Source organism: Oryctolagus cuniculus, chromosome 13 (genome assembly GCF_051225735.1).
Source record: "Oryctolagus cuniculus isolate XC-2025 breed Fujian yellow rabbit chromosome 13, ASM5122573v1, whole genome shotgun sequence".
Taxonomy (NCBI): Eukaryota; Metazoa; Chordata; class Mammalia; order Lagomorpha; family Leporidae; genus Oryctolagus; species Oryctolagus cuniculus.
Window position 1 is genome coordinate 92455834 of NC_142879.1, and position 72089 is coordinate 92527922.

Here is a 72089-nt window from a genome sequence, read left to right on the forward strand (position 1 = left end):
ACAAAAGTAAAACTAAGGAAATAGGACTATATCGAACTCAGAAACAAAGGACGTGACAATTCGAGTGGAGAGACATCCAGCAGAATGGAAAAAAATAGTTGCAAACCATCTATCTGCCAAGGATTAATATCCCAAATATATATGCAACTTAAAAAAGTCAACAACAACAAAATCAATCCAGTTCAGGAATGGAAAAGGACTTCAACAGACAATTCTCAGAAAGAAGAAATACAAATGACAAACGAACATACAGCAAAATGCTCAACATCTCCAGGCTTCAGGGAAATGCAAATCAAAACCACAAAGAGATATCTCCTCACCCCTATTAGAATGGCTGAAATCCAAACAACAGAGTAACAAATGCTGCAAAGGATGTGGGGGAAAAGGAACACTTAGACACTGCTGGGAAGAATCTCAGGGAATCAAACAGGAAGAAATGTTTGTGTGTATCAGTACTGCTGCAAATACAGTTTGTCAAACTTTGTTTTATGCCTTTGTGAAACCGATGGTTAAGAATGTTATCCTACCACAATTTTAATGATCTATAATTACTTAAAGATTTACCACATAGGGATGAAACGATCATTTTTCTAGTCAATTACTGTTTACAGTCTTTGTCTATAGTCTCACTAAACTGGTATAATTTCGTTTTTTACTCATTAAACTTATCTAGTAAAGTATTAAGCCTTTTTACTGCAATGTAATTTGAAAATTGGCTCAAAATCTAAACCAAAGACAGAAAGAAAAAGGAGAAGGAAACACAGTGGAAAGGAGAAAGGGGGAGGGAGGAAGGCAATATCATTGTGTTCTTACAGTTGTGTCTACAAAGCACACTGAGTCTGCTAAACACTAATTAAAAGAAAAGAAATACACAGAAAACCAATGCACATTAATTTGTTCCCCACAACACCGCTTACCCATTTGCCAAACTGCAAAAATTCAATATAGAACTAACAAAATAAGGTACATTCGCTAAATAACAATTATTGAAATTATTAACTATAAACAAGATATGTTAAAAAAAACTACATATACTGCCACGAAACTTCGCATAGTACCAAAGCATTTACATAAGGTGTGTACACATGAAAAAGATGAAGATTATTTGCAGAGAAAGAAATGTATGAAGGAAATGAAATTAAAACACGTTGTAAATTCTTAACTTCCTTTTAAAACTGTTAACTAAACTGTAATGATTTTTAGAATCCAGAGGGGCAAGGATTTGAAATCTTGGTTACCAAGCCAATTAAGGTCACCTGCATTCCATCCTTGAAGTACCCAGGTTCAGTATCCACCTCTGGCTCCTGACTCTAGCGGATTCCTATTAACGTGGATGGAGAAGGCAGTTGTGATGGCTCAAGAAATCGGGTACCTGTTTCTGGCTCCTGAGTCTAGCTTCCTGTAATGTGGACCTGGAGGGCAGTGGATAGGACCCAGGCATTTGGGTACCCATCACCCTTGCTGGGAACACGGAATGAGTTCTCCAACCCTCAACTCTACCAGACTCAGGCCCAGTAGTTGTGAGAATTAGAAAGTCAACCAGCAGATGAGAACCCTCTTTATGTCTGTTTCCTGCACTGTGTGTGTGTGTGTGCATGTACCTGCATGGGCATGAGTATCTGCCTCTGAAATAAATCTTAAGAATAGATAAAGATCACCCACTTTTCAAGAATTTTAGCTTTAAGAGGCAAAGAGACGGAGCCCTCCCATTTACTCCCTCACTCCTTAAATGCCTGCAGCAGCTAGGACTGGGTCAGGCTGAAGTTAGGAGCCAGGAACTGAGTCTCCCACCTAGCTGACAAGTACCCAGACACTTTTGCCATCACCTGATATCTCCCCAGGACACACACTAGCGGGAAAACTGGAACTGGAAATGGATCCAGCATTCAAATCCGGGCACTGGGACACAGGGCACAGACATCCCAAGGAGAAATTTATTAGCTCCCACATCATATGTGCGCCCCCAAGAATCTGACAAATGACAGCCAAAGGCTGTTAGCCTAAAGCTTGTGAAACCTCCCTTGCAATTGACTGCCTATCTTCCTTCCCCTTCATGTTGTATAATATGACTGTTATGACCAATTTTCCTCCCCAACCTGTTCATCTGTAGTGCCTACCTGATGCTGACGCCACTGCCATCTCAAGCTCCACTGCCGCCGGCCTCTCTCTTCCGCTGCCCAACGCAGAGCCCCCGCCGCCGCCTGCTTCGCTGCTGCCCATGGCGTCAGCACTGCCACTCCTACCTGCTTCCTCGCCGGCCGCCAACGCTCCTGACCACCAGACTCTGTGCCAGAATGGCCCCGCCGCCGCGTCTTTCCTCGCCGCCGCCACTGCCTGCCCACGAACTGCGCTGTCCAAAGCAGGACGCCCCACGGGATGCCCACGCTGACACCCACCACTTCCTGGTTCTCCTGGTCCTCGACCGCTGCTGCCGCCAGCGAAGACTGAGGCTTCCCGCCTAGGAAGCCCAGGCTTCAGTTAGGCCGGGACAGAGCGGCCCTTCCCCGCCCAGGACGCCCGACACGGAGCCGCCACCGCCGCCTCTATCCGCGCCGCCCCTCACCCTTGCTACCGCCGCCTCCTTCACCGCCGCTGCCCAGGCCTACACCAACACCGGCCCCACCTACCTCTGCTTCCTCGCTGCCCGCCGACTTCTCTGTTTCGTAGAGGAATCGCTCCCGCCACCGCCGCACCCTTACTCGCTGCTGCCCGCCGATGAACTGAGTCGCCCCGCACACAACGTTTACGTGACCCCGACGCTACGAACGCTGACGCTGACCCCGACGCTGCAGCGAATGCTGCGTCTTGGTCAGCGTCAGCGTCCGAGCGTCATTTGTGGCGTCGGGGTCAGCGCCAGCGTCCCAGCACCGTATGCGGCGTCGGGGTCAGCGTCAGCATCCCAGATTTGTGCGGCATCGGGGTCAGCTTCAGCGTGTGTAACGTCGGGGTCACGTAAACGTCGTGGGCGGGGCGGCTCAGTTCATCAGCGTGCGGCAGCGAGGAAGGATGCAGCGGTGGCGGTAGCGATTATGCTAAGAAACCGAGAAGTCGGTGGCCAGCGAGGAAGCAGAGGTAGGCGGGGACGGTGTTGGTGTAGGCCTGGTTAGCGACAGTGAAGGAGGCGGCGGTAGCGAGGGTGAGGGGCAGCGCAGTTAGAAGCGGCGGTGGCGGCTCCGTGTCGGGCGTCCTGGGCGGGGAAGGGCAGCTCAGCCCCGGCCTAACTGAAGCCTGGGCTTCCTAGGTGGGAAGTCTCAGTCTTAGCTGATTCACTTCCTGGATGACCACATTGGCTAGCCCAAAGCTACGAGCCAGGGACCCATTCCAGATCTCCCATATGGGTGGCAGGAGTCCAAGGACTGGGATTGTTTTCTGCCCTGCTAGGTCAATTAGCAGGGAGCTTAATCAGAAGCCGAAGATCCAGGATTCAAAACCGTAAGTCCCATATGGGAAGCTGGTGTCCCAAATGCTGCTTACCCCTCTGAACCACACCTCCAGATCCACTCAGATTTGTCCAGCATCAGACAGAATCTACTTCGTATTATTGATCGTTAATCTCATTTTTACATGAAATTTGCACTAGTAGTGTCTCAAGGAATGCTGATAAATTGGTGTTTGGGAAGCAGTGTGGAAATAGATCTCAAGAACGTGAGGTTCAAAAAGAAGATTGAGCCAAGGGTCAGAATATTGTTTCTCAGGTCCATGATTTATCCTCCAAGAAAGTAGAATTAGCAGACAGCTAGTGCCCCCATCTGTTACAGAATAACCCTTCCCTGTTGTCTGTTGGCAAGGGTTTTTCATGAGGGGATTTTCCATGACCTTTCTGAAGTTCACATGCATGGATTAGAAAAATAAATTGCACCTGCAAGTTGCCCCAAGTGATAACCTGATTGGGAACAACCAGGAGAGTCAAGATATAAGTTTGAATCAAAATGTCATCACCAACAGCAATACATCAACTCCAAAGAGAATCAAGTTAAGAAAAAGACTTAATTTAAGCACAAGTCGAATTCCAAAACTGATTATCAAAAAGGTGAATTGCTCAGGAATGAGACTAGGAGCATGCAATATATTTCAAAATGTGAAAAAAAATTGCACCAAAGTAAATATGTAAATGTCATTTTACACAAACTTCATGAAGTACTCTTGTATTTCTAATTGTTTTAATCTTTATTGGAACATAAGCTCTCTGAGAAGGCAGAACATTTTGTTTTGTTCAACAGGGTGTTAGAAGTGCCTAGCACATAGTATGTGCTCATAAACATCTGTCAGATTCATTGAATCACATAATAAGTCCCAGGCCTAGCATTAAACACAGTTAATTAGATGGTTCTGTATGAAAAACAGTGCAGTCCTAGGTGCAGAAAGAAATTTGTTCCAATTTTCTAATCCTGTGTAATAAGTCATCGCAAACATTGTGGTCTAAATGGTACTTAATAATTTCCCACTGTTTGGAAGAAGGCTGGGAGGTTCTTACTTGGAGTCATTGTGTGTATAGTCTGGTGGTTGCTGGGCTGATGGTTCCTTCATCACGAGGCTGTTGAAAGTTGGGAGAAGGTAACAATTTCTCCCTCCAGGTGGTGTCTCTACTTGTCTCACTTCCAGTTGCTCACCACATTGGCAGCAGATGTGATTTCTTGCACCATAGCTGGATCCCCACAGAGCCAGTGTTAGGAGAGGCCCAGTGGCAGCTGCCAGTTGTCTTGCTGCCTTAGAATGCTTAAGATCATTTATGTACATTCCAGGAAGCAAAGAATTTATCTCTAAGTGACAATCTACTCACAGGATGATAAACTCATGATACTATAGACAGAGTGGCCTTCTGAACTAATGCCATGGTAAATATAAAGCAAATAGTATTGAACGGTAATTAAGAGTAAGAACGGTGTGTCTGGTTAGATTGCCTTGGGCAAGTCCTGACTTCACCATATACCAGTTATCTTTGACATATTTTGGCCATTTCAGGTTCAATTTCTCACCCATAATAATGAATAAGCCCATTCAGATTGCATCGTTAGTTTCTGCCAGTAGGCATGTTTTGGTGGGAAATTTTGAGATACTTTGTAAGGAATATGGAAGCTGATATAATCAAACGACTTCATTGTATTGGGAATATTGTATTTCTAGTCACTTTGGCCACTAGTTGGCTCTATAAATGCGGAATGAACCAGTGATTGGTTGGTCTAAGTTTTAGGAATGTAGGGAGATGATCCTTCTTGTCTTTGGCCTTGGGTGCATGCATTATGGTGTAAAAATGCTGCAAAATTAAAAAATTAAGTGTTGAAACTTAACTGAAAAGTGATCGCTGTTAAAAATAAGAGTGGGAATAAGAGAGAGAAGAGATGTGCAATCGGGACATACTCAAGCTGACTTACCCCAAGTGGTAGAGTTAGAAACATACCAGGGGATTCCAATTTAATCCCATCAAGGTGGCATGTGCCAGTGCCATCTCACTAGTCCCAGTGATCAATTTCTGTTCACAGTTTATCATAATGATAGGACTAAGAACCAAAGGGAGCACATAAACAAGACTAGTGTCTGAAAATACTAGCTGATAGAATAAAAAAGGGAGAGAACGATCCAGCATGGGAAGCGAGATACACAGCAGACCCATAGAATGGCAAATGTTCTAAACAGCACTCTGGCCTCAGAATCAGCCCTTAAGGCATGTGGATCCAGCTTAAAAACCCATGAGAGTATTTCAGGCATGGGAAACCAAAACACTCTGGCAAAACAAAACAAAAAAAAAAACTAAATGAAAGATCTCCACGAGTGAGATCCCAGTGGAAAGAACAGGTCATCAAAGAAGGAGGTACCTTTCTCTGAAGGGAGGAGAGAACTTCCACTTTGACTATGACCTTGTCTAAATATGATCAGAGTTGATGAACTCAAAAGGCTTCCGTAGCCTTGGCACCTCGTGACAAGAGCCTACGGTGATTAATTATGCCATAAACAAGAGTGTCATATTGTTAAGTCAACAACAGGAGTCACTGTGCACTTACTCCTCATGTATGATCTCTGTCCTTAATTTGCTATACATTGTGATTTAATGCTATAACTAGTACTCAAACAGTATTTTTCACTTTGTGTTTCTATGTGGGTGCAAACTGTTGAAATCTTTACTTAATATATGCTAAACTGATCTTCTGTATATAAAGAGAATTGAAAATGAATCTTGATGTGAATGGAAGGGGAGAGGTAGAGGGAAAGGGGAGGGTTGCGGGTGGGAGGGAAATTATGGGGGGGAGCCATTGTAATCTATAAACTGTACTTTGGAAATTTATATTCATTAAATAAAAGTGAAAAAAGAGAACAAAAAAAATCATAAGAGCATTCAAGTACAAGTCATTCTTAACAATGGAAAGGAGATAGATATTGTTGTTTTCCAGCTTTGAAGAAGTTAAGAGTTCCAAAATGTTTAAGTATCCATGTTGACCCACATTTTTTGCCTTTAAAGAGGTTACCGTCAAGGAGGATGAGCAGACCAGAATCATTGTTGTGGCCAGATTCATGAGGAGTGGTAGGAATCTAAATGATAATTGTGCACACACAGGTCACCATTGGTTTTTTTTGAATAGTATTTCCAAGGTGGAATTAAGAGCATTACAGTGTTTTGATAGAATACAACTAAAGTACTAAGATACAGTTGTCTCTATTCACATGTGGGAACTTACTCAAAGAAGTGGTAGAAAAATCTGACTGCAGGGTCTTAGTGTAGGCTTTGAAAGTAACATTCACAGTCATTTAAGTGTTGCTGATGGGAAAAGTACTTGTGAGAATATGTAGCATTTAGAGTCAGTATTATATAAAACCCTGTAAATCAAATTTCTAGACAAAGATGTGATGCTGAAGTCATTCCAAGATTATATTGCCATTGTCCATTCATGGAGACATGCATAGAATCAGGAGCCTGAAAAGAGTGATGATCTCTTTAAGATCCATCAATGGGGCAAACAAACCTTGCTTTCATTATGGAAACATTTGCAAAGGACAGCTTCTGATTTCCCAAATTTCATGTCATTGGGCTTATTAATTCATGTCAGTCATGAACTCTGGGAATCGACAACAATCCCAGTTGTGAGTAAAGGACCTGTGGAAGTGATACAGATTTGGGAGAGCTGAGAATTTGTTCTGAAGTTGAGATTAAGAATTGACTCTGTGTATATCAGACGTTTCATACCTTGTTCTTAAAAACAGAATAGTTGATGTGTTTGTAGGAATAGATAGCATGCAAGGATTCAAACTTTATAACATTCGTTAGTGTTTTTGTAAAAGCTGCTTTGGTTTTCAGTCTTTACTGTATTTCACTGCCTTTTCACTCCTGTAAATTAACTATTCAACTGCTAGGCAGTCTTTATAACTTCATGTTTTACATAATTATTATCTGTTCTGCTTCATAGAAAATTGTACTCCACCCAAATTAGAAGCAATCAAATAAATTAAAGCCAATAGTAGTCCAATTCACATAAGTGAATGCAAGAGGCTCAAGGATTTGTAAGTACTGATTTGGCAGCATCTAAGTTGCTGCTGGCACAAAACTTCTATTTATTTGTATTATTAGAAGGATATAATATAAGTCTTTGTTAATGAAAAACTCAAGAAGGAGGTGATTAAATAGAACTAAATACTTCCTAAACGTATGTACTACTTATTTGTTGATCGGTATCGGGAAATACTGAAACTGACTATCGTAAAACATTTGGTCTCAGGGAACCAGGTCTTGTAGGTCCATTTTATTAAAGACTTGTTTGTTTGAAAGGCAGAGTTGACACGGAGATCTTCCATCTGCTCTTTCACTCCCCAAATGGCCACAATGGAAAGGGTTAGGCCAGGCCAAAAGCAGAAGCCTGGAACTGCATTCGGGTCTCCAAAGTGGTGCATGGACCCAGGCACTTATGCCCTCATCAGCTGCTTTCACAGGCAGATTAGCAGGGAGCTGGAATGAAGTGGAGCATTGGGACTTGAACCTGTGCTCACATGGGGTGCTGGCATTGTGGGCTGTGGCTTAACCCACCAAACCATAGTGCCAACTCCTATCAGGTCCATTTCTAAAACAATGGAAATCTTTTGTGAAAATCACTTCGGTCAGACCTGCTTGGTAAAGTAATCCCAACAACGTTTCTTTCCTTGCTGCTTCACTGCTGGACTGCCTGCAACTGCTTGGGCTGGGCCAGGCCAAAACTAGGAGCCGGGAACTCAATCCAAGCCCCCCAAGTTGGTGGAAGGGAACCAGATGATTGAGTCAACATCGACTGCCTCCATGTGTGCATTAGCAGGAAATTGAATCAAAAGTGGTGCTTGGTCGTGTATGGAGTTTGGATTTCAAACCAGGGTTTGATTCCCAACTGCATCACTTACTCTCATATGTTTTTAAAAATGTTGTAATCTGTGTATGCCTTCATTCTGCTTCTGTTTTCTCCATTGCAGCCTTACATTCTAGTCATCTGCTGGACCCTCACCCACCCATTCTTCCACTGTTGCACCACCATCCTTCCTACTCTTTGTTAGCTTTAACCTGCTTGAGGGCCTACATACTTGCCTCCCACTCCATCCTCTCTATATATCCTCCCATTCCTTCTGGCCTACCACATCGGACTCACTTTCCTCCCCGCCTCTGTATCAGCCTCCTCATCCCGGTTGGTCCTGCACACTAGCCTCACCCTGTTGTCAAGGCCAGCCTCACTCTACCTTTGGTCCACAAAAACATCCACCCCTCATCCTCATCTGCCACCTCAAGCAGTAGGATTTGTAAGGCAAAAAGTCAATGAATATCATTGAGAATAAGAATTTCAGGTTTTGTTTTTAAAATTATTTATTTATCTATTGAAATGCAGAGTTACTGAGAGGCAGAGGTAGAGATATTGAGAGAGAGGTCTTCCATCTGCTGTTTCACTCGTCAAATGGCCACGACAGCCAGAGCTGCATCTATCCAAAGCCAGGAGTCTGGAGCTTCCCCAGGTTTCCAATGCAGGTATAGGGACCCAAGGTCTTGGGCCATCCACTTCTGCTTTCCCAGTTGATAACAGAGAGCTGGATTGGATGTGGAACAGCCAGGACTCAAACCAGCTCCCACATGGGCTGCTGGCACTGCAGGCGTAGGCCCTATGCACTATACCGCGTCGCTGGCTCCAGAATTTCCATTTTAACATTTTTCCTACTTGCTTGCATTTCCATCTAAGAAGGTGTTCATGAGATGCTAGATTCAGATTCCTTCAGACGTGAAGAATCTATTAAATCAAGGATAACGGCCCTCATGCACTAGTCCTTCGATTCCAGTTCATGCAGATTGAATTTTTTTGACAGGCAGAGTTAGACAATGTGAGAGACAGAGAGAAAGGTCTTCCTTTCCATTGGTTCACCCCCGAAATGGCCACTCTGGCCGGTGTGCTGCGCCAATCAGAAGCCAGAAGCCAGGCGCTCCCTCCTGGTCTCCCATGTGGGTGCAGGGCCCAAGCACTTGGGCCATCCTCCATTGCCTTCCCGGGGCACAGCAGAGAGCTGGACTGGAAGAGCAGCAACAAGGACAGAATCTGGCGCCCCAACCAGGACAAGAACCTGGAGTGCCGGTGCTGCAGGCAGAGGATTAGCCAAGTGAGCTGCGGCACCACTGCAGATTGAATTTGCGAATGGTCTGGTGCTTCTTTCACACAGTCAGTGATTTTCCAAGGTCAACCATATTTATTCCTATTTCACTCAATTTTAGCATTAAGATTTATAAATTGTGTCTGTGAAATACGGAGCATGGCATGAGATCTGATAATGAGTAGCACCATGCATTGAGTCGAGGTAATGGGCCCTGGTGTTCCACAGAAGAGTAGGGTTTTGTAGCCAGTTGCTGCACATACCGGTTGGAATATTGGACAATGCTCCATAAAATGTAAGGGATTTCCGCTAATCCCAAAATTTAAGAAACAAAATCACTGACACTTGACTGAGTATTGGGCCATTTGGGGAAAGTAATTTCCCTCTGCCTGTAGGAATGCAATTTATGCACACAACTGGGGCCTGAATAGCATGGAACCTCAAGAAGATGAAGTCTCCTACCTCAGAAAACTACCCAAAACACTTTCTTTTTTTAAAAAAAATTTATTTATTTATTTGAAAGGCAGAGTTACAGAGAGGCAGAGGCAGAGAGAGAGAGAGGTCTTCCATCAACTGGTTCACTCCCCCATTGGCTGTAACGGCCAGAACTGTGCCAATCCAAAGCCAGGAGCCAGGAGTTTTTTTCCAGGTCTCAGTTGGATGCAGGGGCCCAAGGACTTAGGCCATCTTCTACTGCTTTCCCAGGCCAAAGCAGAGAGCTGGATTGGAAGTGGAGCAGACAGGACTCGAACCAGCACTCATATGGGATGCTGGCACTGCAGGCAATGGCTCTACCTGCTGTGCCACAGTGCCATGCCCCCTCCCCATACTTTGTTTAGAAGTCTTTATGTCTCAGTTTATTACCCTTCCACAGCTCTTGGTGTTCCAGCCTGTCGCCAATGGAATTTAGCAGATGCACTGACAATAGGCTGTGACTGTGATTTCAGAGATCATGGAAATGTGTTCTCCAGTGCAAACTTGTTAGGAGAAATCAGTGTTCATAATCCAGTAGAAATGAAAATGCATTAATGCAGAGCTGGCGCTGTGGTAAAATTGTCTCCAATTTTATATGCAAATGTAATTTTTAACAGTGATTTTTTTTTGTACATTTTAGTAAGATTCACAGTGAAGATGCAGGTTTGTGTGTATGTGTGAAATATAGGAAATGAAACATGAGTAAAAGATAGTTGATTTCTACACATGGGTATCACACTGGGTATTGCCATCCCATATGGGGCTTACCTCACTGTGGATAAGGGTTTCCACTACCTTTGACTTTTGGAGTCGCTCCTCTGTGAGAGACGACTTGACACGTGTGTAGTGATGCCCCATGCCCACAAGGCCTTTGTGCGCATGCGTGGTGCCCCCACCTTCTGAGGTGCACGCTGTGGAATGTGTACAGCAGCGTTGCTTGGCACCGGCTGTTCATTCTGAGCTGAGAGACTGCAGACTGCGGAGCCACGCTGTGGCACCGTGGTGTTCCGACCAGTTGATTGGTGTGTTTTTGTGTTCCAGATGTGGCGAAAAGCCGCTAGGTGCCTCAAGGATGAGGAAAATTGTCTGGTGGGCTTCAAAGAAGTCCTCCGTCGGGTGCGAGAATGGGATTGAGGCTCAATTTGGCTACCACATCCGACGCAAGGAGCTCCGGAAGCTCCACAAGGCCGCCAGTGAGGGGGACGTAGCCAGGGTCCAGCACCTCTGCTTGCTGAAGAAAAGCAGCGTGAATGACCGCGACAGGAATAACAGGTAACGGGGCTTGGGGGTGGGTGGCAAGGGCGGCCGAAGCGCCCCCTCCCGGGCTCTCCTGTGCCTGCGGATGCCTGCCTTGCTGCCCTCCATGGGCCTCAGCACTGGACAGCAACCCCTGTGCTCCTTGAGGTCTTCCTGAGTAGAGCAATCAAAAACCAGCTTCACCTGGGTTCTGATTTCTCCCTCTCTTCCCCGCCCCCAAAACCATTTACTTAAGGTGTACACACTTCCTAATAGTACAACTTCAGGAACATAGTGATTCTTCCCACCCCTCTTCTTCCCTGTCCTGTTCCCATCCTTATAATTTATTATGAGCTATTTTCAATTAACTTAATACGTAAATAATTAACTCTATACTAAGTAAAGAGCTCAGTAAATCGTATGAAAAAACAAAACAAAAAACTTGTTCTACAACAGTTGAGACAGGGTTGTTCAAAGTCATTGTATCTCAAAGTATCCATCACACTTAGTGAAATAAGCCAGTCCCAAAGGGACAAATACCCTATGTTCTTAACTAATCGATCACCTCAAAGGTAACCTAGAGAAGTGAAATTGGCATTTTGAACTCCTGTTAATTCCACTTGGACAGCACCGAGTTGGCAATGTAGAGTGATTTAACCAACAAAATTAATTCTGTACAGCCTTCATCTTTAGTATGCATGAGTTCAAAACTGTATTGTTGTAAGTAGTATAGAAAAGTGCATAAGGAGAGAATTTACCGAATTTATCACTAAAATTCTAAGAGCAAATTCCAACATCCCTACCCGTCTGCGTATTAATGTTTTTGAAGGCTCTTAGATGAAAATGTTGACTGACTGCGTGTTCTTAAACAGGAGGAGTTACTTCTATCAACAAATCGTGAGGTTTTAACAGTTTATCAGTTTTATATGAATCCAATAAAAATATCAAGGTTTCTTTTCTTTTAGTTGCATAAATAATGTCATTTACCTATGTGATAATATCAGATCGTAATGTATTAAAGACTTACTCATCTAGATATAAAATGTTTTATGTTTCAAGACAAATTAACAAAGTACATAAAACATACTTAGAAAAATATTTGCAGCACATTTATTTCAGATGAATTTTTTTTACTGAGGTTTCTTTGAAGTGAAAAAGGAAGAAAACTATAGTCTTTGAAATTAGGCAACGTGAGTGGAAGCTTAGCCTACTATTCCACAGCACCTGCTTCTAAAAGTGTATTATTAATGAAATAATGTCTGGGTAGAGCAGATAAGGAATCTTGCATAGATAAAACTTTCCTAGTTTCTATTAACTTTCTGTGTGCCTGACCATCTAGGGTAGCATGCACTGCCACCATCTGTGATACCCATATGGGCACCATTTTGTGTACTGCTAACTCCACTTCTGATTCAGTTACCTGAAAATGGCCTGGGAAAAGCATCAGCAGATGGCCCAAGTACTTGGCTCTTGCAACCCACATCGGAGACCTGGATGAAGCTCTTGGCTCCTAGACTCATCCAGGATTAATGTTGACATTGCAGCCATCGGAGGAGTGAATCAGCAGATGAAAGATTTCTTTTTCTTTCTGTCTCTGTCTCTGTCTCTCTTTGTAAGTTTTACTTTAAAAATAAATAAATCTTTAAAAAAGATTTTAAATCCTGCCAGTTATAGTAGTAATGAATTATAGATTATACTAAACGGCACCCAAGGTCAGAGATTAAACTCAGAAGAAATGAGCACCCTGGAATCACTGAAATAGAATGCTGTCTGTAATGGTTAGGGCATATCTGCAAAGCCATAATAAATGTATTATTTTACTTAACAAAAATGTTTAGGTTAAGTAGTAATGGGAATTATATGTATCAATCATTAAATTATCAGTTGTGCTAAGAACTGTTATAAATAAAGTGTGTAGGTTTTGTTTAAGCAACAATTTTCTCCCCATTTTATCAGTCAGGAGGTATTTGAGGCACAGAAATAGTAAACAGTAGTTGGCAAGTAGTGGAGCATAAAGCAACCTTCCAACTAAGTTGTGATGAAGGTCAAGGCCATGCTGTTTCTCCTTCAAAGTTGTTTCTTTAATGTAGGGAGTAATGATGACTCAAAATACCATGGTTCCTCCAAAAGAAAAGTAACTCTGAAGGAGGGTTATGGCACGGTATGTAGAGTTTATAAGGACAAGAATAATTGTCTGTTTTGACATTGTGCACCATATTGATTTCTAAAAAGCCCTCTCATTTCACAGGACTGCCCTACATTTGGCATGTGCCAGTGGTCATTCAGAAGTGGTGATGCTCCTACTTGAAAGAAAATGCATGATCAATGTCACTGACAATGACAACATGACACCTCTGATGAAGGTATATATAGCCTATTTCAACATGAGGTGGGTTTGATTACAACACTTAGAATAAAAATGAACTCATCTCATTTATATATACCAAACTGGTGAAACCTGTGGAATGTTTCTTTTGAATTCCCAGCACTTAACAATTTATTTCTTGGTGTATGACTGACAGGCTGTTCAGAGCCATGAAGAAAAATGTGCACGAATTCTACTCAATCATGGGGCTGATCCAAATATTATAGATGAGAATGGCAACACAGCCCTCCACTACGCAGCCTACTGTGAGAATGTTGGAATAGCAAAACAGTTACTCTTAAGAAGTGCCGATATTGAAGTGAGGAACAAGGTAGGATCAACCAACTTCATTTGGAACATATTTAAAATAAATTTCTTCTAAGAGTAACATATAGAGTCACTTTTCTATATGCTTAAACAATCCTTGGATGAAAATATTTTAAAATACTGGTCTACAAATTCACGTTATATATTGATCCTTTTAAAGAACGTTTAGAGAAGGCAGCTGTCTTTTATGCACTAATGGAAACTATTTATGAATATTCTGAAAATGTTAAATATAAGACATTGTGTCCAACATTTTTCCACTCAAGTTTTTTTCCTAGTTAGTGGGAAAAAAACACAGAAAAGCAAAATTTGCCTTGCATGTAACCTTTGGTTTAAAACTCAACCCAAAAGTATGTTACAGTAAATAGAACTTATGGAAAGTTCTTAATTATATTTTGAGTTAAAGATGCTGTCTGTCAATGGGAAGGAAAATGGGAAAGTTAAAAGGAAAGGAAAGTCAGAAACAAGTAGGCCAGTCTGCCAATGAGGTCACTCAGAGAAGTCCTCAGAGGACAGTTTTTTTGTTTTGTTTTGATTTTACCTTTTTCTTTAGTTGATATGTTAAGAAATAGTTTTCTTCAAATCTGGGGGTATGATTTCTGAGTTTTGTCAAGAGAGTTGCTGTCTTGCTTTTTGATCAAGTTTAGGAGAAGGCTGTGGAAACCAGATGAGTGACTAGGTGATGATCAGCCAGTGATGGATAGGGGAAAACAAATTGTTGGGAAGACTTACTATCATCTGATAGAATGAGCTGTGTAGATAAGAGTCTAAAGGCTTCTATAGTATAGAATGTCTTGTTGGAAAGGATGGTGAAAAAGCAGCTTCTAAGTAATGAAAGCGAGTTGGACTTTGAGTTTGCTGTCTGTAATCTACAGTTGCAGAGGACAATTAAATGCAGTTTCAGAAGTCTTTCTATCTCTAACCCTTTCCTCTTTTTGGTGGAAGCTCCAAATGATGAATGAGATTGTTTTATGGGTAAAAGAAGAGACTTCATTGATTGTTGGCTACTACTGTAGATCTCAACTAGAATTGTGCATTACAGTGACCTGGAAGGAGTTACAATTTGCAAGTCTAGGCTCTTCTGTGAACATTCTGATTCAGTAACTGTGTTAAGGCCTGGACGTACACATATAGCTAAAAATATTTTTTGAGACAGAACTGGTTCAGTAGGAGTTGGAACTTGGTAGCTTCTACTTTCTTCAGCTGTCCTTTTTAAATCTGGTAATCTGATTTTCCTGTCTTTCTTGAGTAGTATCATTGATGATCGGCATAGAGAAAACATTTTTTTCCTGCCAACCATAAACCATTCACTGCTATTCTAGGGATCCTGAGAAATTTTCTTATGGATAGTTTTTTAATAAGTAAAGGGTGACACTTTAAATATTTCTTATCTCTTACTTATCATTGAGTCATTAGATAAAAATGTTTTATAAACTTTTTTTCATGATTTCAGTTGTAGAAATTTACCAAGTTTTCTTCTAGTTGAAGTTAAATAAAAGAGTATTTCAGTATATATCTGAATTTTATGTAATGCAATACATAATTAGTGTAGCAGTTTTAAACTGTAAGCCATGGAGTGAGTAGGAACTCAGAATATTTTAGTTTCAGCATCCTTTTAAACAATTATCTATTTAATTAACTATTGGAAGAATGGAGTACAATTTGATTATATATTACATGTTGGAAAACTTTTTGTATCAGGTGTTGTAACTTAATATTTAGCCTTTTAAAGTAAAAAATGATACTAAATACATGCAATATTTTAAAGTGAATATTGGCTTTATATAAAACTATAGCTGGCAACAAATCTGCAATGAATCTCTAACCAGAAGGGCAATAGACTAACCATAGCCTAAGCGTATGTTTAGATTCTACCCAAAAATTGTGTCAATATGTAAAACTTAGAAGATACAGGAAGAAATATGAAGTTCAGATTTATGTTAAATAATCCTTCTGATATCCGTTGAGCCCATAGTACTGTGTTGTGTGCTGTGCAGAGGTTGCCCCCTTTATACAATTATATGCTCTCCCATATTCTACTGTCCACACCCAGCTAGTTCACTGACTTGGGTCACCTGCTTTTCCACCATACATATTTGAGTTTACAACTCCATTGGTGGGGTCTCTTTTTATAAATATTTTAAGCTTTTCATGATAGTTTTTCTTAATTTATAATTTGTATTACTCTCTTAGATATGACATTGAGTTTTAGAAGCAATATAAAGATTTTTCTCTCTTACTCTCCCCTCCTCTTTCTGCTTCCTCCCATTCTGTGACATTAAAATAAAATAAAGAACTGAACAGAAAGAAATAACATTTTTGTTTTTTGAAAGTTTTTCTTGATATAGAATGTGAATAATCATGTTCCATTAGAATGTTTATTAGCCTTATGAAGTGGATCATGGTCCTTTGTACACACCCTGTGTATGCTGCAGACAACATGGCCTTTTCTTCAGCATTGTCCCTTAAAAATGCAAGTGGCGTAGTAGCTTTCATTATGTTAAAAAGCCAGACATGTATCAATATAGGATTTTTTACTGTTAAACCATTGTATTTATATATTTTTAAAACATAAAATGTAACTTTTTTTATTTTTATTTTTTGACAGGCAGAGTGGACAGTGAGAGAGAGAGAGACAGAGAGAAAGGTCTTCCTTTGCCGTTGGTTCACCCTCCAATGGCCGCCGCGGTCGGCGCGCTGCGGCCGGTGCACCGCGCTGATCCGATGGCAGGAGCCAGGAGCCAGGTGCTTTTCCTGGTCTCCCATGGGGTGCAGGGCCCAAGGACTTGGGCCATCCTCCACTGCACTCCCTGGCCACAGCAGAGAGCTGGCCTGGAAGAGGGGCAACCGGGATAGAATCCGGCACCCCAACCAGGACTAGAACCCGGTGTGCCGGCGCCGCTAGGCGTAGGATTAGCCTAGTGAGCTGTAACTTTTAAGTAGTAATTAAAATTGAAATCAGAATAAAAACATTTACGAAGGTAGATACATATGAAAATATCAGAATTATCATTGTATTGAGAATAAAGTTTTGTTCTGAGTTTTCTAACAGCTAAGATAAAAATCTGTACTCTTAGAATCAGAGAAAAAGCCTAGGGCATTTAGTAGTCATCAGTTGTAGTTCATTTGAAGTCCGTATCTCCTCAATCAGAGCCTATTTGCTTAGTGACCCATTTGGAGCAAGAGTGCCTGACAATGGCATCTAGGATCCTGACACCACTGATAGAAAAGAATCAAGTGAGTTATAGAAATGTGAGGAACCTCCATATTTATTGACAAGTTCTCAGAACTGTATTCCTCCAATATCTCAAATCTAATATCTCAAATCTAAAAGTTTGCTACAAAGATGTTATTTAGACATAAAGCAAAGTTAAAAATATTTCTAAATATTGGAAATATGTTTTGTTTTGTAATTTTTTACAAACATACATGATAATAGAAAGTTTCTATTGGGACACAGTATATAACTTGTGGAAAAATAAATATTCTTGAGAATTGAGAAATATTGTTCTAGAGATAGTCATGGTGGTCATGGAATCAATTAAAAATACCTAAATCTTTACTGTTACATCTTAAGTTTTGAAGCTTTAGAGATAGAAACAAAACTGGGATTAGATGAGGTGTAATCAAATGATCATAATATGCCATCTAAATACTTAAATAGAACCAAGAGTCTTGGATCCAGCAAATGTTGTTTGTGAATATTGAGGTGATTGTAGTTTGTGGGATGAGGTAGAAGATTGGGCCTTTTCATGAAGAAGGGGCAGCACATGTGACACCATGGGGGTGAAATGGATTATATTGCTATATCTTTTCTGTATAATTATGCTTGAGTTTGTAAGATCATTTATAAGGCCTTCCATTTTGTTGAGAAACATGTAATTTGGTGAATGTTAATTTGTTTTACAGGATGGCTTCACACCACTATTACTTGCAATATATGAAAATGGTGAGGAAATAGCAGAATTTTTGATTAAGAAAGGAGCCAATATTCATGCTGTTGATAAGATTAAACGGTACAGTAATTTGTTTGTTAAACTGAGTGTAGTGCAAGAGTGATGAAAATCATATAAGTCAGAAATAATAAAACAGTAATAAAAATAACTTACAATTATTGGTATATAGTGTAAAACCTCAATGCAAATCATCAGTTATTTAGGAAAGCAATTATTGAAACTAAGCAACAAAAAGAACCAATGTTGTAGGATTCAATTCTCATATTGACCGATGTTCAATTGTAATTGTTTTTTAAGTCATATGATCTTTTATTTAAAAAAAGATTCACTTTATAGTTTCTTATTTTATAAGGTATATGCTTTTAGTTTACTTTTTGATCTATTGTGCTTCTTAACCCTGTTATAATATATTTAATTCCATTTTATGTACTTTTGAAAATGTTACATTAACCAAAAAGGATATTAAAACCAGTTTGTCTATTTTATGATTTTACCTCTAACTGCTTTCTTTAAAGAATATTGATGTTACGTTATCCCTAAATGATTACAAATTGCTAGTGTCAGATACTGAGTTTTCAACAGTTTTTCATATTTCTAGTGTGTTTTGATATATTTTCATTTTTAAAGGTATGTATTTTAAAAGACATAAAGAGAGACAGAAAGAGAGAGGGACAGAGAACACCCAAATACAGATTCACTCTCCAAATTCTTAAACAGCCCTGACAGGGCCAGGCTAAAGCTGGGAACATGGGACACAATCCATTGCTCCCACGTGGGTGACAGGAGTACAGTTATTTGAGCCATTGCTGCTGCTTTCTTCAGTCTGGATTAGCAGGAAGCTTTGGTCAGAAACTGGGGCTGGGAATGCATGTATTCCAGTACAGGATGTGTTTTTTTTAAAACTGCTGTCTTAATTGCTGGATTAAATAACTGGCCCAGATTTTTTACTTTGGCATATAGAATTAGTATTACAGAATTGATAATATAGAAGAGTGAGAAAGATAATTTCAGTTGGATAAACTTTTTCTTTAATGAAGACCAGTCTTTGGTGAGTGACACAGAGAAAAGGCTTGCAAATTGGGCTCCATTATTACATACAGCACTTGCTAGGTGTGTGACTTTGGGGACATTATTATCAAATGTTATCTGATATGAAGAGGGTAGCACAATAGGCTTCAAAGGTGGTTCTATGTGATTCAAAATGCGTGTATATAGCATTTAATTCAGTACCTGACATATGTGTTTGAACATGGTTGACTGAAACTGCCGGGAGTATTATTCCTGCTATGTTAAACATTATCACCTTAAGCCTGCAGTTCACTTTTACTTATTGCGATCTCTACCTGACTTTGAGATACAATTTGTTATATCCAGCTAGAGAAGAAATACATAATTCTTCATTTTAATGTTTACACACTTCAGAAAAGTAACCTTGGCAGAGTTCTTGTCCATCAGAGGTTTAATTAGTCCCTACTGTGGAATTAACCCAGTGGGAAATAAAGCCTTCCTTTTGGTTCTTTGCATTTAGTCTTGGAATAATTTATAAACATAAACATTCAATCTCCCAGAATACCTGTGTGCTTTAGTACATGTAAACATCAAATCTACAGAGACAGGCAGATATGAAATTGGTAAAATATATCACATTAGCTCTTGAAATCACATTATTGATGTCTCTAAGGGTGAAGTTATGTCTTTGTTTTTTTAGGACGGCTCTCATGCTGGCCGCACAATATAGATCTACTAGGATAGTAAGGCTTCTTCTAGAAAAAGGAATTGATGCCTCTTGCTTAAACATGTACGGATGGCCTGCAGAGAAGTTTGCTCTTGTTACATTCAATCTGTAAGTGTTTGTCTTGAAAGGCTAGTGAATCTTAAATTGAACAAAGTAATTATAACTATTCCATGTTATATATCAGGTAACACTTCGTTATTTCTGGAATGACAGCTACTTCACATCAGTGATCTGAAGCCAAACAATGGGTTCCATATAGTTATCTCAGGAGGGTGAAGACTTTTATCCTTAGTGGTCCCAATATTGTGCTTTTTCAGTCCACATATAACCCCAATGCATGGGTTCCAAATAGTGTCACATTTTTGATGCTTCTAATTATTTAATTGGGTGCTGAGATTTTAGTTTTAGAACGAAATCTTGTATTTCCTGGGTGAGCCATCTTGAAATTTCCAAGAATATGAGGCAGGGTTGAGGAAACATTTTTCTGTAAAGGGTCACTTGGATATTTGTGACACCACTTATGGGCCATACAAAATTATTAATTAAAAATTAACCTGTGGGTGAGTTATTGAATTTGAATTCCACCTGAGGTTGCCTTGGCAGGACCAGCCTAAATGATTTTGTGGCCTTTGTGTGACACGTGGCCCCAGCATTCCCTAGCCTTGATCTCATAGGTTCCATTAGTCCAACAAAGGCAGTCCTCCTTTAGAATTAAAAAGGAGGAGGGAAAAGGACATTGCAACCCTTCAGTTGTTTCCGGTGCTGCAGTGCTGCTAGTTAAACTATTTCTGTAGGAGAAATATGGTAATGATAGAGGTTTCTCCCAAGAATGGTCTTACTCATCCAGATCCCACAGTCTTCCTTTTGTTTCTCTCTTATGCTTTGTTGTTACAATGCATATTAATTCACTTCCATATACTTCAGTGCTCATTGTTCACAAAACAGTACCCCGTTCTTGCAGCTGGGGCTCTTACTTTTCCTGCATGGTGAACCTATTATAATACCCTACTTCACACTCTCAAAACCTTATGTTGGGCTCAGATCGTAACCTGGTGTTTCTTGTTTCCAACCAGATGTTTACTCCAGTGCTCATTTGTATCCTGTGTACACCATTTCTTGGTTTGTGGACTTGTCCCATTGGTTGTTCCCCAGGGTGGGTACAACTTGTGATAGCCCCAGATGTAATCTGCTTTCTGTAATAATGAAGCCTTTCCATATTGAGTACTCAATGTCTACTTCAAATTTTTAAAATATTTTAAAGTGTGCCATTTATTAGAATTCTCTGAATGTGATATACACTATCTTGATTGTAAAGAGGCAAGCCCTATCCAAAATTCATCGGAAACCATGAGTAGGCTTCAGTGTTGCAAGTCATTTGGAGCTGAACATGAAGATTCAGCATCATTCTAACAGGGCATTTGAGTTCAGCATTTGAGATTAAGAGAAATAAACAAATAGCTATTGGTTACACACCTGGGACTTCTTAGCTCAAGATCTTCTTCATTATATGAAGCTAACTCTCATTAATTTACCAAGGGATACTGCCTCAATTCTCAAGTGATTCTTGTGTTTAACTACAAGATTAAGAAAATATATATAGATCTTGAAAGTTTGAAGCATGATGGGGAAATTAGTGGTATTAGTAACATGAATATTAACTTGATATCAACTTCAATATTATCTAAAGTTCTATTAAGAATTTAATACATTTATGGTTTGCTTTGGCAGCACATAGACTAAAAAAAGAATGTAATATATTTGTTAAATGTTTTCATATGACTATTTAAATAAAAATTTTGTACCCCTTTTTATGATAGAGCTAATCGCCAGCTAATTCTGGATTATGAAGATGAACACAGATATAAAATGCTTGAAAAGAATAATCCAGGTAAGCCTTCTAGTGAATCACATCTGGTTTTCCTACCTTAGGTAAAAATCACAAAAGAGGAGGTGAAAATCAGTGACTAAATCCATGTGAATTTTCCTAGCCATTTTTGTTCTTTTTTCATATTTTTTTTTGACAGGCAGAGTGGACAGTGAGAGAGAGAGACAGAGAAAAAGGTCTTCCTTTTGCCGTTGGTTCACCCTCCAATGGCTGCCGCGGCCAGTGCATTGCGCTGATCCAAAGGCAGGAGCCAGGTGCTTATCTTGGTCTCCCATGGGGTGCAGGGCCCAAGCACTTGGGCCATCCTCCACTGCACTCCCGGGACACAGCAGAGAGCTGGCCTGGAAGAGGGGCAACCGGGACAGAATCCGGTGCCCTGACCGGGACTAGAACCTGGTGTGCCGGCGCCGCAAGGCGGAGGATTAGCCTATTGTGCCATGGCACCGGCCTTTTTTCATATTTTTAAAAATATTATTTAAGTCATACAGGTTTCATGTATTTCATGTATAGATTTAGGAACATAATGATAAATCCCACCCAACATTTCCCTCCTGCCCATGCTCCAACCCTTCTTCCTCCCCCTCTCCTATTCCTGTTCTCAATTATTACAGAGATCTATTTTGAATTTACTTAATGATGGTAAGGTTAACCCTTCACACACACACACACATGCACACACACACACACACACACCTCACATTGGAGTGTCTGGGTTTGATTTCCTCCTTCAGACCCTGACTTCAGCTTCTTAACATGGCAGACCATAAGAAGACTGGTGATGGCTCAGGTAACTGAACTTCTGTCACTCATGTCGAAGCCTGGATTGCACTTCTGGCTCCTGGTTTCAGCCCTGGCCCATCTCCAGCTCTTGTGGACATTTCAGGAGTGAACCATTAAATAAAAGGACTGTCTCTTTCCTTGTTGCTCTGTGTGTCTCTCTCTGCCTGGCAAATCAGTAACTAAATATTTTCAAAAATAAATTATTAAGCTATCGTAATCAAAGCAATATGGTAGAAAAGCGTATTGCAAAGGACACATAGACTAGAGGAACAAAACAGAAAGCTGAAAAATAAATTAAACATTTATGATCAACTAATATTTTAAAGATTTATTCATTTGAAAGGCACAATTGCATAGACAGTGGGAGAGGCAGAGAGGAGGAGAGATCTTTCATTCACTGGTTTACTCCCCAAATGGTCACAATGGAGCTTCTTCTGGGTCTCCCACATGGGTGTAGGGGCCCAAGGACTTGGGACATCTTCCTCTGCTTTCTCAGACATATTAGCAGTGAGCTGGATCAGAGGTGGAGCAGCAGGATTTAAACCTGCACCCATATGGGATGCCAGCATCACAAGCAGTGGCTTCTCCTGCTATTCCACAACACCAGTCCTGATAAATTAATTTTTGACAAGGGCATTAAGAAGACACAATGGGAAAATGACAGGGTTTTCAATAGACTGTGATTGTCAGACTGGATTTCCACAGGCTAAAGACTATATTGGACTCTTAGCTTACACTATTCACATACGCTGGGTGCTTTAGAACAAGAGACTTCTTGTTCCAGGACTCTTAACATCTAGCAACTTGAAAGAGAGCTGAGAGGAGGCCCATACTCCCTCTCAAGGTCTCTGACAAGCTTCTGGTGGCTTCTTGGCTTGTTATAGTATAGATTCAATCTTGCCATGACATTTTACTTAGAAACAGTGGATTCAGACTAGCCCTAATGATTCCATCTTTTAAAAAATATATTTATTTTATTCTAAAGGCAGAGTTAGAGAGACAGAGAGAGAATCTACCAACTGCTGGCCACAACAGCCAGGGCTGAGCCAGGTTGAAGCTGGGATCTTGGAACTCCAACTGAGTCTCTTATCTGGGTCTCTCATTTGGATGGCGGTGACCCAAGCATCTAGCTCCCAGGCCGTCAGCAGGGAGCTGGATCAGAAGTGGAGAGGCCAGAATATGCACCAGTGATCATATGGGATGCTGGCATTTCAGGTGTTGGCTTTAGCTGCTACACCACAATGTTGGCTCTAGATTCAATTTTTGAAAGTAAAATATGGACTCTGATCTCTGGGTTTTGAGCCAAGGGCAACTGCCTAGCCACAAGACCCCCATGTTCCCTGTGGCCTAGGCAGAAAGAAATGCTTCTGGCTCCACCCTCCAAAAGCAAAAGCCCTTTCTGGCTCAGTCATCCCTTCCAACCTGTGGCAGCCCAGGCAGTTTGTAGGGAGCCTCTGCAGAACTGGATCCTGGTCATCAGGGGCACCCCCTGCCCCAGAATGGATCTCCACATCCGGAGAGTTGGAAGGGTCCTTCTCTGACTCCATGTCATTAAACCATAGTATGGATATATAACATTTGGTCATCCACTCATCAGTGGATGGACATCTGGGTTGTTTCTACCTTCTTGCTATGGTGAACCATGCTGCTAGTAACACTCATGGGCAATGTTAAAAAATACCTGTTTCCATTCATTTTATTTCTATCAATTATTATTAGCAGACACTGGTCTTATTTATGTGATGGCTTTGACACTTAATCCTATCTTTATCATCAGTTATGAACTTAAACATCACTTTGGTAAGATGGCATTGATACCTACCAACTTAATGGGATTTGGAGTCCCATGGTAAGCTTTTAGCTTTACCCTTAGGGATAAGACCAAGGAACCACATGCTTACCTGTACATCTCTTCCCTCTCTTATTACCACTCTTATTTTTAACAGGGATCAATTTTAAATTGTATTTAAGCATCTAAGAATAATTCTGCATTAAGTAAAGAGTTCAACCAATGGTATTAAATAGACAAAGAAAATACTTAAAAGAATAAAACAGTAAGGGGCTGGTGCCATGGCGCACTAAGTTAATCCTCCACCTGCGGCGCCGGCATCCCATATGGGCTCCAGGTTCTAGTCCCGGCTGCCCCTCTTCCAGTCCAGCTCTATGCTCTGGCCCAGGAAAGTAGTGGAGGATGGCCCAAGTGCTTGGGCCCCTGCACTCACATGGGAAACCGGGAGGAAGCACCTGGCTCCTGGCTTCGGATTGGTGCAGCTCCGACCATGCGGCCACTTGGGGAGTGAACCAATGGAAGGAAGACCTTTCTCTCTCTCTTTCTCTCACTGTAACTCTGCCTGTAAAATAAATAAACAAAAAATCTAAAAAAAAGAAAAAGTCAACAGTTCCTCCACAGTCAGGACAAAGGCTATTCAAGTCATTGCTTCTCATAGTGTCAGTTTCATTTCTACAGGTTTCCTTTTAGGTGCTCAGTTGTCACATATCAGGGAGAACATACGATATTTGTCCCTTTGGGACTTGCTTATTTCACTCAGCATTGGTTGAAGGGCAGAGTGATAGAGACGGAGAGGGGAGAGAGATAGAAAGAGAGAGAGGAAAATATTTTCCATCCTCTCCCCAAATGGCTGCAATGGCCCAGTCTCATCCAAGCTGAATTCAGGAGCCAGGAACTCCATCCAGGTCTCCAACATGGGTGGTAGGGGCCCAAGTATTTCAACCATATTCCGCTGTCTTCCCAGGCATATTAGCAAGGAGCTAGATTGGAAAAAGAACATCCAGGACTTGACCAAATGCTCCAGTATTGGATGCTGGTGTAGCAGGTGGCAGCTTTAGTCCATTGCCTCACAATACTGGCCTCTCTAAAATTTATTTCTGTTATGATACATTTCAGTGTGTTTTAAGTGGATGGTTTAATTGCATTATGTACATCTCAATGCCATGCAAAACTCACCAGTGCCTAGTTACAGAACCTTCATAACAAGACTGTATCCTTTTAGCGGTCACTCTTCACTTCTCCTCTCTCGCTGGTCTCTGGAAGACCCTTATCCTTCTGTCTCTATGCATTTACCTCTCCTGGAGCTTATATGTCATTGCAGTCATAAAATAGCTATTTTGTGTCTGGCCCCATATCCCATGAGGGGACTGAATGATTGCTGTTTTTTGTTTTAAAAAGAGTAATGTTTCCTCTGACAAGGGTCACCCAGGGAGATCACAGATGATATATCAGATGAGGCCCCAGTAGAAAATAATGACATAATCCTTAGATAGAAGCCATTTTTTTAGAGCCAATGATAAAATAGTTTAAGTACTATAGATGGATCACACATTAACATTTGTTTGATACTACATATTTTTGCAGTTATAAAGGCACATTGACAAGAGGAATATCAGTAGAACGACCTGAGAAGTTGATGGATTTTATGGAGATACAGTGGCCTAATAAACTATGTGTTTGGTAATCATACATTTGTATGCAAACCAATTTTGTTATGTCTGAGTGATGAGAGGAACCCATAACTTAACCCTTGTGATTATTTCCTAATTACCAAATTGTTATGATAATATTTCCTTCATTATGCTGATCTGAGGACTAAGTAAGGTTTGTCAACTGACTAGCATGGAAGGTACCAATGAGCCATACCATGAAAACAAAGTTGTACTACCAACTCAATGTTTATGATGAAACCTAGGTTCTTTTTTTAAATTTATTTGAAAGAGTTACAGAGAGAGGTAGAGACAGAGAGAGGTCTTCCATCCTATGATTCACTCCCTAGATGGCCACAACGTCCAGAGCTGTGCTGATCCAAAGCCAGGAGCCAGGAGCTTCAACTGGGACTCTCACGTGGGTGCAGGGGCCCAAGGACTTGGGCCATCCTCTGCTATCCCAGGCCATAGCAGAGAGCTGGATTGGAAGAGGAGCAGCTGGGACTAGAACTGGTGCCCATATGGGATGATGGTGCTTCAGGCCAGGGTTTTAACCCACTGAGCCACAGTACTGGCCCCAAAACCTAAGTTCTGAAAACTGCTTACAAGGTAGACTTAAAAATGTGTTCTAATGCACATACTCAAAATGTATGTAATATTCTCTTGGTACTAGCGACAGTACCTTTTTGACTTTAATATATAGGCAAATCAAACTCAGAAAAAAATAACATTTTAACATTACTTTTCATTTGAATATTTAGACAATATCTGTAGAAAATAATTCATGTTTGATATGTAACACAGCTCTATTTTTTCAATACAATAGTATAAACATAACTACTCATGGGGCCGATGCTGTGGTGCAGCTGGTTAACGCTGTGGCCTGAAGCGCCAACAACCCATTTGGGTGCCAGTTCGAGACCCAGCTGCTCCACTTCTGATCCAGCGCTCTGCTATGGCCTGGGAGAGCAGTGGGGGATGTGCCAGTATTGATTACATTGTTGAGGCATACACTGAGACATTTGTGATGTCTCAGGGCTTATCAGTGAATTCTAAACAAAGTTCTGACCTGCTTGCACAATCATTTTTGAACCTGACTTCAGAACCTTGTTTACAACAAAAATGAGGGTAATGGTAATAGAAATTGCAGGGAAGTTCATTTTTGTTTGTTTTTTTGTTTTTTGTTTTTTTGTTTTTTGTTTTTGCTACTTACATTCATTCACCTTGATAGGTATGAAGGATCCCAGCTTCATATGGAGCACAAGTTCTTTTAGACAAGCAAAGGCACATGTTAATAAGCCACCTCAGGTAAAATTTATTCAGTTAGATTAAACTGGTCTGTGGGTAGTTCAGAATGCAGGCTTTCCAACCAGAACCATTGAGTACTCTCTCCTTTCTCAGGGTAAATTTCTGCCATGCTCATCTATGTACCAGACTGACAATAAGCGTCTGGAAAACTAATCACAGACACACTACATTTCCAGTTTTCAAATATCCAATCTTTCTGGGGCATGGTTGGTTCTCCTGGAGCTTATAATAATCTTCAGGTCAAAGCATTTGAGCCTTAAGATCACAAACTAGATGAATATCCAGAAAAAAGAGATAAAGCAGGCCGGCGCCACGGCTCACTAGGCTAATCCTCCACCTGCGGCGCCAGCACCCCGGGTTCTAGTCCTGGTCAGGGTGCCAGAATCTGTCCTGGTTGCTCCTCTTCCAGGCCAGCTCTCTGCTGTGTCCTGGGAGTGCAGTGGAGCATGGCCCAAGTGCTTGGGCCCTGCATCCGAATGGGAGACCAGGAGAAGCACCTGGCTCCTGGCTTCGGATCAGCGTAGTGCGCCAGCCACAGCGGCCATTAGGGGGTGAACCAACGGAAAAGGAAGACCTTTATCTCTGTTTCTCTCTCTCACTGTCCACAATGCCTGTCCAAAAAAAAAAAAAAAAAAAAAAAAAAAAAAAAAAAAGATAAAGCAGCCAATCATTGTACGGACTGGTTGTGGTTTGCTTTTGTAACTTCTTTCCCAGGAAGCTGTACCATCACTAGGGTTGTGTGTTCACATATATCAGCATGTGGTTTAGAGGCTCCAAGAGGAAGCAAATAAATTCCTTCCCTGGTCATTTTCTAATACAGTTGGCAATCACTAGGTGTAGTTTATCATTTCCTCTTTGAGTGTGTAATGCCTAGAGTTGACCCTGGGGCAATTATTTGTATTTCTTGCAAGAGTTTGAAGGGTGTTGAGTGTTAGAGTTTCTAACCAGTTTCTTTTTTTTTTTTTTTTTACGATTTATTTATTTTGCCGGTGTTGCAGCTCACTTGGCTAATCCTCCGCCTGAGGCACCAGCACCCCAGATTCTGTCCCGGTTGCTCCTCTTCCAGTCCAGCTCTCTGCTGTGGCCCGGGAGGGCAGTGGAGGATGGCCCAAGTGTTTGGGCCCTGCACCTGCATGGGAGACTAGGAGGAAGCACCTGGCTGCTGGCTCTGGATGAGTGCAGCACACCGGCCGTAGAAGCCATTTGGGGGTGAACCAACAGAAGGAAGACCTCTCTCTCTGACCGTCTCTCTCTCTCTCTCTAACTCTGCCTGTCAAAAAAGAGAGATTTATTTATTTATGTGAAAGTCAGAGTTACACAGCGAGTGAAGAGGCAGTGAGAGAGGTCTTCCATCCGATGGTTTACTCCCCAATTGGCTGCAATGGCTGGAGCTGCGCAGATCCGAAGGCAGGAGCCAGGAGCCTCCTCTGGGTCTCCAACATGAGTGCAGGGGCCCAAGGACTTGGGCCATCTTCCACTGCTTTCCCAGGCCATAGGGAGCTGGATTGGAAGTGGAGCAGCTGAGTCTCAAACCGGCGCCCATGTGGGATGCTGGCATTTCAGGTCAGGGTGTTAAACCGTTGCGCTACATTGCCAGCCCCAACTAGACACTTTCTAGAAAAGTTTCAGGGTCTAGGTAGGTGGAGGGTAGGCCCTTCATAGTATCATTGGAGATCTATGAAAGTGGCTTACACTTCTGTGTGGGTAAACTTTCTAACTTCTGTTTCAGTCCACTTTATGTCCCTGATCATTTTTATTCTTTGGGTCTTTACTAATTACACTCTTCGTGGTGCGGAGAGGCCCAGTTCATAGGTCTGTGCCCATAGCTGGCTTAGGGCACAGGATAAGATTTTCTTTGCAAACAGATCCACTCGTACTGAATTAAAGAACACTGATGCGCAGGTATGTCTACCTTTAGAAGAGACAGATTTAGACTTGGATTTGGAGAAGCAGAAAGAAAATAGTTTTGAATCCCATCATTTTCAGTCACTGATAGAAATAAATAAAAGCCCTATTAATAAATGAAATCAACCAAAAAGTTCCAGTTTTTTAGATGAAATCTTTAGCGCCTGGCATACAGTGTTCCATTCCAGGCTCCTGGCTTCAGCCTGGACCAAGCCACAGCTGTTCATCTGGGGAATGAACCAGTGGATGGAAGATTCTCTCTCTCTCTCAAATCAATCAATTAATAAATCTTTTTTACAAAAGGAACATCTGTGTATGTTTTGGTGAGAGAGAGAGGGAGGAGACAACAAAGATTTTTTTAAAAGAATTGGCTTCTGCGATTTTGTGACTGATAAAAATGAAATTCAGTTGATTAGCTGGAAGCTCAGGCAAGTTCTGAAGTCCCAGTGTAAGGCTCCAAATCCAGAGGGTAAGTACACTATCTACAGGAAACTCACACAGGATTTCTGTTACACTTTGGAATGAGAACCTTGTAAACAAGGTTCTGTAGTCAGGTTCAGAAATGATTGTGCAAACAGGTCAGATTCACTCTTACTTGGGGAAACATTAGTTTTTCTCTTAATGCCTTTAACATATCCCTTACTTGAAATCAACTGATTGTAAATGTTACACATTCATATGATATAGAGAAACAATTGTATTTAAAACTACTGTCTTAGCTCTTGGAAGCTTCATGCTGAAGTGAAGGGTGATGCTAATAATTTATTTTCACATTGCCACACACAAAAAACAAGGAGAAAGAAAATAAAATTATGAACACCGAGTGAATCATCGTTTACTACACTATGCCAGAGAGACTGAATCAAGTGATTGAGCTGGTTTAGTCCGAACTGTCCTGATTAGCATTCTATTATGAAATAGAAATGTGGGCTCCTCGAGGAGTGTAAGCTAGATAGTCCTAAATGAATCAAAAGAAAACAAAACATTCCAGTAGTAGAAACCGTGGTAAATGCAAAAACAATTTATTTATTTTCCATCACATGAGAAGATGCAGTGCCTTTACTTTCTAATATATCCTTAGCTCTATGTGAGTTGGAAGGCAGCTTGGATTAATCAGAAGAGAGGGGTCCAATCACCAGAATTTAAGATGTCTCTCACATCATGATCCACATGCAGGAGCTGCTAGTGAAAGCTATGATGCAGTCCTCCATGTTAATATTCATCAGAAAATGGGTAATTAGGGTGGCGATCAAAACTAAAATGAGAAAGAATAATGTCTAATCAATTTGATGACTCCCTAGGAGAAGTGGTTTTTATGAAGTTTCTCATTTTCATAAACATGACTTTATAATGGAATTTTTAAAATAAGAAAGTATTCAGGTGTAACTGATATTATTTCTCATAACTATAACTTCAGAGCATGAAGAAATAATGAAGAACTTTTGTTGGTTTTAATTTGTCTCCACCAATAAAGTTTCGGTTTTGCCTCCATATGCTTCCTCTGGTTTTAAATCTCTTTTATAAAATGTCTGCATTTCTTGCATTGAAGTATCTGTATTTCATAGAATCAAAATCAAAATTTCTCTTGGGCTCCACTAATACTAGCATTTCTTGAGGCAAATGCTATGTTTGAATCCTGTACAAACATGCAGTGAAATGGAAAGGACAGATTTAAACGATAGATACATTTAAGTGACAGAGACCAGTGCATGATTGCATATAGAAGGGATGAGAATTTCCGATATGAATCACAGGGTTGAGGTGCCTTTAGGCTACTTGAGTAACAACTACAGCATATGTCCACTAGATGGCAATATATAAATCTCCCTACGTGGAAGATACATCAGTTGTTCTTCAGTGCCCATAACGTCATGTAAAGGTGCAGGTGAAGAAGTCCACATTGCCCCTGGACCCATTCACACTGCTCCTGTTTCAGATACCAAAGCTCTGGAGAGCATTTAGGAAGAAAATTCCACAGAGCTGTTTCATCTATCTGTCTTCCTAGTATTGAAATAACAAGTGTGCTACATTCTTCCTCAGGAAATATACTGAGACCACATATTAACCAGTGACTTACAAAGAGGTGGCATCATAGCGAAAATTTCTGTTCAGTCCATCAAGAGTTTTCATGTCCTCTGAAGTTAACTGAAATTCAAAAACCTAGGGCTAAAGTAAATTTTTATTATTACTTTTAGACTGCTTAATTGAAATCTTAGAAAATCACAAGAGGAAGGTAGAATAAAGTGCATTGATTATGAATTTTAGTTCATTTGTGTTATTTAATTAGAAATATATCCTTGGGTTATGAGGTTGCTGCTCATCTGAAAAGATTAATAAGAGAAATGACACAGGATTGGTGCTGTTGTGTAGTAGACTAAGCCTCCATCTACAGCACCAGCCTCCCATATAGGTGGTTTTTCATGCCCCAGTTACTCCTTTTCTGATCCCGCTCTGTATTCGTGGGCTGGAAAAACAGTGGAAGATGGCCCAAGTGCTTGTGCCCATGTGGAAGACTCCGATGAAGCTCCAGGCTCCTGCTTTCAGCCTGGCCAAGCGCAGGTCACTGTTGCCATCTGGGGAGTGAACCAGTGGATGGAAGATCTCTCTCTCTTCTCCCACTGTCTCTGTGTCTCTCTCTATAACTCTGACTTTCAGATAAATCTTAAAAAGTAAAGAATTATTTTAAGAAACTGTAAACTAAGCCAGCGCCGTGGCTCACTAAGCTAATCCTCTGCCTTGCGGCGCCAGCACACCGGGTTCTAGTCCTGGTCGGGGCGCTGGATTCTGTCCCGGTTACCCCTCTTCCAGGCCAGCTCTCTGCTGTGGTCAGGGAGTGCAGGGGAGGATGGCCTAAGTGCTTGGGCCCTGCACCCCACGGGAGACCAGGAGAAGCACCTGGCTCCTGCTATCGGATCAGCGTGGTGCACCGGCTGCAGCGCACTGGCCGCGGCGGCCATTCGAGGGTGAACCAACGGCAAAGGAAGACCTTTCTCTCTCTCTCTCTCACTGTCCACTCTGCCTGTCAAAAAAAAAGAAAAAAGAAAAAAAAAACTTTAAACTAATTTCCAGTTCTCATACAATATCTTGGAAAATGGATTCAAAATGATTATTCCTACAAGCTATTTTTGAGCCTTTGTACAGGCTCTGGTGTCATTGCTTGCCTTCTATTCATTTAACTTATGAAGGCAGAAGGGAAAAAAATGGCTGCAGTTTAAATAGAGGATTGACAGATTATGGATCTTATTGCTGTGTGAAACTAAATGGTGTGGGCCGGTGCCGCGGCTCAATAGGCTAATCCTCCACCTGCGGTGCTGGAACCCCGGGTTCTAGTCCCGGTCGGGGTGCCGGATTCTGTCCCAGTTGCTCCTCTTCCAGTCCAGCTCTCTGCTGTGGCCCGGGAGTGCAGTGGAGGATGGCCCAAGTCCTTGGGCCCTGCACCTCATGGGAGACCAGGAGAAGCACCTGGCTTCTGGCTTCGGATCAGCGTGGTGCGCCGGCTGCAGTGTACCGGCTGCAGTGTACCGGCTGCAGCGGCCGTTGAGGGGTGAACCAACGGAAAAGGAAGACCTTTCTCTCTCTCTCTCTCTCTCTCTCTCTCTCACTGTCCACTCTGCTTGTCAAATAAATAAAAACAACAAAAAAAGGAAATTACCTTTAAAAAAAAACAACAAAGAAGCTAAATGGTGGTCACTCCATTCCTATATGGGAATCTATCACCTATGCATTGGAATAGATACTAGCAAGAATCTTGGGGTTGAGTGTTCATACAAAAACAAGCCAACAGAGTAGAAGCTGACTTGGGTGGTCAAGGTTGTGGTGTTCCTTTGTCATCTTGAGGGACTCCTGTAGTCGCAGTTGTTCCATGTACAGGAAAGACCCCTCTTTGTATTGTAGTCTGATCAAATAGAAACCTAATATTTATCCCAACTCAGTCTGATTTCCAGCATGGCAGAAGAGATGAAACTCATCATTCAGCAGCACTCAGATTCCTTCCTGGAGGCATATTGTAATAGCAGTGATTTTGCCATTTATTTATAGAAGTCAAGAAATTCTTCCTCTTTCTAAATACAAAGCTACCTTAAAAATCTAATTGAAAATTGAATTAAGATAAACTTATTAAGGTGCAAAATATTTGAAATTCATGTAGTTTTCTCATAATGTGTCCTTCCATGAATATTTGTAGATATTTGTTTTGTATATGATTTTGTTTCTTTGTATAAAACTAAACATCTTTTAAGCATATTTAAAGATATTTATTTATTTATTTTAAATGGGTTGATGGGGGAAATATTCCATCTGCTGGTTTATTCCCAAATGCCCATAAAAACTACAGCTGGGTTAGACCAAAGCCAGAAGCTCAAATGTGCATCCGGGTCTCTCATGTGGGTGATAGAAGTCCAAGTGTCTGTCTACCTCAGAAAAGTGTGCAGGACTGCCATCAAGCAGCCATAGGACCAGTAGTCTTGTTTCTTGTAATTTCATTGTAAAGGAAAAACATTTTGAAACAGTTAAAAGTCAATGGGAAACTTTATTTAATTTAACCTTTTTTTCTTTAACAAATGCACTTTCCAATTTTTACCCAGTGTGGTACTGGCTGTCTTAGTAAATTTTTTGCTGCTAACAGAATGTCTGTGGCTGAATAATTAATTAAAACAAAAACCAGAGCTCTGTCTCTAACAGCTCTGGACACTGAGAATCCCAAAGTCAAGTGGCCCAAATCTTTCCATTTTGCTGCAACATTTTTTAGGAGAAGGAGGAAGGGCAACAAAACATGGAAGCCAGAACAAGGTAGTAAAAGTCACAGCCTCAAACATTTATATCATCATTACAACATTATCACCAACATTCATACATCATCAACATTGTATCAGCAACATTATTTTATATCACCAACAGTAATTTATTTATTTCGATGAAGCCTTTACAACTTAGACATCTACAGTTACACTTCACCTACCAACACTGTTGCATCAGATCTGGAGCAGTGGGATGCAGACAGAGTCCTCCCCAAGTTTCACAGCAAGTAGTCAAGTGTTTCTTTATATTTCCAGCAATCCTGGTCCCAGAACTACCAGAACTGGAGTGTAGTTTACCCACATCCACAGGTTGATCACAGATTTCCGTGGAGATTGCACTAGCAAATGCAAGCCTGGAACTGTGGGGTGCAGATAGGGCCTTCCCCAGTCCCCATTAGTGATCACAGGTGTCCTGGGACATACATCAAAGTCACAGACTCAGAGCTGTAGGATGCACTATGGTCCTTACCTAGGTCTTACAGTGCAAGTTAAGGTTATGCCTGCAATTCTGAATAGGCAAAGACCAGCTAAAACAGAGATGCAGGTAAGGCCCTCCAGTTCCCACCTGTGAGTAAGAGTAGCCCCAGGGATTGTAGTACCAATAATCACAGTATCAGGGATTCAGGACACAGGAGGACTGCCCTCATTTCCTAAGGACATGCAAGGTTGTTTCTGGTGCAAATTGAAGGGGATGCAGGTTACAAAGAAGAATTAACTTCGATGGTTGTTTCTGAAAGAAAAGGTTAAAAGAAACTCTGTCTCAAATTCAAGTCAAAGTAAAAGGAGAAGAGACACAGAATTCACTTTCGAAGGTTGTTGAAATAGTACCCTGAATTGTGAGGCTAGGTCTGTGTGAAGCATGTCTAGGACATTGAGATAGTGACTCAGATATGCCCTACCATGTCCCAGTAAACCAGTTGGGAGACCAGGACTATTGCAAGGCTTAAATCCCAAGACTAACCACAAAAATCTGAGCTCAAGGGAGATCATAGATGGTGATAATGTTCAGGAAATGCCAGCCAAGTAAAGTCAGAGATAGCAGAATCTAAATTTGTTTATGTCATTAGAAGGGATTGGTAGCAGCTTGGTTAGCAGTGGAAAAATAGCAAAGACTGAAGGACATGAGATGAAATAGGAAGCATTGAGTAAAAGCAGTTTGATATATAGTTTAGAGTACTGGGTATCTGTGAGGATATTCCATTCTCTTCAGACTGTTGAGTACAGATTTTCCTTCTTTTATTAGTAAGCACTTTGACAAGTTACAAAAGTAGTAAACTTTAATTTCAGAAGACTGAAAATCACAGATAGGAAATTTTGAAACCACCCATAGTTCAGAAATTATGATTTACATTTTTCTGTTTTTCACTACTTATGAAGTATATTAAATGAAATTACTGATTATAGCACATACTCTCTACTTTTCACTGAATACATCAAATGTCCATAGTCTTATATGTAAATTTTTTCTATTAATATGAAGTTCAAACATTCCATTTTAGTTGTTCAAAATATTCTGTCAATGCACTGAAGTTTACCCAACTATCAGAAATTTGTAATTTAAATTTTTCCAGTTTGTGCTCTTATGAATAAAGTTGAATAAGGTCAGAAAACAGACAAGCATTCTATATATAAAGTTACATAACAGATGAAAGATGGAATCAGTTTTAAGTTTCTGAGTTTTAAGTTTCTGGTTATGTATTACAAAATGATATATTGAACAGCCTTTTACTGCGAAGCATATAACACTGCATTATTAATATGTAAGATTGAGTGCTTAACAATACTAGAGAATTAATTCCAAATTTCTTTCCACATATGGAAAACTGCTTTAACCAAGTTCCATCCCGAGCACATGGTTAATCATTAGACAAACAGCGGAGCGACTTTCTGTTATTCACATATCTTGTGAAAGAGGAAAAAATAAACAGTGTGCTTGGCTGGAGGAGCTGCAGGCAATAGATACCAAACATCGCTGTGTGAAATTAAATGATGGTCACTTCATTCCTGTACTGGGCTTTGGAACCTATGCACCTGAAGAGGTAACCAAGTAGTACTTTTCTGATGAGGGTTAAAAAAAAAAGCAAAACTAGGATGAGTGGAAGGTGAAGTGGGTTTTCAAGTCTCCCAGTTCCTGTGTGACTCTGGGAGTTTTCACCAGGCTTGACCTATTCCACGCACAAGAGACAAGAAAGTTAGACTTCACTCTTGTGTCAGGATCTGATTAGTTATCTGCTGATGATTCTGGGATCTGATTTTCCCTCTTGTTCCTGGCTATTTCCATGTTTGGCATAAGAGATGAAACTTAGCAGTCAAGAACAGTGCCTGTCATTATCATGACCTCGGGGTTGATTGCAATAGGAGTGGGTCTTCTTTTAATTTCTGTGATTTAAAGAAAAATGGTAGAGATGCTTCACTGAAATGGAAGTCAGTAGAGTGGATTGTTCACTGAACTAGAAGTGATTTTGTACTCCAGTATCCTCCTAAGACCACTCAGTGATGTGACTTGGGAATAGTTAGCTAGACTTAGAAGTCCTACTTTGGAGTTAGATGGGAATACATATTTGAAGCACACTCTGAAGACATATAACAAGATGTGGTTACTCTGTGGTAATGTGGCAGGAAGAGGAGAGAAAGATGAACACCAGAAAAACTTCAGCCTTGGTAAAATTCAGCACACATTTTCACACAGAAACAGAAACCAGCTAATGTCAGCACAGGCCGTGGGACTCAGTCTCTGGTCCACAATGATTTCCCTGAAAAGTATGCTTCTCAACTTTAAATCTTGTCAAACAAATGGAAAAGAATTATTTATTATTATAAGTTTTATGATTTTGTGACTATCTTTAATTTTTATATAAGTGAAGTTGAATATATGTGCATTTTATTACTGTTTATAGTCCTTGTTTATTTTTCCTGCTGGGCTTTTTATTTGTTGAAGTCTGTTTAGTAGTGCCATTAAGCCTGTGATGATTATGTAAATTTAAAAAAGTTACCTCAAAAATAATAAAAAGTAGATAAGTTAAAAATTCTTTGAATAAGTGAAAAATAATTTGATTTATCTTGTTTTTCTTAAAAATCATTTTCAAAACTTTATTGCTTTTAAAAAGCCAATGATTTCATATTTCAGTCTATTTATCAAATTCCCTAAAAGAAGTGACATTGGTATTAAGAACTGACAGTTATTTAATAATTAATCCTTATCATGTGGTTAGTTTCTGAATTGTAAATTTATGTCCTTTGAGGACATATTTTTACTGTTGTCTTTAGTTCTGTCATGCACATATAATAATCGGGGAGAAACAGAATAGACTGCTATCAGTTGAAATTCCTAGTTCCAAACTGGTCCCTGGCTGACATCCAGGAACCCGAATTTCTCACCTTTCCCTAACTGAGAAGGATGGAAGATGTACTAGAATGGGTTTTCCAAGCAGTGAAGTTTAAGTAAACCAAGTAAACCTGTTTAATTTGGGAGACTGAAAGTTTGCTATGTGCTAGTAGAAGGAGGGTAGGCACCCAATTCTCAGTGCAGATCTGAGGAACTGAGCTTCAGTAGCTTTCCTGACAAACATTTCCCATGTGTTGGCCTAACTCAGTGGTGGGGGAATTTATTGTGCTCTGCATGACTTCACTGGGAGAAAATTCATTGAAACTCAGAGAGTACTTAATCCCATGTACATTTTACCTGTATTAATTCTACTTTGTACCCTCACAGTATCAAGAATTTTGATAATAGCTATATAGTGCGGTATAAGCACACAGCTTCTAGTGAAAATCTTAGAAATTGCATCTAACTTCTTTGCATATTATATTTCTCATCTATTGACAAAGTTCAATGCCCAGGGAAAGGTCCCAAAATACAGTTAAGATGAGTAAGTTATAAGTTCTAATGCAGAAGGAGTAAATTCTCATATTCTACAGCATAGTAGAGTGGCCATAAATCACTGCTTATTGTATATATTACAAATAACCAGAAATATAAAGAAATGATGAATAAGGAGACATTAATGGTAATTTTCTTAATTGTAATATTACATCTTAAAATGTAATGAATTATAATACGCTACTCCAAGTATATGTTCATTCTTTCCCCCATAAATGTATTTAATTGTTTTATGTCAGTCTATACTTGATCTTAGCCAAAAGATCGAGAAGCAATTATATGTCAGTCCAAAAAAGAAAACATGAAAAAAATACTTTATTATGGAGTTCATGGTTTGGAAGACAGTTAACTGTAATAATAAGACTCCACAACACATCATTTAATCAACAAAGGTTTTTCTTTTCAACAGGTATTTGTAAGTTCTTTATTAAACTTTTAATTCTCATCCCTTCCTCTAAAAATATCAATGCTGGATGAATTTAGACTTTTCTGTGTGATTTTCTGAGAGGACTGAATATTGCTTGCACTGTTTCTTTTATGCTTCATTCCATGCATATTTTCCCTATTTGAACCTAACTTTTTGACCTTACTGCATGAAACTATGGTTGTAACTCTGGATATTAGCTGTGAGTCTTTCCAGCTGATCACTGAACCTGGATGATGTTCCTAGTGACTTAGGATATTTGTGATTGCTGGGACTGACGTGTACCTGGGATGCCCAACTTTATTATTTCAAAAAGGAAAGAACCAGGGCAAACTGGGATGAATTCATGACTCCAACTGCAGAACTAACCCAAAACAAAAGGAACAGTTGATTCTTGTCAAGGTCATTGCTTTTACCTGAACTAGCTCTTGTCACGTGAATTTCCAAATGCTACTTTTTGTTGCTCCTCTAGGTTCCTAAAAGTGAGGCTTTGAAGGCCACCAAATTAGCTATAGATGCCGGGTTTTGCCATATTGACTCTGCCTATTTGTACAAAAATGAAGAGGAGGTAGGACTGAGCATCACAAGTAAGATTGCAGATGGTGTTGTGAAGAGACAAGACATATTTTGCACTTCAGAGGTACTGTCTTATGGTGCACAGGTGTACAAAGTAATGCAATGTTATGAGTGGAACTGACAATTATATGATTGGATTAATAGTTGTTGGTGTATTGTGTTTAGTGCTACAAATTTTATTCAGATACATTTGCATATAACATTTATTTCTTCAAATGTATGTTTTATATTCAAATCTATATTTTAAGTAAAGCCCCTTTACCTTTCTGAGTCTCTCTCAAAGCACTGTGATGTAGCATGGCTGTGGAGACAGACAGAACTATCATCAGGTTACGGTTTTCCTCATTTCCTCAGTGACTTTAAACTTTCACGTTATTTTCATTATCGGTCGTCACCGCTATCAACATGACAGAACAATGTAAGAGTTCTCATTAGGCATTAAATATATATAAACAAGGCCAGCGCCTTGGCTCAATAGGCTAATCCTCCACCTTGCGGCGCCGGCACACCAGGTTCTAGTCCCGGTCGGGGCACCAGATTCTGTCCCGGTTGCCCCTCTTCCAGGCCAGCTCTCTGCTGTGGCCAGGGAGTGCAGTGGAGGATGGCCCAAGTACTTGGGCCCTGCACCCCATGGGAGACCAGGAAAAGCACCTGGCTCCTGCCTTCAGATCAGCATGGTGCGCCAGCCGCAGCGCGCCAGCTGTGGCGGCCATTGGAGGGTGAACCAATGGCAAAAGGAAGACCTTTCTCTCTGTCTCTTTCTCTCTCTGTCCACTCTGCCTGTTAAAAAATATATATATATATAAACAGATTTAATATGTGCAACACATATTAAAATTTTCAAAATATTTCCCTTCAGTTTTGCCAGTAAAAGGGATACTAATTCTTCCCTATGGAATTAAGCAGATGTCAGAATTAGATCATTAAATTTTATAAAAACTCTGCTATTACTTGATAACATTTTTATCTCTGGTGCCATGATTCACTAGATTAACAACAACCAAACATATATACAGGATATATAGATATAAGATCACAGGAAACCCCCAAAATGGAAGGAAGTGCTTTTTCCTTGTATTCGTCAGTTTCTAACCAGTATAAAAATATACCAACAAATTTGGTTAATGTATTCATCCAACACAATATTCATTTAACTTATTCAGCTTTGGTCCACTTTCCATAGACCTAAGCTGGTTTGACCAAGCTTGGAAGAGTCACTGAAAAAACTTCAACTGGGGCCGGCACCGCGGCTCACTAGGCTAATCCTCCGCCTTGCGGCGCCGGCACACCGGGTTCTAGTCCCGGTCGGGGCGCCGGATTCTGTCCCGGTTGCCCCTCTTCCAGGCCAGCTCTCTGCTGTGTCCCAGGAGTGCAGTGGAGGATGGCCCAAGTGATTGGGCCCTGCACCTCATGGGAGACCAGGAAAAGCACCTGGCTCCTGCCATCGGATCAGCGCGGTGCGCCAGCCGCAGCGCGACAGCCGTGGCGGCCAATGGAGGGTGAACCAACGACAAAGGAAGACCTTTCTCTCTGTCTCTCTCTCTCACTGTCCACTCTGCCTGTCCAAAAAAAAAAAAAAAAAAACTTCAACTGGACTATGTTGACCTCTATATTATTCATTGCCCAGTGTCTCTGAAGGTAGGTGATTTGTATCATAAAGCTTATTTCATTTCAGCTACCAATATAACCACAATTTTTATGAACTGTTGAATGACACATGTATATAATTTATATAAATTCAATCTGTGTACTATATAGAAACTGAAGTTAGCTATGCCTAAGAATTTATTGGATTATGTAACTGGGGAGTCCAGGCCACAAATAGATGTACATATTTTAAGTAGTCTTAAGACGTGTGTATTGATATTGATCTTGCATCTCTGTATCACTGAAGGTTACTTGATTTTTGTTGAACTTTCTCCCATTGGTGTAAAATATGGTCTTGGAGCAATTCAAGGATCATGGTAATTAACATTTGATAGAGACTCTGCCTCTTCCATTATTAAAATCAATTTTGAAAAGAACCTTATATACAGGTAACATGACTTCACTCAGAACAAACAGTATTGGGGTAGATAGAGAAAACCGGTTAGCTTGGGTCAAGGCTGCAATCTATCACTGCTACAGTCAAAGGCTATGTAACTATTGTTTTTCCAAGTAAAAGAGTGGCATTTCTTCAGAGAAAAATATAGGGGAAGGAAAAGTAATAATGGATGTGGGGAAAGTGTATCTACTAATACATATAATAGGTGTAAAAGAATAGAGAAATTCCATATAGTTGCACATGCAATCCTTTTAAAACACACACACACATACACACACACACTCTGCTTCCTGGAGGTTTGCTGCCTGAGTATAGGAGCATTGCCCTGGGTGGAGATTTGTGTTGGTTGACATCATTGTGATGACTGCTTCTGTTACAGCCAGGGGGAGAACTTATTCCTAAAGATGACCATGGAAAAGTACTGTTTGACACAGTGGATCTATGTGCCACGTGGGAGGTGAGTGTGTGGAGGGGAGAGTAAGGAGAAGCCTGGAGAGGGGGTTCTATCACACTTTCACCTGGGAGAATGGCATATGCACCCACTCATGGAGGTAGAAATTCATGGCTTTTACAAGGAAAATCATCCTGAGAGATGGGGAAGAACCAGAGCCTGCTACCTTCACTGGGATTTCTGCATTCATACTGGCTCAGACATCTATGCAAGTGATTCTTCACAATGTTTTTCTCCACAGGCAACGGAGGAGTGTAAGGATTCAGGATTGACCAAGTCCATTGAGGTTTCCAACTTCAACCGCAGGCAGATGGAGATGATTCTGAATAAGCCAGGGCTTAAGTACAAGCCAGTTTGTAATCAGGTCAGCACCCTATACTTCCTTTCCTGTTCTTCCTTCCTTTCTTCCTATGTACTACTCCCAGTATCCATTGATCCTCTGCTCCTCTTGATCTTATATTTGAGGAATGGAAGATCTACAAGCATAGCTATTTTGTCTTGGAAAGTGTGGAAGACCCACTATTGTGTTTCTTCTTAGGAAAGTCTTAGTGGGAAGGTGTAAAGACCTTAATTCCTAATTTTGTAATAATTTAGGGAGGTAAAGACAATGAAGGAGGCAGTACTTGGTAATCAGACGTCAGAGGGAAGGTGGATCAATCCCTGAGCTATGAAAAATGAACAGAGATCAGATGGGTGAAGGTTATGTGGAGGGAACTGTGTCCAGGAAAGAAGGCCATAAAGCATGAGATGAGCAGTAAGTGGAGTGAAAATAAGAAAAGACTAGTATTTCTGATTTCTTGTGTTTTATACAGAGGTACAAATGGAGAAAAGTTAACTAGAAGTTATGAAAGTCATACACATTAGAGGTAGGGAGTTATCTGCTTACAGAGATACTAGTGATGGATGAAATCAGCACTCAAGAGCTTGTAGTAAGACATAGACCTGACCCTGTTCCTAAATACATCAGAGTCTGCATCTCCTCCCTAGCTTCTGCCACCAAATCAACTGTTTAAACACATCCATTCTGTATCTGGTTCTGTGCTCTAACTTAGGTTATAGAAGCAAGGGTCCTCAATTGGAAAATGCAACTTACAAAATTCCTGAATTTGGTATACAATGATAAAACATCATGATTCTCAAATATAAATATTAGAAATTATCATTATTCTGGACATAATTTTCTCATAATTTTATTGTTAAAATCCTCAAGTTTTAAAATATTTGAAACAGTGATATAAAACATATGTATTTTGTATTGTACATCCAAAACTTTTGACATTTGCCACATTGTGAAGTACATAAGATTCATACACATGTATCATACATGTATGTATATGTGTTTGTGTGTGTGTGTTTGTGTGTGCTGGGTATATCTGTACAAATATGTGCAACATTTTAAAAAAATCTCTTCAAAGAAAATTGTGGACATGACAGTTCATCTCTACAGCTCAGAAACCAGGTCATTAGAATAAATACATTCTCCCACACAGTAACACCTTCTGTTATGACACGTAGGGAAATTAACAATCATTGCCTCACATCCTCTAATACCCAGTCTATCATCTCGTTTGTAGTCCAATTCCCAACAATTTTTTCTGAAGTGTCTTTTCTAGGTCTTCTCTGGTTCTCACATTGCTTTAGTCCTATTCCTTAAGTTTTTTTTCCCCAAGAGAATGATCATCCAACCCTTTTCAGCATGATACTAAGCCAGGTTTTTGTCAAATATTTTAGGGTTGCTGTCTTGTGGTATTGATAAACTTGTTTCTATATTCCAGTTTTCTATAAATCAGAAGGTACATATGAAAACTTTATTAAAACTAAATATTTTGGTAAGAAAATATTCTTAGAATGGTTTAATCCTCACATTATGTCAGTAGGAAGCACATAGTGACAGGTTGTCCCACTGTTGGTGACAGCAGTATTCTTCACTTGGCTGAGTTAATGGTAGCCAAATCTCTTTTTTTATAAATATGTTTCTTTTTGACAATTATTGGTAATCTATTGGATGACTAATGTCCTAGAAGAAATAGTATCCCCAACTAAGTTTTATGTAATAATTGAATATTCATCAATGATTTTTGCCTGCTGCTACTCTTTCATTGAAGTATGTAAGTAATTATTTTCACTTTTAATCATTCTTATTTTTCTCAAATGATATTTTGCCCTAAAAGGCCCTCATCAAATCACAATTAATTATTTCTATAAGACATATTAAACTCTTAATTTGTTCCCTGCAACAATCAATGTCACATAAAACAATTACTATAATAATCAGCAAACATTAGGGCAAGCAGTTTTATTTTTTTAAGATTTACTTATTTATTTGAAAGGGAGAGTTACAGAGAGGCAGAGGCAGAAGGAAAGAGATGTCTTCCATCACTCCCCAAGTGGCTGTAACAGATGGAACTGTGCTGATCCAAAGCCAGGGGATTCTTCTGGGTCTCCCACGTGGGTGCAAGGGACCAAGGACTTGGGCCATCTTCTACTGCTTTCCCAGGCCATATCAGAGAGCTAGCTGGATGGGAAGTGGATCAGCTGGGATTTGAACCAGTACTCATATAGGATGCCAGCACCACAGGCAGCAGCTTTATGTACTACGCCACAGTGCCGGTCCCAGGGAAAACAGTTTTGATTTCTTTGAGTGTTTCTCCATTTTCATGATAGTTTTATGGATTTCCATTTATTCTGTCATATGATTCATTTTACTCATTGTTTTCAATGTGAAATCCATTGGGTGTACTCAATGAGATACCTACCAAATTGACAGTGTTGTCCATTAGTCTTATCTTCAGGATTCTTAGAGCAAATTTTGGCTTTCTGCACAATTTGATAATCAACGTGCTACAATTCTATCCCTTTTGCCCAATCTGCAAGTCACAATGTGCCCTTGTAGTGAACAAAGATGTAAGTATCAAGAAGTGGTTTGTAGGGTTGCTTATTCTCAATGACATCTTTTTAAAAAAATTTTTAACCAGGGCAAGCACTGTGGTGTAATAGGCTAAGCCTCTACCTGCGGTGCTGTCTTCCCATATGGGTCAAGATTTGTGTCCCAATTACTCCACTTCTGATCCAGCTCTCTGATAATGGCCTGGGAAGGCAGTGGAAGATGGCTCAAGTTCTTGGGCCCTTGCACCTATGAGGAAGACCCAGAATAAGCTTTTGGCTCCTGGCTTCAAATAGGCCCAACTCTGGCCCTTGTGGCCATTTAAGAAGTGAACCAGCAGATAGAACACCTCTCTCTGTAATTATGCCTCTCAAATAAATAAATAAAATATTTTTTAAAATTTAACCCATTCAGGGCCGGCATCACGGCTCACTAGGCTAATCCTCTGCCTTGCGGCGCCAGCACCCTGGGTTCTAGTCCCAGTTGGGGCGCCAGATTCTGTCCCAGTTGTCCCTCTTCCAGGCCAGCTCTGTGCTGTGGCCAGGGAGTGCAGTGGAGGATGGCCCAAGTACTTGGGCCCTGCACCCCATGGGAGACCAGGATAAGTACCTGGCTCCTGCCATCAGATCAGCGTGGTGTGCCGGCCGCAGTGGCCATTGGAGGGTGAACCCACGGCAAAGGAAGACTTTTCTGTCTTTCTCTCTCACTGTCCACTCTGCCTGTCAAAAAAAAAAAAAAAAAAAAAAAAAAAAAAAAAAAAAAGCAAGTCACTGAGACACCAGACATGCAAAGCGGTAATGTTTATGTGCTCACTCCATAACTTTTAGTAAAACTTGTAGAAAAGTACTAACAGTGCCATTGCTCTTATGAATGAAGCGGTTTTGAGTAATAAGACTTCCCCCCAATTTATGACTACTCCCTTTGAATTTGATACAGGTGCTTTATATCCATCTTGTAACTTAATAATTTCTTGCAATGATTATAGATTTTAAAAATGTATTAAACACTTGAAAGTTACCGAAACCCTGTGTCATATTTGAATACACTGCATTTAACAAAGAGCATAGTCTATTGCACATAGTTTAAATCTATTCAGGAAATGCTGTCAAACTAAACAGTTGTTCCAACCTTTAATTCACTTCCATTTAGTTATTTTCAGTTTATTAAATATATATGGAGAGCTTCTGATATGCTCAGGAGTACATTAGTTGTTCACTGGAGCAAAGGTAGGTGGAGAAAATGTGGAGCTTTTGCCCCAGTCCTTTCTATTCTGGCAAGAAAGAACAGTCTGAAAGCTTTAGCAAGTAAGTACTTCATAAAGCTTTAAACTTCATAGAGACATCTTCTACATGGAAAGGTTTTCATTAGCAAAGGCAATCTTAAAACCCAGGCATTTGGTGAAGAATTTGACAGTGCTTGGGACACCTTCATCCCATATTGGGATGCCCAGGTTTGAATTCAACTCTACACTAATCACAACTTTCTGCTACTGTGCACCCTGGAAGGTATGGGGATCCATGCTATCCACCACAAATAGGGGACCTGCCTTGAATTCCAGCTCCTAGCTTTGGCTTGGGTCAGTGCTGGCTGCTGTGGATATTTCCAGAATGGACCAGTGAAGGGGAAAGTCTTCTCTATGTACTTATCTTATTCTATTTTTTCTCTACCTAACTTCTTTTCAAATAAAATACCTTTAAAGAAAAAGTACCCTTGGTACTGTACAACTTTCAAAGGCCTCACATGTCATTCAAGCCTAATTAACAAGATGGATATATAGCACCTGTATCAAACTCACAGGGAACACTGACTTGACCAAAACTCATTCATTGATAACAACATAGTGCTGTTAGTACCTTTCTTTAAGTTTTACTTTTAAGTGAAATTTAGGTGTTACTGAACTTGATTTTCAACCTCCCAAGTTTTCCAAGCCTGCACAGTATGTGCCACGTCTTCAGAATCTCTTAATAAACTGGCAGTTCCCCCAGTTAGAGCCACGATTACTCCCTTTCCCCTAATCCTGGACCTGTGCCCTGGTTGTTCAATCTTTTTTGCTTCCAGTGTCCATGGACCACATGCCACACAGTCATGTCAACTTTTCTCTCTACCATGGGTACACCCGAGGCTTTTTAACCTCCATAATGTCCCCAAATCAACAGAGATTTTTCTTTAATTCACATTCATGATCTTGTTTTTCTTCTCTATTAGCCCCTTAAAGATACCCTATGCTACCTTCCAATATCACTGGACATTTGCTTCCTTTAAGAATTACATGGATTTCTTCTACGGCCCTATTGGCCCTATTGATTATTCCTGAGAAAAGATGACTGACTTCTATTTATAGACAATATCATTGCTAAGCAGAGAGTTAAAGATTCTATTTTTTGTATCTCCAAATTTATTTTACATTTTGTAGCAGCCCCTGGGTCATTGTTCTCAGGAATAGTGTGGTGACTGGCAGATTTTAAATGTCAATGGAAAGTTCATCAGAATGCTCTCTTTTATTCAAGCCCTGAATTAGGACATGATTGAGTTGATTTCAAGTCTCTATTTCTTCTTAGACTTCAATCAAAACTGGGGCAGGAATGTGCACTATGCCTAGAGAAAGATGACCGGAGGGAAAAGAAACCTTTCAGCATTTTAATTTAAGCACTTGGTAATACGAATTCATGGCTCTCCGCACCTTCAGACCCTCTCAGCTGTTCTTGAATAAGGGATAGAGCAGTGCTGGATTTCAGGACAGACCTTTATATCCAGCTGGCTACTAATGGGGCTGACAAGTCAACTTAAATATAAAGATGCTTGTCTAAAATCCAAGAGGTTACAGTATAGCCAATGAAGCAAGATGATTAGAACATAGAGATACCCTTAACGATTATTGTTAATGGCTTGGGAAAAGTCAAAACAAAACAAAATGATTGCCTAAGGAACATCATTGAGATTACTTTAACAGGGAGGCTGGCCCTAAAGAAAAAGTCATGAGGAGAAGAGTTTGAATTTTGTTTCAAATAATCCATATAGATGTGGAACTTTTTAATAAAAAGTGAAATCAATATTACACTTAAAGAGTTTGGCTGTTACATATTTATTTCTTAATCATATGTTGGGGCATACTATAACCATCAAAATGTGATCATAGAAATATTGACCTTGGAGCAGGTATTTAACCTAGTGGTTAAGACGCTCATATCACATGTCAGAGTGCTTCAGTTCGATTTGCAGCTCAGGCTCCTGACTCCAGCTTCCTGACATGCAGACCCGGGGAGGCAGCAGTGATGATTTAATTAATTAATATAAAAGACAAGAATAGGAAATACAGGCAAGTATTTAGAAAAAGAGTAACACTTACACACTGTTGGTGGGAATGTAAATTAGTACAGGGAATAATGAAAATAGAAGATTCCTCAAAAATCTAGAAATATACTTTTGATATAATCTAGCAATCACAGTTCTGGGTAGAAATCCAAAGGAAAGGAAATCAGTATATTGGAGAGATACCTCCACTCCCATGATTTTTTATTTCACCACTCCTGGTAGCTAATATACAGAATCAACCAGGTACCCATCAACAGATAAACGGATAAAGGAAATGTGTATATACAATGATAGCTCTATGCTCTCCAGGACAATTACAAATTTTTAATTACTTTACAGAAAAAAAAAACACATTCATTCAAAAGTCACTTGCTGAGTACCAATTATGTCTAATATCTATTTTAGGGATTGTGTTTCATTAGTGAAGAAAGCATAACAGTGGAGAAAACAAAATTTATTCTTGTGTTAAACTTACCTTTTGGAAGGGAGAGCTAATAACTAAAATATACAACAAAGCAGGAAGAGACACATATGCAGACTGTTGAAAATGTGAGACTGTTGAAAATATGAGGTGGGGTAACAGTATCAGGAAAACCAACCCCATGGGTTCGAGTGGCTGCAATGCAATTTAAAATAAAGTGACCAGGGGCAGGTGTTCAGCATACTGGTTAAAGATACCACTTAAGATGCCCATGTCCCACACTGAAATGCCTTGGTTCAGTTCCCAGTTCTGGCTCATGATTCCAGCTACCAACCGATGTAGACACAAGGAAGAAGTAACTGATGGTTCAAGTAGCTGGATCCCTGCCACGCACATAGATGTCCTAGACTGAGTACCAGACTGCTGGCTCTATCCTGGCCCAGCCCCTAATGTTATGAAAATTTGGGGAATAAACCAGTGGATGGAATATTTGTTTCTCTCTCTCTGCCTCTCAAATAACCAAATAATAATTTTAAAATTAACAATAGAATAAAGTAAAATCATGTGACTGGAGTCTGAGCTCATTGAGAAAGAGACAATGGCATAAACACGTGAGGAGGTGAGAGTTATCAAGGCAGTGATCAGGAAGTGCAGACGTTATGCCAAAAAGTAAAGAACAAGATAGGGGAAATGGTGAGGGCCATGGGTGCAGGCCATTTCAAGAATGTGACTTTTACTTCAGGAGAACTGAGAAGCTACTGCCAGGTTTGGATCTAACAAGCGTCATATCTGACTTACTGTTTCAAAGGGTCACTCTGGCCACTATGTGAAACAATGGTAGAACATGAAGAGTGATAGGGCTATAACCATACTAATCCAGCTGAGAGATGATACTGGCCTACTGACTGTGCCCAAGGTGACAACAGCAGAAGGGACAAAATGGTCACAATTACTTTCTGAACTTTTGAATGTACTTCAAACAGTTTGTTGAAAAATGGAATTAATAGTATGAAGCTTATTTTCATATAAGAATAATTTTGAAATACAAGCATAGGTTTTTCATAATATACATTCTCCACCAATTATGAAAAAATTACCAAAAATTACCTTGCACCAAAATTAACTCGTGCTTTTAATTCCATTTTTCCACAAACTTTTTGAAGCTCCTTCATATTCCAATAGTATTTTCTGATGGGCTGGACTTGTTTATGCCAAAAATAAAGTCAAACATTCCTTGATGGGATTTGGAGGAGTTAACTGTTAAGAGCTGAACTGAAATACAGACAGCAGAGGCATCCTTCGTCATAAAAGTCAATTATAACATCAGGCAAATGAAAGGAACAATCGTCTTTTCTCAGAGCAAAAGCATAGAAGGAGGCTAAACAGGGGAAAGTGCTGTTTGCCCAAGGTTTCTTCCTCCTTCCATTGAGTCATTCCAGGCAAGGGTCCTGTGGATCAGTCCAGACTTGATGATCATCTCATTGCAGAGGGAGACTGGAACAAAAGCTGTGAATCCAAGAGCTCAGGGAAGGAAAGTGGGTAGGGCTCAGGGTGGAAAGGAACTGAACATTGAGTCAGAGTGGAGCAAATATTTCCCACATTTTCAGTAATAAGGCCTTTGCAGAGTATCTGGCAGTCTTGGGAGGGTAGTGGCAGCCAGGGGCAGAGGCGGGGTATGTGTGGTTGGGTAGTGGGGAGACAGGATTGATGCACACATAAGAGGTCTCTAAATGAAGCTACTGGGCTAAGAATGCAGATATGAGCAAGAGCATGGGTGTCTAGAAGGCCTGAGACCTTGACTGCAGCTTCGTGCATGAAGTGCTGTGCACTGGCTGGAGTGAGGAAGGCAGCTTTTCCCGTGAGCCCTTCCCAACTGCTTTGCCATATATAAGCCACTTGTTTGTAACGCAAGATGCACTCTCTGCTGTGAGTTCATCAGGAGTGAGCCCTCCACAGGCTTATTTGGATTCATATTCTGTCTTGCCTTTGTCTTGCTCGCCTGTTCTTATAGTAGGGGGTTTAAATTTCCCAAAGGAAATACATAGTTCTCTTTAGTCTTGTGTCGAAAGATATGTTACTTGGCAAAATTCACCAGATGTGGGACTAACACTGTGGCATAGTATGTTAACCTCTGCCTGTGGTGCTGGCATCCCCTATGAGTGCTGGTTCCAATCCTGGCTGCTTCACTTCTGATCCAGCTCCCTACTAATGGCCTGGGAAAGCAGTGAAAGATGGCCCAAGTGTTTGGGCCCCTGTGTCCCTGTGGGAGACCCCAAAGAAGCTCCTGGCTCCTGGCTTCCATCAGGCCTGCTCCTGTGTTGCAGTCACTTGAGGAGTGAGTGAAACAGAGGATGGAAGACCTCACAGTCTCTCTCCTTGTAACTCTCTCACTCAAATAAGCAAATAAATCTTTTTTTAAAAAATTCACCAGTACTGTACTGGTTCCCTACAGGCTCGGACTTCGACGTGACACTTGGGTCATTTTCTGCTGCTGTTTTCCCCAGGCCATTAGCAAGGAGTTGGAGCTGAAGTGGAGCAGCTGGGAATGGGACCAGTACCAATACCACATGGAACGTGGGTGTTGCAGATGGTGGTGTCACTTCTATGCCACAACCTGGCCTCGTTTTTAATTCTTACACTAGATAAGTTGGCTTGATTTTTATGGATTCATATACTATTAATGCATTCACAACTGCTACTAATTGACTTTTCATTCTTTTCCTACTTGGGAGGTTTACTATACAGGATTTGTTATTGTGTATCAGAAATATTAAATTTTTAGGGCAAATAAACACATAGTGTCATTTTGTCATACAATTGCTTTTACTTTATGTTTTACGTGGGAGATTTACTATACAGACTTTGTTTATAAATTGTATTAAATACTATACACTATTAAATTTGTGGGACAAATGCATAGCATTGTTTTATAATAAAATCACTTTCAATTCATGTTTTGTATTTTAATTTTACTAGTTACAACTTGTGACCTCAATGGGCAGTTAATATTCACACTGTTGTGGAGGGAGTTTGAGGCAGAGATTAAGGTACCACGTGGGATATCTTCACACCGCATTGCAGTGCTTGGGTATAAGTCTCTTCTGTGCACTCGATTCCAGCTGCCTGCTGCTGTGCAGGGAGCAGCAGATGATCCCTCAAGTAGTTGCATCCCTGCCATCTACATGGAAGACTCAGATTGAAGTCTCAACTCCGGGCATTGGCCTGGTCCAGCCTCAATTACTGTGGACACTGGAAAGGGCACCAGCACATGGGAGATCTCTCTCTCTCTCTCTGTCTCTGTTTCTCTGCCTATCAAATAAATAAGAAATTTAAAAATTTTACATTGGGAGCTGGTATTATGGTGTGGTGGGGTTAAGCTGCTGCTTGAGATGCCAGCATCCCATATTGGAGTGGTGGATCCAGTCCCTGCTGCTCTGCTTCTGATCCATTTCCCTGCTAATGAACCTGGGAAAGCAGTGGAAGATGGTCCAAGTACTCAGTCTTCTGCCACCCATATGAGACCCAGATGGAGTTCCTGGCTCCTGGCTTTAGCCCAGCCCACCCCTGGCTGATGTGGCCAATTGAAGATTTACCAGGGGATGAAGATCAATCAGTCAACCTCTTTGTCTCTCTTCCCTCTCTCTATCCCATTCTACTACTATTTCAAATAATAAAATAAATCTTTAAAAAGTACATTTTTAAATCTTTAAAAAGTACATTTTTACATCACTTCAGTGAATATTTAAATATCACATTACTATATTTTTTTCTTACTTAGTTACAGTATCATTTATTACTTTTTCAAATCCTCATGCTTCTTTTTCAGGAGCTAACACAACTTTTTTTCCATTTTGTTTTGGTAATTGACAACAGAGAAGAATTATCACTTTCAAAATAAGAGTAATGATTCTTTTTCTAAGTTTATATAAGAGACAGAGAGAAAGAGGAAAAAAAGAGCACCCATCTCTTGGCTTACTCCCCCACATGCCCACAACGGCATGCCTCGCCACAGGTACAGCCAGGAGTCTGTAGTTTAGACTACATCTAGCTTAGACAACCATAGTATGTTTGATTTTCCTGAAGCCAGAATAATTTATAATGCTGTTTATCTTTGTACTATTGGTGTGTTGGTGATTTTTTTAAAATTTACTTATTTATTTGAAAGGCAGAGTTACAGAAAGAGAGAAAGAGAAAGAGAGATCTTTCATTCCTTGATTCACTCCCCAATGGCTGCAATGGCAGGAAGCAGACTGGTCCGGATCTAGGAGCTAGGAGATTCTCCTGGGTTTCCCACATGGGTGAGGGGCCCAAGGACTTGAGTCATCCTCAGCTGCTTTTCCAGGCTCACTATTAGGCAGCTGGATTAGAAGTGGAGCAGTTTAGACTTGAACCTGCACCCACAGGGGATGCCAACATTGCAGGCAGTACCTTTACCAGTTATGCCACAGTGCCAGACCATATATTGATGAATTTTTAAAATTTATTTATTTATTTATTTGAGATGTATAATTACAGACAGATAAAGGGATAGACAGATAGAATGATTTTCCATTAGCTGGTTAATTCTCCAGATGGCCGCAATGGCTGGAGCTGAGCAGATTCGAAGCCAGGAGCCAGTAGCTTCTTCTGGGTCTTCCATGTGGGTACAGGGACCCAAGCACTTGGGCCAATAACGGAGGCCATAACGGAGAGCTGGACTGGAATAGGAGAAACTAGGACTTGAACTGCAACCATATGGGATGCTGGTTCCACAAGAGAAGGTTTAGCCCATTCTACATCTCAAATAAATAAGTCTTTAAACAAATGTTATACATTAAGGAAATATTGAGACACTTAGTATACATATAAAAGCTTTAAAATAATATTTACATAATATATTGATATATAATTGGTACTCAAAAGTTACCCATTTCAGCTATCATCTCTTATAAACAAATGAAACAGAGAAGAGCAGGAAAAGCCCCAGGGAGCAAGTGAACAGTACCAGAAACCAATCAGCTTAACAAGGCAGGTTTTCTGGGGATGTTGCAGTTTGCACCCCACTGTATGAGTTTTTTGTTGTTGCCTTGTTTTACTATTTGCCCTCTAAAGCCCACTTAATTCCGTTTTTCTTCAATTTGCTACTTTAATTTCCTATTCCTTTAGCATTTTGTCTCAAATGTGTACTTTTTTATTAGGGAATTTCAAAAAGTTCGTGGAAAATAGAAATCAAAGATAAGCATGTTTTGGTGCAAAAAATATTAAATCCATTTTTATTTTTTGATTTGCTTACTTCCACAAGTAATAGAAGCAGTTTATTTAGCACCACATGATTGACTCAGGTGGTGGAAAGTTTTAGAGTTAGAGCTAGTTTTAATCCTGGTTCTGGCTCTCCTACACACTTTCCATGAACTTTCTGAAGCTCCTCACTTACCTGATTCCTCCCAAATACTTCATCTATTGAGCCAAATAATGATTATGTTATTTGTTACTTTATACAATCTTGTGATTATTGTATATAATCTTGTTGCTTTTTCTCCTTTAGCTTTAAACATATTGAGACAAGGAGATAGAGAAAGTAGTTGAACCACATGAGAATAAAAGTCCCTACTATCTCAAGATTTGGAATATGGGCTTGGTTCGCCACAATCTGAAGATAAATGGACCCTCTGCTAGTACTCAGCTCATACAAGTTTAGGGAGGCAATGCTGATCTAGGTTGATGTATAGCTCATTATACACTCTGTAATACATGAGCATGCTAAATGAAACACCTACCGTTCCCCATGACAGGAAATGTTGGACCACATGAGGAGCCAACAGTGGCAGGAACTGCATTCTGGGAAATTCCCACCCACCTACTTTCCAGAAAAACCTTGATTTTTCCTCCCCCTTATTAGAATGCATCTCCTCTTCATTAGAATAATCTTCCCTTTTATTGAATAAGTCATATTATGTTAAACACAATTCAGAGAGGAAGATGGAAGGTCCCACTCTATAGAGTTCCTGTCTGCTTTCGCAATAAAACACTGTTGGTCACCATTTGCTAGTCTCTAGCTTCCTCCTGTATTCTCTCTTGAAGTGAAATCAAGGACCCAGGTACCAAGCAGCCCTCATTGAATGTGGTTAAGAATTTGTTACTGTAAATATATTCCAAAAAGGCATACTTTTCTTAAGAATACGTAGGAAATAAAAGCAACAAAAAATGTACAATATTAAACATATATTCCATAGCAGAGGGTAAGGGTGAACAACAAAGAGATTACTAATGAACCAAATATTTGTAATAAACTACTGCACTCTTATCTAAAATTATAATTTAAAGAAACTAGTCAAAATATTTTATATTCTGTTTGAAAAAGAATGTGACAGGCATATAATATAACAAATCAAGGAAAGAGCCCATTAGAGAGGGTTGGGAGAGAGGTAACACTATATTCCTAAATCTGTATACATGAAATACATAAATTTGTATACCTTAAATAACTTTTTTTAAATAATTAAAATCAAGGTGAAATAAATTTAAAGCACATTTGCAATAGTAACAAGCAAGAAAATTCAGATAATTTGGTCTTAAATACTAAGAATGAAAGTAAATATGAAACAAATAAAATACCAAAAATATAATAATTGTTAGAAGGAAATCTTTTCCCCTACCAGGTTAGGCAGGTCAGCTAGGATTGAGGCTGCTGACAATAGACAATAGATTAACTGATTATCTAGACTAACTAGAGAAAAGTTTAACCCAAATGCATGCAAGAATACTCTGAGTACCTTTGGAGCAAAAATAGTCCTTTTTTTTTTTTTTTAAAGATTTATGTATTTGAAAGAGTTATATAGAGAGAGGTAGAGACAGAGGGAGATCTTCCATCCCTTTGTTCACTCCCCAGATGGACACAATGGACACAGCTGGGCCAGGGAGAAGCCAGGAGCTTCATTCCAATCCCCGACATGGGTGGCAGGATCCTAAACATTTGGCCATTTCCCGATGCTTTTTCCAGGCCATTTGCAGGTAGCTGGATTGGAAGTGCAGCAGCAGGGACACACACTGGCACCCAAATGGGAAGCTGGTGTTAGGTGACAACTTTATTGTCTATGCCACAATGCCAGCCCATGCAAATAGTCTTTGGTAAGGGTTTATCTATCCTCTTAACAGAGTGTGAGTGTATATGTGTGAGCGGCTGCTTAGGGCTTTGCGAGAAATCAAGGAAGGCTCTATTGGGCTTTGTCATAGCTGTGCTAAGGGTCAGTTTTGGAGACGGTTAGGGCAGCTATATTTTTCAGATGCTTAGCTTTAGTCAGATAAGATTTACATTATTTATTTCTACATCTGCTTGAAGGGGACAGACTGTATTCAAATCACAGCAATTATTATAATCTACTTTGTCACACAATGCTACTCTATCAATGTGTTATACAATTCTCTACATAAATTTTTAAATAATTTTCTAATGATGTTCATAAATAATAGTAGTCTATTTGGAGAATAACTGTCTTTGTTGTGTTATTTTTGCATGTTTCTCTCAGTACTGTGATGACTTTATAAAATGGAAGTTTGGAGAGGTCTTTTGGTACAGCATATAAGGTACAACTTGGGACACCCACATCCTATATTAGAGTGTCTGAGTTTGAGTCCTGGCTCCACTTTCAATTCTAGTTTCCTTCTACAGCACTTCCTGGGAGATAGTAGATGCTGACTCAAGTACATGGATCCCCTCCAGCCACATAGAAGACCTACTTTGAGTTCTAGGTTCCTGCCTTCAGTCTCACTCTGCTCCAGTTTTGTGGGCACGTAGGGAGTGAACCAGAGAATGAAGATCTGTATATTGTTCTGTCTTTTGCTGCCTCTCTATCTTTGCTTTTCAAATAAATAAAAGTAAATATTTGTTTAAAAAGGAAATTAGGAGCTAGGAGCTTTTCTTTTGCTGAAATCTATTTGTTTAAAGTTTAAAATAATTTATCTATTAAGTTATCCAAGTATATTGTTTCTATGGCAGCATACTTTGGCAATTTTCCTTGTTTTTATAATTTTAATATGAATTTATGATCTGTTTTAACATGTTTTCGTTCATTGACTAGATTTTCCCCAGGGTTGATCTTGTTAATAGGGATGACACAAATGTTTGGAACATTAGCTGGTATTTTCAACATAACATTCTTCCTTATTCTAAGAACATGATTTTGTGTAAAAATCTGCACTTCCTTGAGCTCAAAGAACACCCACTAGTAGGACAATATAACCATAAGAGTCATAAGGATAAGTTTCTTCCAACTTTGCCGATGATTATTGTGAAGTAATAACTATAGAAAAAAAACCAAGAAGGGTCAAGGAGGAGTCATTCCTCATTTGGAGAGAGAAATAGACCCTCCTCACCCTTAGGGCCAGCCTCTTCTTAACACCCTCTTCTAGGAATCAAGTGAAAAATGATTTGCCTGACTGAAGAAAATACATCTGGCACCTAAGTCCCTTCCAGATTCTGCCCAGGGGTATTTACCACAAGAAAGACAACACCCACAGAAACACCAGGCACTTGTCACAGCTGAAGTCTTTACTGGGCTGAACATACATATGCAGACATATGCTCACAATCCTACAGTCTAACACATACACACACACATGAGGGGAGTTCAAAAAGTTTGTAGAAAATGCATTGTAGGAACAAACTTTTCATGGTGTAAGAAAATATTTCCACCAGCATAAACTGACCTTGTTTGTTAAAGATTAGCTTATTTACTGGAGAGGCATAGTCAGAGAGAGAGGGAGAGACAGAGAGAGAGAGGTCCTCCATCTGTTGGTTCACTCCCCAAATGGGCATAACAGCTGGAGCTGCACTGATCCAAGGCCAGAAGCCAGGAGCTTCTTCCAGTCTCCCATGGGGGTGCAGGGATCCAAGCACTTGGGCCGTCTTCTACTGCTTTTGCAGGTCATCAGCAGGGAGCTGAACCAGAAATGGAGCAGCTGGGACTTGAATCAGTGGCCAAGGGGATTCTGGCTCTGAAGGTGGATGCCCAACCTACTATGCCACAGTGCCAGTCCCATAAAATGACCTTTTGCTACCACTTTTACATATGCTCATTTTCACTTTATGATTCCCTAAAATAACTCGTTGATTGAAATGTTGTGGAAAAGGGAATTTTTATATTTTCTTGGTAATGTTAAAATTTAGGGCTAATATTTTTTTTCTCTCTAAAAATTTTATTTATTTGAGAGGTAGAGTTACAGACAGAAAAAGGGAGAGACAGAGATAAAGGTCTTCCATACACTGGTTTACTCCCCAAATGGTTGCAATGGCTAGAGCAGGGCTGATCTGAGGCCAAGAGCCAGGCGCTTCTTCCAGGTTTCCCAGAAGGAGCAGGGGCCCAAAGCACTTGGGCCATCTTCCACTGCTTTCCCAGGCCATAGCAGAGAGCTGGATCTGAATAGGAGCAGTTGGGATACGACTGACACCTATATGGAATGCTGGCTCTGCAGGCGGAGGCTTAGCCCACTACATCACATCATTGTACCCAAGCATTGTTCTATAAGTATTTTATGACCAATTATTTATAGATTATGAAAATACAAATTGCAAAATCAAGTTGATTACTACTTAGAACACGCTTTACTTGAGCTTTGATAATATTATGACTCTGTAGAGATGAAGGTTTATTTAGGAAATTGAATCTCAGTGGAAAACAGTTCTAACATAGGGTTAGGATCTTGCTGAATGCATTGAGGAACTTTAAACGTGAGTTTTCTGCCCTCTCGTGGCCATCTCTCAAAATACAGACAAAGCTGTATGAGAATGAAGACAATGAAAGCATACAGAGTACAACCCAAGAAGCAAAGCTCTTGCCCATTTTAAAGGTTTGGGGTTCTGAGAAATCATCTCACTTGATTTACTAATTTTATTTTGTGTCATGGACGAGGCATTGTGGCCAGCCAGTTAAGCAGAGCCGAATCCCATACAGGCACAGGTTCTGATGCTGCTACTGTGTTTGTTTTTTTTTTTTTTTTCTTTCCTCATGACTTAGTGAGGATCAGTACACAGACATTTTAATTGGTACACAATTCTTCACATGCGTACCTAACATCTAAAAAGCCATGGTTTGTCCTTCTTTTATTTAAAGTTATTCCTGTGACTTTCCAGCTTCAAATTTGAAGGCGACTCTTGCTGAAGAGACTATCAAGACCCACTATCATCAAAGGTACCTGTTACATAAGTCCCAGCAACTCACCATTTAATATCATATACATGACATACTCAACTTCTCAATCTTCCACATTACTAGGAGGACTGGACTCCCACAACCAAAGATGTTATGAGCACACAGCAATCTGACAGAGCAACAAGATCTGGTTTTTTCTAGGAAACAGCACCACTAAACATGGGGGAAGTCATGGAAAATACTTGAGACAGATTCAATGCCCAATTGTGACTGCAAATTGCTATTTATTTAGTGTGTTATGTATTGTAGGATATAAAAACCATCCCCTGTGGCCTGTATTGTGGAGCAGCAGGTTAAGCCAGCATCCCATATGGGCACTAATTAGAGTCCCAGCTGCTCCACGTCTGATCCAACTCCCTGCTCATGCACCTTGGAAAGCAGTGGAGGATGGCCCAAGCCCTTGGGACCCTGCACTCACCTGGGAGACCTGGATGAAGCTCCTGGCTCCTGGCTTCAGCCTGGCATAGTCCTGGCTGCTGTGGCCATTTGGGGAGTGAATCAGCAGATGTAACATTTCTCTCTCTCTCTCTCTCTCTCTCTCTCTCTCTCTCTCTTTCCCACTCTCTCTGTAATTCTAACTTTCAAATAAAATAAATCTTAAAGACAAACACCTGAAAAGTGATCCCTGTTAGGAATTTGGAAAACATTATGCTGAGTGAAATAAGCCAATCCCAAAGGGACAAATACCACTTGTTTTCCCTGATAGGTGACAGCTAACTGAGCACCAAAAAGGAAACTTGTTAAAGTTAAATGAACACTATGAGAAATGGTGACTTGATCAGCCCTCACCCTGACTGTTGATGAGCAACTTAATATGTTATCTCTCTTAGTATTTTTTTGTTTGTTCTACTTAATACTTTTGGTTGAATACTGTAATCAATACACAATTCTTAAGTTCTGAAACTTAACTGAAAAGTGATCGCTGTTAAATATAAGAGTGGGAATAAGAGAGGGAAGAGATGTGCAATTTGGGACATGCTCAAGCTGACTTACCTCAAACCGTAGAGTTAGAAACATACCAGGGGATTCCAATTCAATCCCATCAAGGTGGCATGTACCAATGCCATCTCACTAGTCCCAGTGATCAATTTCTGTTCACAATTGATCATAATGATAGGACTAAGAACCAAAGGGATCACATAAACAAGAAAAGTGTCTGCAAATACTAGCTGATAGAATAAAAAAGGGAGAGAATGATCCAACATGGGAAGCGAGATACACAGCAGACCCATAGAATGGCAGATGTCCTAAACAGCACTCTGGCCTCAGAATCAGCCCTTAAGGCATGCAGATCTGGCTGAAAAGCCCATGAGAGTATTTCAGGCATGGAAAGCCAAGACACTCTGGGAAAAAAAAAAAAGACTAAATGAAAGATCTCCGCAAGTGAAATCCCAGTGGAAAGAACGGGTCATCAAAGAAGGAGGTACCTTTCTCTGAAGGGAGGAGAGAACTTCCACTTTGACCATGGCCTTGTCTAAATATGATCAGAGTCGGTAAACTCAGGGGCTTCCATAGCCTTGGCAGCTCATGACAAGAGCTGATGCCATAAACAAGAGTGTCAATTGGTAAAGTCAACAACAGGAGTCACTGTGCACTTACTCCTCATGTAGGATCTTTGGCCTTAGTGTGTGTACATTGAGATTTAATGCTATAACGAGTACTCAAGCAGTATTTTTCACTTTATGTTTCTGTGTGGGAGCAAACTGTTGAAATCTTTACTTAATGTATGCTAAACTGATCTTCTGTATATAAAGAGAAATGAAAATGAATCTTGATGTGAATGGAAGGGGAGAAGGAGTGGGAAAGGGGAGGGTTGCGGGTGGGAGGGACGTTATGGGGGGGAAGCCATTGTAATCCATAAGCTGTACTTTGGAAATTTATATTCATTAAATAAAAGTTAAAAAAAAAAAAGACAAACACCTCCAGCTATGGAATGCCAAGCTGACACAAAAGACAGTCAAAGCCTCCCATAATTCAATATCCTGCTATTTTCTGGTTGCACCAAAAATAAACAAGCAGAAAATAATTTCATCTCTTAAAACATCATGACCACTTAAAAAATGGGATGAGGTGGGCTTCTCTCTCTCTCTCTCTCTCTCTCTCTCTCTCTCTCTCCTTTACAGGCAGAGTGGACAGTGAGAGAGAGAGAGAGAGACAGAAAGATTTTCCTTTTCCGTTGGTTCACCCCCCAATGGCCGCTGTGGCTGGCACGCTGCAGCCGGCGCACCGCGCTGACCAAAGCCAAGAGCCAGGTGCTTCTCCTGGTCTCCCATGCAGGTGCAGGGCCCAAGCACTTGGGCCACCCTCCACTGCCCTCCCAGGCCACAGCAGAGAGCTGGCCTGGAAGAGGAGCAACCGGGACAGAATCTGGCACCCTGACGGGGAGTAGAACCCGTAGTGCTGGTGCCGCAGGCCTCGGAGGATTAGCCTATTGAGCCTCGGCGCCGGCCTTTCTCTCTTTCTTAAAAATGCTTCAAGAACTACAAAAAGGAATTGCATTTACAAAAGAGTTGATAAAAATATTCCTCTGGTTGTCCAAGAAGGGAGACAGGGTCCTCTGATGAGACATGGTGTTTGATAGGAGTCAGGCTTGGCTTCTTTGACTTCTGCTTCATCAGAGCTAAACTCTCCTCAATTTGAGTGCCTCCATTTCCTGCAGGCAAATCTTGAGTTTCTTGGTGAGCCACTGGAGCCTGTGTTCCCTTTGCTCCTCTCTCCCCCTTTGCTTGCACTCTTTTGTCTGATGACTTTTCCATCCTGGCTGACTTCCTTCCCATGTTGGCAGGAGAAGGTGTAGCTCACAGCCTCCCTGAGCTGGGCTGCGGCTTGTCCGTCACTGCCCTTCAACAGAGCTGACCTTCCTTGCCAGCATGTCTGCAGTGGGCCTGCAGGACACCCAGAGCCTCGTGACGCTGAGTTGCTTGGCCCCTGCCACTCCTCTTGCTGCCGGATCTGCAGCTGGGACCCTTAACAGGGGCCACTACTTTGTTTCTGATCTAGTCTTGGGAGAGAGAAAAGATGCAGCTCAGCTTCATATAGGAGAGCTCAAGGCAGCCAGTTTCAGTGTATGTGTGAAGATCTATTAAATAGTCATGCAAGTGTTTTTTATGTTAATAATAATAATAGCTATGTAAACCATCCAGAAGTCAACTGTTCTAAATATTAACTCAAGCAGTTCGTAATTCTAGCTTAGAACATAGGTACTCCTTTTTTTTTTTTTGTTTTGTTTTTTTTTTTTTTTTTTTGGTTCTAGTACTATTGGTTGAACTCTGTAATTAACACACAATTATTCTTAGGTGTTGAAATTTAACTGAAAAGTGATCCCTGTTAAACATAAGAGTGGGAATAAGAGAGGGAGGAGATGTAAAATTTGGGACATGCTCAATCCGACTAGCCCCAAATGGTGGAGTTAGAAATGTGCCAGGGGATTCCAATACAATCTCATCAAGGTTGCATGTATCAATGCCATCTCACTAGTCCAAGTTGATCACACTGATGGGTCTAAGAGTCAAAGGGATCACACAAACAAGACTAGTGTCTGCGAATACTAACTGATAGAATAAAAAAGGGAGAGAACGATCCAACATGGGAAGTAGGATACACCGTAGACTCATAGAATGGCGGATGTCCTAAACAGCACTGCCTCAGAATCAGCCCTTAAGGCATTCGGATCTGGCTGAAGAGCCCATGAGATTTTTTTCGGCATGGAAAACCAAGAAACTCTGGCAAACAAACAAACAAACAAAAAAAGAAACCGAAATGAAAGATCTCTGCAAGTGAGATCCCAGTGGAAAGAATGGGTCATCAAAGAAGGAGGTACCTTTCTCTGAAGGGAGGAGAGAACTTCCACTTTGACTATGACCCTATCGGAGAAAGATCAAAGTCAGTGAACTCAATTGGCTTCGATAGCCTTGGCAACTCATGACTAGAGCCTAGGGAGATCACTGACACCATAAACAAGAGTGTCAAATTGTTAAGTCAACAACAGGAGTCACTGTGTTCTTACTACTCATGTGGGATCTGTCCTTAATGTGTTGTCCAATGTGAATTAATGCTATAGCTAGTACTTAAGCAGTATTTTACACTGTATGTTCTGTGTGGGAGCAAACTAATGAAATCTTTACTTAATACATACTAAATCGATCTTCTTTATATAAAGATAATTGAAAACGAATCTTGATGTGAATGGAATGGGAGAGGGAGCGGGAGATGGGAAGGGTGGGAGTGGGAGGAAAGTTATGGGGGAAGCCATTGTAATCCATAAACTGTACTTTGGAAATTTATATTTACTAAATAAAAGTTAAAAAAACATAGGTACTCCTTTTTATAATTTTATTTATTTATTTATCAGGTCTGGAGAGAGAGAGAGAGACAGAGAGAGAAAATGAGATCTTTCATCCCCTGGTTTATTCCCTAAAAGGTGATAACAACCAAGCTGAAGCCAGGAACCAGGAATCCCATCTGTGTTGCCCACGAGTAGCAGGGGACAAAGCATTTTTTTCATCTAAACCTACTCCCAGCCAGCGCGGTGGCTCAATAGGCTAATCCTCCGCCTTGCGGCGCCAGCACACCAGGTTCTAGCCCCAGTCGGGGCACCGGATTCTGTCCTGGTTGCCCCTCTTCCAGGCCAGCTCTCTGCTGTGGCCTGGGAGTGCAGTGGAGGATGGCCCAGGTGATTGGGCCCTGCACCCCATGGGAGACCAGGAAAAGCACCTGGCTCCTGGCTTCGGATCAGTACGATGTGCTGGCCGCAGTGCGCCGGCCGCAGCGGCCATTGGAGGGTGAACCAACGGCAGGGGAGGACCTTTCTCTCTGTCTCTCTCTCTCGCTGTCCACTCTGCCTGTCAAAAATAAAAAAATAAAATTAAAAGAGCTACAATGATAGAGGGAGAGACAGGGAGGGAGTGGATAGATCCTCCATCACCTGGTTCACTCCTGAAGTGGTCACAATAACCAGAGCTGGGACAGACTGAAGCCAGGACCCAATAGCTTCTTCCAGGTCTCCCACACAGGTGCAGGAGCCCAAGCACTTGGCTCATTTTCTGCATCTTTCCCAGGTGCATCAAGAGGGAGCTGGATTAAAAGTGGAGCAACCAGGACTGGAACAGGTGTCCTTATGGGATGCTGAAGCTTCAGACAGCAGTTTAACCTGCTGCACCACAGCACTGGCCCTGAGAACCACTTTTTAAGGGGCATGAATAAATTGCATGGGAAAATAAAATTTATAGGTAACTCCATTTTATTCATATATTTTCTGAAGCTTAGAGCAAAAAAATGAATATTTAGAGAGTATCATCACAGACATGCAGCCAAAAACAGCATATTTTAAATAAAGAGAAAATTCATTGGTGAGGTCACATGAGCAGTTAGACCTGCTAGACAAGTTGCAGTAGCTTTAAGGGTGGGTAGAAAGTGAGAAGGCAGATGTGGAAGTTTAGCTTTTTAGATTCTGTGGTGCAAATAAAGAAACTGGGTTAAACTTAACTGTGGGTTATAATCAAGATACTTTTTATGGGAGGTTTTAGATTTATTTTCCTGTTATTTTTGTGTTGTTGCATTTTTGTTGAGGGAGTGTCTGATTACATTCATATACTGAAGAGAAAAGATTTCCCAAAGAGAATCCTTGACATGAAGAAGAGATAGGATACAATTACTAGGACATGAAAGCACACCCAGTAGGACACAGCCCACCAGGAGAGTTGAAAGGACTGACTTCTGTATCATAACTCACAGCATTTCAGTTATCTCTTTTCACTAGAGTTGCCATCAAGAACTTTTGAACATTACTCTTAAGAAAACTTTCTTCTGAAAGAAATTTAGCATTTGCCTTTTCTATTTCTCCCCTCTAACCAACACCATTGATACTTTGGCACAGTGGATAAAACAACAGTTGGGACATCTGTATTCCATATTGGAGTGACTGGAGTGACTGACTCTAGCTTCCTGCTTTTGCACACCTTAGGAAGCAGCAAGTGATGAATGCAGTATGTGAGTCCCTGAAACAAATGTAGGAGACCCAAACTGAGAGAGCAGACACATCGTACATACCTAAGTTTTTTTTTTTACTCTTAGGCATTTTTTTCATTTACATGTCAAAGTCTACACTAACCCTGAGATCCCAGCTCCTTTGTTTCTTCCTCACATGGGAAATTCCAGGAAAATATTAGAGCATATTTACAAAAGACAAGACTGCCACTCTTTCAGGTTCAGTCAGTAGAGCTAAATTCAGGATAGAACCGTTTTGGTTAAAAATTCAGTTGCCTTTAAGTAGAACAAACAAAAAAATACTAAGAAGGATAACTTTTGGTTGAATACTGTAATCAATACACAATTCTTCTTAAGTGCTGAAACTTAACTGAAAAGTGATCGCTGTTATATATAAGAGAGGGAATAAGAGAGGGAAGAGATGTGCAATTCGGGACATGCTCAAGCTGACTTACCTCAAACGGTAGAGTTAGAAACATACCAGGGAATTCGAATTCAATCCCATCAAGGTGGCATGTACCAATGCCATCTCACTAGTCCCAGTGATCAATTTCTGTTCACAATTGATCATAATGATAGGACTAAGAACCAAAGGGATCACATAAACAAGAAAAGTGTCTGCAAATACTAGCTGATAGAATCAAAAAGGGAGAGAATGATCCCACATGGGAAGTGAGATACACATCAGAACCATAGAAGGGCAGATGTCCTAAACAGCACTCTGGCCTCAGAATCAGCCCTTAAGGCATGTGGATCCGGCTGAAAAGCCCATGAGAGTATTTCAGGCATGGAAAGCCAAGACACTCTGGGGAAAAAAAAAAAAAAAAAAAAAAAAAAACCTAAATGAAAGATCTCTGCGAGTGAGATCCCAGTGGAAAGAACGGGTCATCAAAGAAGGAGGTACCTTTCTCTGAAGGGAGGAGAGAACTTCCACTTTGACCATGGCCTTGTCTAAAAATTATCAGAGTCAGTGAACTCAGGGGGCTTCCATAGCCTTGGCAGCTCATGACAAGAGCCTGGGGTGATTACTGAGGCCATAAACAAGAGTGTCAATTTGTTAAGTCAACAACAAAAGTCACTGTGCACTTACTCCTCATGTAGGATCTCTGTCCTTAGTGTGCTGTACATTGAGATTTAATGCTATAACTAGTACTCAAACAGTATTTTTCACTTTATGTTTCTGTGTGGGTGCAAACTGTTGAAATCTTTACTTAATGTATGCTAAACTGATCTTCTGTATATAAAGAGAAACGAAAATCAATCTTGATGTGAATGGAAGGGGAGAGGGAGTGGGAAAGGGGAGGGTTGCGGGTGGGAGGGACATTATGGGGGGGAAGCCATTGTAATCCATATTCTGTACTTTGGAAATTTATATTCATTAAATAAAAGTTTAAAAAAAATTCAGTTGCCTCAACATGTATTCAAGAGAAGAAATTCTGTAGCATTCAAAAGCACATCTGTGTTACAAGGAACACATTTCCCGAATAGGAAAAGTCTTCTGACTATGCAAAATCTCCAACTCTCAATTGTGTGTCTTGTGATTTTCTCTACCCAAAGCATGTTTTTGAGTCAGTATAGTTTAGACATGTGGTCAAGCAAGTCAGAGTAGCATCAGGAGCTGAGTAAAATGACCATAAAACCAAATATACCAATAGGGAATTACTTTAGGGCGAAACGCTCACTTTGAAAGTACTGCAGGGCCTGGAGCTATAGAGCATTGAGTTAAGCTTTCCACAGTGCTGGCATCCCACTGGGGGCTGGTTCAAGTCTTGCTGCTGCACGTCGAATCCAGCTCCCTGCTCATGTGCCTAAGAAAGCAGTGGAATATTGCCCAAGTGCTTGGATCTCTGCACCCATATGAGATACTTGGAAGAAGAGCCCCTGGCTCCTGGCTTTGGCCTGGCCCAGCCCTGGGTGGAAGCACACTCATTCATTCTCTCTCTCCCTTACTCTCTCTCTCTAACTCTACCTTTCAAATAAATTAAACACTGAAGGAAGGAAGGAAAAGAATGAAAGAGAAGAAAAGGAAAGAAAGAAAGAGAAGAAAAGGGAAGGGAAGGGAAGGGAAGGGAAGGGAAGGGAAGGGAAGGGGAGGAGAGGGGAGGGGAGGGGAGGGGAAAGAAAAGAAGGGGCCGAGGCCGTGACACACTAGGTTAATCCTCTGCCTGCAGGGCCAGCATCCCATATCGGTGCTGGTTCTAGTCCTGGTTGCTCCTCTTCCAGTCCAGCTCTCTGCTATAGCCTGGGAAAGCAGTAGAGGATGGCCCAGGTCCTTGGGCCCCTGCAACTGCATGGGAGACCAGGAGGAAGCACCTGGCTCCTGGCTTTGGATCAGTGCAGCTCTGGCAGTTACAGCCATTTGGGGAGTGGAACCAATGGAAGGAAAATCTCTCTCTCTCTCTCTCTCTCACTGTCTGTAACTCTACCTTTAAAATAAATAAATAAAATCTTTTAAAAAATAAATAAAATGAAGAGAAGAAAAAAAAAGAAAGCTAGTTCAGCACTCCTAGTGTTTAGGGGTGGGTTTGGTAATGAATGTGTCTCAAAAGCATGAGATGAACTATCTCATTGGCTTTCCTTTAGAGACATGCTGACCACTGGTGATTATGACTTTACTGTGTTATGAAGTAAAATGTCCATTGATTCTCCTAAGTTTGTTTCATTTCTAAGTTACATTAAAATTACAGAATTTACTCAATATGAAATTAGTTGCAAAATAATTGAGATAGAGGGTCCAGTGCTATGATAGAGCAGATTAAGCTGCTGCCTGCAGTGCCAACATCCCATATGGGCACTGATTCAAGTCCTGGCTGCCCCACTACTGACCCAACTCCCTACTAATGCTCCTGAAAAAGTAGCAGATGACTCAGTTCTTTGGGCCCTGCCATCCACATGGAAAATGCAGATGAAGCTCTTGGCTCCTGTTGCAGACATTTCAGGAGTGAACCAGTGGATAGAAGATTCTCTCACCCTCTGTAACTCTGCCTTTCTAGTAAACAAATAACTAATTCTTTTGAAAATAATCTAGATGGCAATGGAAACTAGAAATAAATCTGGAACATGGTATGCTATCCAGCTGGTCTAGAGTTTTTGCTGTGGGAGGAGGAGCAACCCCCCATTTCAAGCCCTGAGGAGGTCCTGGGTTGTTCAGACATGAGGAGCTCTCAGATATTATGTTTAATGTTCTGTGTGATCTGATGTAACAATTCCACCCCTCCAAAGGAACCAGAACCCAGAGCTCTGGTGGTCCAGTTTAGCTTAAGCTGCACAACTCTGAATCTGTGTAATAGGCAATTTACAAAAGATACTGCTATTACAGTTATCATAAGATTGAGTCAAAATGTTCAGATTTTCTAAAGATGGAGACTATCTTTTTATTCATTGAATTTGTCCTGAAAACAATAGCGAGTCACCTAATCTTTCAATAATAACAATAAATAATTTAAATTGGCATGGAAATTAAATGCAAGTCTTTTCAGTTGCAATAAACAAAATGGCATTCTGCTACCATAAAATATACACTGCGGGTTCTCTTAAAGATTTGGGACTTCTAAAGGAATGCAAAATGGGTGCAGCTGTCCTCTTGGGGCATGGAACCAGCATACCCATAACAACTCAATGGGGAAGGCCTCCTCTCTCTGTGTTTCTTTCTGCTTTGTTCTTTTCTCTCCTTGCAAACCACCCTACTCTGGTTTTGGAGGCACGTGAATAAACACTGCCCAACTTTTCTCAGCCCCTGCGTTTGTAGGACAACAGTTAAGGCACCTTATTGTCTGATCACCAAATCCCAGTTCCAGTAAGAAAGTATACAGTGGTCTCTGTTTTGCTTTCATCAGACATCTGGGACACAGGTTACACTCTGAATTAGGAACAAAGTCATGCTTTGTGAAATGCTGCTCCAGGGCCCAGCACTGCGGAATGAAGAATAAAGCCAGGTAAAGCCGCCTGCTGCTCCACTTCTCATCCAGCTCTCTGCTATGGCCTGGGAAAGCAGTGGCAATTGGCCTGATCTTTGGGTCTCCCACCAATGTGGGAGACCTGGAAGAAGCTTGAGGCTCCTGGCTTTGGATCGGCCCATCTCCAGCTGTTGCAGCCGTTTGGGGAGTGAACCACAGGATGGAAGACCTTTCTCTTTCTCTCTTTCTCTCTTTCTCCTCTTTCTCTTTCTCTTTCTCTGCCTCTGCCTCTGTGATGCTGCCTTTCAAATAAAGAAATAATTCTTTAAAAAAAAAGCTACTCCAGGACTCAGACCCTAGAATCAGTATGGAATAGTTTTCAGAAAAGGGCTTGGACTCAGGGAGTGAATCTAGGAGGCAGGAGAACTTTGGAAGAGCAATTTTTAATGATGCATGTGGTACTCAAAACACCACTTTATGGTTTTGTAAAATAGACAGAAAATATTATGCAACTCCACAAATAATATTTAAAAATCAACATGGCACTAAGTATGAAGTAAAGGAAAAATAAAAGAAATTTGTCATCATATTAAGTATGGGTTCAGTATTTAAAATACTGTGATACCGGCTGGCGCCGTGGCTCACTAGGCTAATCCTCCGCCTTGCGGCGCCAGCACACCAGGTTCTAGCCCCTGTCGGGGCGCCGGATTCTGTCCCGGTTGCCCCTCTTCCAGGCCAGCCCTCTGCTGTGGCCAGGGAGTACAGTGGAGGATGGTCCAAGTGCTTGGGCCCTGCACCCCATGGGAAACCAGGATAAGTACCTGGCTCCTGGCTTCGGATCAGCGCAGTGCACCGGCCGCAGCGCACCGGCCGCGGCGGCCATTGGCGGGTGAACCAAAGGCAAAGGAAGACCTTTCTCTCTGTCTCTCTCTCTCACTGTCCACCCTGCCTTTCAAAAAATAAATAAATAAATAAAAGAGGAAAAAAATACTATGATACCGCTGTACTGAAGATATTGGTGTGAACTCAGATGCTTATATATGATATATGAAATCACTGTAAGATGAGATTTACCTACAAATATGTAGTAATGAGATACAAATGAATTGCATTGTGTCCTTCAATGCCACCATGAACAAATTTTTCTGTAAGCTGCTTTTCCTGAAATGTGAGGCATTTTAAGTAAATTTCTGAACCAGCTACCACCTACTCTGAAGTTGCACATTGATTGGGTTTCTACCAGATATTGCAAGTAGTCAAACCAGTCAAAATGTGTAGGTGTTTTATTTAAAGTTAGGTGTAGAGTCAAATGTCAATTTTTCACAACCATGAGTGTGCAACAGTGTATAATAGAAACTTATGCTGGATGAAGTTGGTTCTGTATTTTTTCTAATGCTGTCCCACCCCCTGTACAGTGTCCAGATTCACTAAGTTGGTCTAAATTAAAGTAGCACCCACAATCACTGACACAATCTAAAATATTCCCACACGCTGCACATACTGCTCCCACAAAGGGAAGTAGTTTATAGAAATGCATTTCTAGGAAGAGTACCTCACCAATGATAAATACCTTCTCTGCCTTGCCTTTGATTTGTCAAATCCTAAACTTTCTCCTGCTGAAATTTGTCTTCTCTAAACAGCCGATTCAATCCTTAAATAATGTTGGAATTTTTCAGTTCTTGTCTTTCTAGATGTACTATTATTCTGCAGTCAGTTTCTGGAATAATAATGTTAATGTTCCCTAGATCTCTGCCTTAAGAAGTCTCTCATTTTCTTACAACAAACTCTTTGGAACATCATTTTTTCTCTCTGAACTTTTGTAAGTAGATCTAGGCTCATAGTTTTAACATTTAAAGCTTTCACTTAGACCTCTGCTTGGAGATCCGCAGAGACATATTCTGCTGTCTACTAAAAATCTCCCCTTAGCAGCCCCATGAGGACCTTCAAGACAACACCTGCACAGCCAAGCGTAACATCTCCCTGTGCACCCTGCTTCTCCCTGGCTTCAGGGATCCTAACTGGGTTTAATGGGGTGATAGGTAGAATAAAATGCCTGCAACTGAGAAGCTGTCAGCTGCCCTTCTGAATGTGCAAAGCAGAAGAATCTTTGCTATTCTAAGACATTTTGCTGATTCTCCGATTTTGTTTTTTTTTCTTTGTTATGCCAATAGAGACCCAGATTCTGAGCAGAGGCAAGGCTACAATCTTCTGGTTATAGATACTTGTGTGTCTTGGAAAATGTCAAATTTTCTCAGGCTAGTTAGAGTCTGTGGAGCAGGTGGGAAGTATGAATAAGGCAGGGGAGCTTGAGGGATGGCCAGCCTATTATTTTTTCTACCCAAGGAATCCAAAGACCTGATTATGAGGTTGGTAAATACTGTGAATAAAACTGCCAACTTCCACAGTATGCATTCTCCCCGGACTCTGTGAGTAGTTAAACTTTCCTTTTAGTTGGGAATGTGACTACTCACACTGACCATATTCCATTTCAGGCCAGTAAAATGGGGAGTAAGGAATGTGTACCTATTCGTATGTGCACCTGAATGGCAGAGTTCTGTTTTTTGCTGTGGACTTTCTTTTCCCTTTTGGTATAGAACATAGGCATGGAGGTGACCTGTGTCTAAACCTATAAAGAATCAATCTTCAGTGCAAAAACTCAACCTGAGTGCCTATGAACTGCTAATAAAAAAGAAATTATCACTTTTTATCACAAACTTCTAAAAATTTGTCATTTTCTTTAGACATGATCCAGGAAGCGCATAACAGATATAGTACAATGAGTGCATATTTTTATACTCATCACTACTTCAAATGATGGTGATCATTAGATCCTCCTCTAGGTTGTTTTAAATATTGTCCCAATAAAGAAAAATATACTGTTGTACTACAATCAATCAACAAATATTTTGATATTTGAAAACTATTTTCATATTCATAGCATTTCCTTTAATAATTTATTCTTTTTAAAATTTATTTGAAAGACAGAGTTACAGAGAGAGAGAGAGAGAGAGAGAGAGGGAGAGAGGTCTTCTATCCATTGGTTCACTCCCCAAAGGACAACAATGGCCAGGACTGGGCTGTTGCCAGGAGCTAAAGCCAGGAGCCAGGAGCTTCTTCTGAGTCTCCCATGGGAGTACAGGGGCCCAAGAACTTGGGCCGTCTTCTGCTGTTTTCCCAGGTGCAACAGCAGAGTACTGGATCAGAAGTGGAGCAGCTAGGACTCAAATCGATGCCTGCATGAGATGCTGGCAATGCAGGTGGTGGCTTTATCCACTATGTCACAAAGCCAGCCCCTCCTTTAATAATGTGTTCTAATTTTTGAGTCATCTGTAGGCTTAGTAGGCTGCCAAAGAAGAGAGCTACATAGCATGAGAACCTTTACTTAAAATGTGGCTTAATAATACCCTGTGAAGAACTTGAGTCTCTAAATAACTGTGTACAGCAAACTGCTCCACCTACCCAAACCACTCACTATAGACTTGATACATACAAGAGAATTACAATTTCAGTTATTTAATTCCCACCATCTGCACCCTTCTTTGTTTAGGAGACATGAAATGAATTATATGTCTCTTGAAGGAACTAACCTCCTCATACATTTATTTTGCTCTTGATACCTCCAGCACTGTGGGAGAATCAATTTATATTGTTTTAAGCCTCAAACATGTGGTGATTATTTGTATCTTTAGTAAGAGAACACAGATTTTGTTACTCAAAATGGTATGCTGCTGTCACTAATACCTCACAAGATGAAAGTAGTGTGAATTGGGTGATTATTTTGGACTAGAAGAGTTTTGAGGGGGATGATAGAAATGCTTGCATTGCCCTGAAGAGACTGTTGGTAGAAATGTGAATGTTAAAGCAGTTTCTGTTGAGGCCCTCAATGTTAATGAGGATTATATTATTGGAAACCTGTGAAAAAGAAACCCCAGAAACATGCCTGAGTGGCATCCTAAAATTGAATAGAGAGAACTTGTAAGCAATGGATTTGTCTGTTCAGCCTAGGATATTTCCAATCAAGATGGATAGGGTACAGCCTGATTCTCTTTGATCTTTACTCTAAAATATACAAGGAAATGGTAATACAAGTATGGAAATATAAAGTTAAAAGGAAGTGGGATTTAGCAATTTTTTAAACTTTTATTTAGTAACTATAAATTTCCAAAGTACCGTTTATGGATTACAACGGCCCCCCCATCCCCATAACTTCCCTCCCACCCGCACTCCTCCCATCTCACACTCCCT

The 72089-nt window shown here is 40.6% G+C and overlaps 2 protein-coding genes across 2 annotated transcripts; both read left to right on the forward strand.

Moving 5' to 3' along the window:
- The first annotated feature begins 2943 nt into the window (after positions 1–2943).
- On the forward strand, positions 2944–25811 carry LOC103352178 (uncharacterized). Its single transcript, XM_017350407.4, has 8 exons — positions 2944–3072; positions 11095–11325; positions 13538–13652; positions 13812–13985; positions 17891–17997; positions 19646–19780; positions 21490–21560; positions 25711–25811. The coding sequence occupies exons 2-8, from the start codon at positions 11126–11128 to the stop codon at positions 25725–25727; spliced, it is 819 nt and encodes a 272-aa protein (XP_017205896.4). The 5' UTR covers positions 2944–3072; positions 11095–11125; the 3' UTR covers positions 25728–25811.
- Positions 25812–28977: 3166 nt separating this feature from the next.
- On the forward strand, positions 28978–50725 carry LOC138845032 (aldo-keto reductase family 1 member C1-like). The gene is made up of 6 exons (XM_089311268.1): positions 28978–28985; positions 35652–35823; positions 38561–38728; positions 41088–41165; positions 41401–41523; positions 50229–50725. Exons 1-6 carry the CDS (start codon positions 28978–28980, stop codon positions 50244–50246), a joined length of 567 nt encoding a protein of 188 aa, XP_089167394.1. The 3' UTR covers positions 50247–50725.
- The last annotated feature ends 21364 nt before the right edge of the window (positions 50726–72089 follow it).

Excerpts from the sequence above, each read along its gene's own strand:
- LOC103352178 (XM_017350407.4), top strand. The coding sequence starts at position 11,126 with ATGAGGAAAATTGTCTGGTGGGCTTCAAAGAAGTCCTCCGTCGGGTGC. Across the intron at positions 11,326-13,537 it reads GACCGCGACAGGAATAACAG|GACTGCCCTACATTTGGCAT; the intron begins GTAACGGGGCTT and ends CTCATTTCACAG. Across the intron at positions 19,781-21,489 it reads GCTCTTGTTACATTCAATCT|AGCTAATCGCCAGCTAATTC; the intron begins GTAAGTGTTTGT and ends TTTTTATGATAG.
- LOC138845032 (XM_089311268.1), top strand. Across the intron at positions 35,824-38,560 it reads GAACCTATGCACCTGAAGAG|GTTCCTAAAAGTGAGGCTTT; the intron begins GTAACCAAGTAG and ends TTGCTCCTCTAG. Across the intron at positions 38,729-41,087 it reads ACATATTTTGCACTTCAGAG|CCAGGGGGAGAACTTATTCC; the intron begins GTACTGTCTTAT and ends CTTCTGTTACAG.